The sequence below is a fragment of the Ctenocephalides felis genome, unplaced genomic scaffold (genome assembly GCF_003426905.1).
Source record: "Ctenocephalides felis isolate EL2017-DRISC unplaced genomic scaffold, ASM342690v1 CF-g0.4_SCAFFOLD_01886, whole genome shotgun sequence".
In the NCBI taxonomy this organism is placed as follows: Eukaryota; Metazoa; Arthropoda; class Insecta; order Siphonaptera; family Pulicidae; genus Ctenocephalides; species Ctenocephalides felis.
In genome coordinates, this window is record NW_020538040.1 from 73,811,105 (window position 1) to 73,878,952 (window position 67,848).

General features: G+C 29.5%; 3 protein-coding genes across 3 annotated transcripts; all 3 read right to left on the minus strand.

The window, feature by feature from the left end:
* Nucleotides 1-10,558: 10,558 nt before the first annotated feature.
* Nucleotides 10,559-11,071, minus strand: LOC113375326 (RNA exonuclease 4-like). Its single transcript, XM_026615261.1, has one exon. It carries the CDS (start codon nt 11,069-11,071, stop codon nt 10,559-10,561), a length of 513 nt encoding a protein of 170 aa, XP_026471046.1.
* A 15,632-nt stretch (nt 11,072-26,703) lies between these two features.
* On the minus strand, nt 26,704-41,823 carry LOC113375327. The gene is made up of 5 exons (XM_026615262.1): nt 41,734-41,823; nt 40,894-41,085; nt 40,724-40,824; nt 27,459-27,561; nt 26,704-26,964 (listed from the first exon to the last, which is right to left on the minus strand). Exons 1-5 carry the CDS (start codon nt 41,821-41,823, stop codon nt 26,704-26,706), a joined length of 747 nt encoding a protein of 248 aa, XP_026471047.1.
* A 23,366-nt stretch (nt 41,824-65,189) lies between these two features.
* On the minus strand, nt 65,190-66,925 carry LOC113375328 (protein TRI1-like). Its single transcript, XM_026615263.1, has 2 exons — nt 66,878-66,925; nt 65,190-65,450 (listed from the first exon to the last, which is right to left on the minus strand). The coding sequence occupies exons 1-2, from the start codon at nt 66,923-66,925 to the stop codon at nt 65,190-65,192; spliced, it is 309 nt and encodes a 102-aa protein (XP_026471048.1).
* Nucleotides 66,926-67,848: the final 923 nt, after the last annotated feature.

Below are 67,848 nucleotides of genomic sequence, written 5' to 3' on the forward strand. Positions count from 1 at the left end.
TCGATGATGATTATCGTTACTCAGTTTTGTGCGACGACCGGCCGAGCCGTTTCTTTGAAATTTGGAAAAAAGTGTTAAACTTTTCGCCAACATTTAAGCTCATACTACCGAATCGATTTAGAAAAATCAAAAATTTTTCGAAAGATATTAGTTGGGAATGATACTGATTAGTTTTAGGTGAAAATTTACCGAGCCGTTTTCTTGTAATTAACTGTTGAAAAAAAATTTAAGCCCTTTATTGTGGAACTTTTATTGGCGATATATAAAATCAAGGTCTTATAGAACTTACTGAAATATCACGGCCTTACAAGTAGTTTAATTTTAAAAATTCATCAAAGTTTGAGAAAATGAGTAGGTTTTTTGGCGTTTGTTAAAATTAGAATTAGACGATTTACTTGGTATAACGATTGAGTGTACGTTCACTTTCAATGATGTTTGATAAATCCACTCAAAATATTTTTGATCACTCATAAATTAATTTATATTTTATTGATTAAGTCGATTATTTACACATATCGGGAAGTTCATGTAACTTGCCTCAAGGCAAAATACCAATACCAACTAGTTATATTTTATTTCACATATAATATTTCTATAAAATTTAATACCCAGACTCCTAGGAAATTCGTACGCAACTAACAATGGAGATTTTTTGCAAAAATGTTTTATGATTTATTTAAACAGTGCACTCCATAAAAATAGATTTCTTACAATATTATAATATTTATATTTCTTATTAAAAACTGGGGGAGGTGAGTAATATTTATTTAAAATTCCTCATTACTAATTCAATAATATTGAATTAAATTATGTATCTTCCTAAAAAAAAATGCAAGTTTCATATAAGACAGAATAAGTTTTTATTACCAGCTTGTTTAATCAAATTAACAATAATATTTCAAATAGATGTAAAATTGATTTTTTCTTGGTAGTAAATATACTTAGTTGTAAAAAAAATCGCATTGTCAAAATAATATTAAGATTTTGTAAGAAAATATCATAGTAACTGAAATCGATCTTAGTAAATTCTTTAAAAAGCGTACCGTAGCATAGAATTATTTGTTATTCAAATTTAATAGAATTTAGATATTACTCATACATTCTGTATATAGTTAATTTGCTATGTTATTATTATTAATATTATTTTATTTGACTCTTAACATTATTGACACACGTCACATACGCAAGCACGCATCGAAGATTTAGTTATTTCTAATATATAGTTTGCATTACATATTTATTGAAAGATGTCGCTGTATCTTTAAATTCAATGTTCTGCATTTCAAAGGTGCCAACTTTAACCTCATTTATGGATTTTGATACCTTTTCAACAAAATGTGTCAGTCGTCCGTCAACATCGATCGGATCAACATTTATTGTGTTCCTAAGTGATGTTATGTAATTGTTGAATGCACGGATAGTTTTTGTGACTTGTGATGATTTTTTAACAATAAGTGATTTACCACCTTGTTTAGAAATTAACAGTAGAAAAAAGTAAAGGAAAAAAATTGTACGCATAATGACGCATAACAAGTTGACATGGATATTTCGCGCGGGAATTTTCGCAGCCATAAAACTGGAGTCAAACTAAAAAATATGGACAATAGTAAGTAGTAAAATAGAGATTAAAATTATATATATATATATATATATATATATATATCCATATACAATGGGCAAATTAAGACGCGCTTATAAAATTTCTCTGGCAATCCACTTTCAAATACCTACATCATCTTTGTTCACATACATGTTTCCAGTGCAAAGAACATATGATTTTCAATCATTTGTCTCTTACAAATGAAAAAAATATGTTATTTCATTTCATTATTTTCTGTCATTAATTTACTGATACAATAATACGATAACTAACTGATACGATAATCTAATTTTTCATGTTCATTATTTCCTACATTTTCAGTGTGTATATTAGTGTGTCTTTGTATGGTATATCACTACATTGAATGTGTAAATTGAAGCTTTTATTGCATTTTTCGCCAATAACGATAGTTTTCATCGAATTTTTTATGGTGCATTCTGAAAAGTTAAAATTGTATAAACGTAATTACAATTTATTCACAAAGTTGGGAAAAACGTACACGAGGCTAATTGCACACTTTCTGCATATAATGCAGTTATAGTAGTAGTTAGTAGCAAACAAAACGATATTATAAATGCTATTATCAGTAAAAAAAATATCACCAAATAAGTTAAAATGTTAAAAATATAATTATTTTTCGAAGTTTAATAATTGATTAATCACGGGAATTCTTGATGGAACCTCTTCGTGTTTTCGATAACCATTGACGAACAAATAAACAAAATACATGCGGCAAATTCAATGTAGTGTCCAGTAGGATTTTAGCCACCGAATTCTTGCAAATTTTGCAGAACACTGCTTGTTTTTATCGTGTATTAGACGGATGTTTAAAAGTAATATTTAACACTTACGGGACGGCACCGATTTCAAAACAATCTACTGTGCCTGCTGTAAACTTGATTTCATTGTGTATGTTAGCAATTCATTGAAGGACATATATTTATAATATTAATTTATTTTTGAACATTTTATAAAGCATTCTCTCGCATTTAGAATATGCCACCGATTAGTCAGTATATTTGTTCATTTTTTTGTTGTCATAATGGTTTGTTATTTCTATTATATTATCTAATAATTCATTTGTAAAATATAAAGCAAAATAATCTATTGGATGTGTTATATTGCTTGGTATTTTTAGTCGGGGTATTTGTTGATGTATGTCAAACTCGATTATTGAAGGAGAATCGACGTATTCGCTAATGTCTTTCCGCTCTTCATTTAATTTGTCAAACTTTTTCTTTTTGTTGGTTGGATAATATCATCATCACATTCATCACTATCTTTGGTGCGAATAGTAATTTCGTAAAATTTGTCTGTACGGATGTTTATTTGAAACTCATCCTTACTACTGCTTAATTCACAAAATTTACCAGTCGTTTTGCCATATTTAAAAGCTTTTAAATTTTAAATTTTAAAAGTTTTAAATATTTAAAAAAAGACTATATAGCAAAGAAAAAGGCTAAAAATACTTCTAAAATAACTTAAAATTATTTTCAAAATACAACACTGTTTATCACTGCTATATGTAATTTACTCAACTTCTCGATGCAAACTGAGTCATTGTTTATAAAATAGCTTGTGCCTCACAGAGTATGTATATCCACTAGAAGAGTTCCACTAGAAAATTGATACAAAATGAAGAAAACTAAAAATATTTTTCACTGTATTTAGTTTCAGGTCCGTCCACCATGCAAAATTTTCAAGTTTTATCATTTATTTATTATCAATTAAGTCTAATAATGAGTTAACAGTACCGATTACTCACGATTCCCAATATACTCACAGTATCAAATTATCGACTTAATCAAAAGCATTTGGGCCGATTCTGCCGTAAAATAGACCAATGGTATAGCAAGGTTATGTTACGTAGCGTTTTTCATATAAAGTGGTACTAAAAACTTTCTAAGTGCTATGTGGTTTCTGTGTAGTTATACGTTTTACACACAAAATGTTGACGATTTTAGGAAGACAGATCAGCCTAATTGACTAATTAAAAAACCATTCAATTTGCATTGACGAGGAGACGTACTAATTAGTTTTTGACAAAGGCAGGTACAGCTGTTTTGCATATATTTGCAAAAATGGTAATTTATTTCCCGAGAGAAAAGAGCGTTCGATTTGAATGATTCAAAAAACATTTTATTTGAATTGACAATATTACAATTTAGGAAGGCAGATCAAGCGGTTTCGGAGAACCAATGAAAAAAATTATCATTAGACATATGTAAACCAAATTATCAGGTATTTTAATAATAAGTACAAATTTTGTTTATATTTATGAGTTCCGTACCAAATTTATACGTAAGACTGCGACGCGGCGCTTACGCGCTTTTCTTTCTAAAACAGCTACGCAGTGCAATTGCTTTCGAAATATAATAAAAATTTAAAAAGTATTAGATTTTAATTTCAAAAATCTAATTTATCAGTTTTCTAAAAAATTAGGTATTTTTTACAATTTTATTTTTTAACCGGAAAGCTCCAGCAATTTGCCTTAAGTCACGATGCCATACATGACTAGTTAAATTTTTTCATCGTTAGTTTGCTCTCTCATTTGATATGGAGATTTCACGTCTACAATCTAGATAGAATCCTAAATAATTAAAGCGAGTTCTTGGTGGAATTTCGATGTCTCAATATTTTCATTTGAAATCAAAAGGTTTAGTACTTTTTAGTCTTTAAGTGAAAATGAATATCATTGCTGTATGTGAAGGTCAACCACTGCATCACGTCTCGCCAAAATCTGCATATTTATATCGACAAACATTAGATAATACCTTTTCTCATCGATGATCGTACTGCTCGTGGTTAAATATTCTCATTGGGTAAAAGTGTTCGTATCTTCTAAATCGTGTAAAATGTAGTAAAGTTGATGTGTTAAATGCAGCGAGAAGTTCCAGGAACACGAGATACGGCGCGAGTAGTGCCGACTCTTGTAATTCAATCCTCTTTTAAAGTTGTAATGCGTCTTCATTGTTATACGAAGAAAGAAACGTCATAATGACATAGTAAGTATGTCGTCGGGTCGCGCGCACTGTGCCGCTTTTTCATGAACTTTCCGGATGCTTTGTTTCATGTCGCGATGGAAGGATCACTGTTTTGTAGTTACTTTTAACTGTTCCGAAATTTTGACTTGACTGAGAACTTCATGGGCCGTTTAATGCTTATTCCAGATAACTTTAGTTATTAAATAGAATGAATATTGTACTAAAATTAGTTATATTTTTTGTGCCGCCATCTTAATAAGGATATAAATATGGTATATGGCAGCTACGGGATATTTATAACAGGTGCAACTAGTAACCGGCATATTTCAATAGGATATTAAACAATATTAAAATATTTCCTTGTCGCGATTGCACATGTCTCGCAGAACTGCGCGGATGTTACATAAACTGTCGTTATTATTTTAGATTAATTTTTAATTGTAATGTGTAATGGGACTTTAGAGCCCGCATGCAACTTTTTTTCTAGTACCTCCCCTATTAATATTAACTGTTTTAACAGTTTATCATTAAAATTATATAAATATTAACATATTTCTTAAAAAATAATTTTTCATTATTCTGGATTTAGTGCACAAAAAATTAGATATAATTTAAAAGCGTATAAAATATATTGATTTTAAATTGATTTAGAAAATCGAGGCGATTCGCGGGTCGAGTATCATCAAATATTTCAAATATTTTTAACGTACGTGCAATATTAATATTGGGGGTTTAAAACATTTTACTTATTTATTATGCGATTTATTCTATTGAGCAAATCATGTCAAGAGTGCTAGAAAAAAGTAGCTTTTGATTTTCAATCATAACACTCGTATTTCATGTTGGATTTTTTAAATTTTAATTTAATTTAATTTTTCATGATTTACAATATCCAAAATTGCGTCGTAAATTTCTCTTTATTGATATCACAAGAGCCAAATTGTATTTATCCTTGCTTTCCCGTCATATTCAAGAGTATCAGTTTGTTGTTTTAAAGTTAAATTTTTAACGTATTTTAAAAGTATTGTCTAAAAATGAGGCAAAAATGCAAAGAAATTACACATCTCTTGAACTATATTGAAAAAAAAACTTTTTATATTTGTTATGTATTATTTCTGCATAGTTAATAAGTATCAAATTTAGAGTATGGACACTGCTAGGTATAAAAAAGCCTTAAGAATTTCGTTCCAAGGTAAATTTTGCTTCCATTTTTCATATTTGTTTTATTTCCATAACCCTAACCACGCATGTCTTCAACATTCAAAATTCATCAGAAGCGAAACATTTGCAACAAAAGCAAAAGTTACAATTCAATTTCTCGGAATAGTCATGCCATTTTTTAAGCACTGACTCCCCATTTTTTATTTTTCCGATTATAATTTGTTTATATTTAACTAAATCAGCTCATAATTTTTCAGAGTAACCAGTTTGACGTTTCAGCGTTTTTTAACCCTTTCGACTCGGATGCCGCCGCTCCGGCGGCATAGTCATTTTACCGTTGCGCTCGGATGCCGCCGCTCCGGCGGCATGATATGTTATACCGTTAAGCTCGGATGCCGCCGCTCCGGCGGCAAATCGTGTCGGCGACGACTCGTCGCAAACTAAACTTACATTTAATTTTTTTTTATTTTTTAAAAATTAATTTACTATTACATTCATTTATTGATTGATTTATTAATTTAATAAATAAATATATAACAAAATTAATTTATTAGCTCATGATCCCCATAATTCTAATAAAGATCTGTGAAGAAATGATTTTTTAAACAATATAGCATGGTTTTGAGTGCAATTTTTTTTAATTTTCAAAATTTTCTATTTTATTATCATAATAACTATATTTAAAAGCAATATAACCACATTTTGAAAAAATCCCATACAAAAAAAAATTCCGAGTTGAGAGATAAGTATAGCACTATAATATTCCGAGCGCAGCGTACCGACTGGCAGTCCGACTCCCGAGTCGAAAGGGTTAAATTAGGTTTTCTATCTAAAACGCATGATTGTACAGCAACCGCATGTCGTTTTGACGGTATTTAATACAATTTTGTATGAGACCGCTACGTAACGTAGCCCCTACGTAACATTGGTCTATTTTACGGCAGATTTGGCCCCTATATCTTTTATTTGCATTTATTTTTTTATTTATTTTTTTATTTATTTATTATACGCCAATCGGCTACCTACAGTTAATTATATAGTAATGTAGCATAATAATGTTAAATTATGTTATATATATATACAAACACGCATACGGGCACCTATACATACACACGTACATATATACACCTGCACATGCACACATATGTAGACTCACACACTAGTAATGCTACCAAATTCTAATAAGTATTATTTCTGACAATATTGATAATTAAGTATTATGTGATGAGTATTAATTTAGTATTATATGATGAATTTTAAAAGTTTAGTTTCGAGCACTGTTCGTTGACCACCATTGCTACTCTACTCATTGGACCGTTGAATATATAGTTCTTATAGTGATTTTTGAAGCCAGCACAATACGATTTGCTCTTAGTCCTTGTCTCGAGCATATCAAATTAAGTATAATGATAATAATAGCAGTTTACGTTGACTTATGATGAAAAATACTTAGAAACAAGTCATTTCATTAAAAAATAAGTAAAGAATAATTTATCAGAATTATCATTGACTTTTTTTAGTTGTTACTACTTGCCCTGGTAGATGTCATGCCCCAAACTTTTTCTAGAAGAATTTGGCATATCTCAGAAAAAATGGATGTGTGTGTATGTATATGTGGATACAATTTTTGTCGACGTTTTTGGGAGTACCGCTCAACCAAATTGAATTATTCAGAATGCAATTGATTCCTATTCATAGCGAGATGTGCTGATTAGTTTTTGGGAAAGGTAGGCCTGCCGTTTCCGAGATACGAAGCAAAGAAAGCAGGAAATAAAAATTAGGTTTTTCAAAAAACAGGATATCCGATATGAATGATTCAGAGAACATTCAATTCGTAATGGTGAGAATAATATGCGATTAGGTCCAGCCGTTTCAAAGATAATGAGCTAAAAGTGTAAAAAAATTACAGTTTTTGAGAGAATAAAGCATCCGATTCGAATGATTCAAAAAACATTTTGCTTGTGAAGAAACGGTTAGTTTTAGAGAAAGCAAAAAAAAATATTTCAGAAATTTCAAAAGAAGAAATTTTTTAATTTCAAAAAAAAATAATATAAAAAATTATTAGGATTTCAATTTTAATTCTAAATTTAAACATTCTAAAATTTACTTACACACTTCAGATAAATAAATTTAACTTTGCAATTAAATTCATATAATTCTTAGAAATATAAGATATCATTCATTCAAACTTCGCTTAATCAAGCTTTGTTAATTTACTTTTCATGTAAACTTATACAAACGTCATCAACTAATTTATAAGCATTTACCTTTTGTCTATTATGTACGAATAATGAAAGTTACAGCATTTATAATAATTTATTTGAAATTATTTAATATTTCTCGAATATTTCATTACGGTACAAAAAGTTCCAGCAATTTACCTTAAGGCACGATGTTATGCATCACTTAATAAGGTTTTCTTTTGCAAAAGACAGAAGTGATTCGCAAACATGTTTGCAGATTGGTCAGGGGCCATAGAGAGTGAGGGAGTAAATGTTGGCAAATTACTGCTGAGATATACAAAAAAAAAACTCAGTAGATTATTGAAATGAAACTCAATCAATAGTTATTTAACGTAAAAAGGGCCAGACAACAAAAATCATAAGATTTTAATTATCAAGAGAATTGAACACTAGATTGAAAATTTTGTCGTTTTTATTTTTCCTCATTTTCGTAGTTTAACCGCAAATTTTAGCTATACATTCGTGTTCAGCGGTAAAAACTACATGGAAAAACATATGTCGCACAGCCAATGCAGCCAACTTTATTTTGCGGACATGTGTAATCTTCGATCGATTATACATACATTATACATATCGTCCACGATTAACATAACATTCATTCAGCTTAAGGGGGTATTATACTGTAGAATTTTGAAAAAATCGAATTTTCAAAGTTTAGTTATTCAAAAATATGTCATTAAAAGGATTTTTTAAAATTACTGTTATTTCCTGAGTTATAGCCGTTTTAGTGACGTGCCTCGGTTCGGGTCCGACCGCTACAACTTAACATTTTAGCTTTTTTTCTCGGAACTACTTTTTTCGAGCTGGCGGTAATGATATCTAGAACTTCTAATGAACATCATCTCGATACATCGCTTTATCGCGTGGACCTTGCCCAAAACTATAACTTTTCATGTAGTATTTTTTAAAAAATCGGAATTGTTAATATATAATATATAATCTTCGCATATAAGTTTCTTAACCGTTTGTTGCAATTTGTATTTCCAAATGTGCCTACAAAATACTCATATAATTGTCCGTCGGCAATATCTCGTCATGCCATTGAGTCCATTTAAGCCATGAAAATGCGTTTCATGGATTAATTTTATTGCGAAATCAAAATTAAATACCGAGATTTTTTATTACATTTCAAGTCGATCTCTTTTATTTTTGTCACATTTTATGATCACTGCAAACACAAAGAGCGTATTATTGCTAAATTTATTCATAATAAACCACGGTTTTTTTCATCTTGCTGGATTTTTGATTGGAAGCACAACGACGTCGCAATACGTAGGGATTTCATAAATGTTGATTGTTCTTTTTTCGCGCTTTTCACAATCATGAAAATAATACCCCGTTTGATTTCGTATTGTTTGAACGTTTTATGGCGTGCAAAACTTCTCACAAATATACAATATTTAAACTTAATAACCAGATAACCAGTTTAAAAAACTATATATATATATATCATATATATATATATATATATATATATATATATATATATATATATATTGATAGTTTTGTCGACGTTGATACAAATGTTAAGTATTTTGCAGCCCAATCATCCAATTAAAAAAGGTCAATATAGAAACAACGTTTCGACACTTAATGTGTGTCATCATTCAGTAATCTAAATTACATAAGTATTATATCAAATGTTTTTATTTATGTAATATGTTTTTTTAGATTTAATGTGAATGTATATTATGCAGTTAATTGTATGTTTAAATGTATATATAAATATATATATATATATATATATATATATATATATATATATACATAAACCTCGTACCACTATGTTGGTTCGCAATGGACGCCCAAACTACTGAACCGATTTTAAATTTTATTGGCTCATCGTGTGCATATATATACAACTTAGGTTATAGAAAATTTTAAACAGACAGATACTTACTAAAAAAAACAAAACACTAAAATGATAAATGTCAATATTTTTGCAAAATTTCAGAAAAAAAAATTTATGATTTTTGACAAAAATATTTGGCAGTTCAAAAAATATAATCTGAAAACATATACATATAGATATATTCAACATTTATATTCAAATTAGATGAAATGCTATATTCAAAATCACTATTATAGTTTTAAATCTAATTAAAAATTTATGTTTATAAATTTAAATAAATGTTGACATTAAAAAAATGTGATGACATTTGGCAATATTTACGAAAATTATTAGGTAAATAGATTTATAATTTGTATTTATTTGATTTGCTTACCAAATTAGTTTGGATACCAAAACTTACTCAAAACATTATAGATCACAATAAAAAAGCGAAATATTAAATTTAACATTAATCATAAACAAAATTTTGACAGTTCAAAAAAAATTTAATTTTATACTAAAAATATTTCTTATGGTAAAACGTTTGCCGGGTCAGCTAGTATATATATATATATATATATATATATACTTAAATTTTCAATTATTACTGAATGGATCATCTAGAAGTGTTATTTAAGGACATAATATGCATAATATAATACAACATTTAATTTTATAAAATTTTTAATTCATGAATTTTTTTAACAAATAAACAAAACTACATGATATTATCAGTATCTCATGCTTCTGCAGCCTTTTCCCACTCCTCTCGATGCTGTAAATATATCTGCATGGCTGCACAAGCATCTTCAATTGATGAATGTTCTCCAGTTTGTATTCGTTTGTTCAAAATTTCTTTTGCTAATAGTTTGAGAGATGGTGTTTTACCGCCAGTAAATTTCCTAAATGGTTTATATAAGGCAGTATCTCTTATCATATGTTTAGGATGTCGCAACTTCAAAACTTTGAAGTCGAAATACAGCCCGTGGCCAACGAGTATGCAGTCTTTCAAAATTTCCTTTACTTCTCGTGACACAGTGTCGAACTCCTCACCGGTGGATAAGTCTTCTGGTCTGATGCCACTAACTTCTGTTCTGTAATTTACTACTTCTTCCTGGGGTTTGACATACTTGTCATAAATGCAATGGCCATCTCGGTCGACAATTGATACTCTAGCTAGCATGTGAACATTTTCGCTTGCTCCCACCATTTCGCAATCTATAGCAAAGCATTTTTCATTCACACCGCTCATTATTTATAATATTGTAATGAATTTTGATTATAGGTTATTTTTGAATTGATTTAATTCAATTGATTGCAAATAAAACATCAGCTAATCTATTAAGTTGATCTTCTTAAAACAATCAACTTTATCTGATTTGACAGATGCGATCCAATTCATCGCTAAGTGGTAGTTTAGGAGTTCGAAACTAGTCGCACATTTAGCGCTAGTGAGCCGTAGAGAGCAACGCGTCGGTAACACTCAAAAAGATCGAATATTTTATTCTGATTACAAAGAAACGTCAGTGCGCTTTATGTGTTTGTTAATAAATTATGATTTTTCTGTTCTTTAAAGTTTATTTGTTTGTAACGTTTTCATTAAGAATTGCTCTCCAATGCATAGGTCTTAAACAATATTAATGGAACAGCTTCAAAATCAGCTATAGTATAAAAATCAGCTATAGTATAAAAATTTAGATTTTTATTATAAATTATGAATTTAATTTTGTTGAACGTTAAAAAAATTCAATAAAATAAGATCAGTTACTTCACAAAACGATATTATATAATATGGAATATAAAAGATCATTAATATACGTCACAAAGGTCAATTAAAAAACTTCAGGTTAGGCTATAATTGTGACAAAAGAATATTCGAATTTAACATAACAACTATAAAATATAAAAATACAAAGAGATAAATCTAACATAGGAAATAATGAGGTCAAAATGTAATGAAATAAAATGTAGAGAAACTCACCAATACGAGCAAATATGCACTAATCACTAAACGAAAACGTTACAAATAAAAATTGATACTTAGACATGTTAATGAAAAAATAATAAAAATAAATATAAATTATATTTATAAAATTAATTAAAAAGAAAAATAATAAATTTGAACCTCACATCTCAAAGGACAAAACACAAATGTGGTGAAAATAGCAATCTCAGGATCATATATATAATTTTCAAAAATTTTCCGCCCGTAAGCTTTTCTCATGACTACCGTTAACATGCATTTAAATGTTGATTAAAGCTTACGGCAGAATTTTTTTAAATATATATGCATGCTAACGGTAGTCGTGAGAAATATATATTTATATATAATATATATATATATATATATATATATATATATATATATATATATATATACTATGCCAAACCAAGTAGTATATATATATATATATATATATATATATATATATATATATATTGATGAGTTATTTAGAATCAGGCAGTAACACCAAGTAAAAAAAAAACTAAAGTAGTTTTGAAATACTTTATTTATCCATACGTTTCGGCTTCATCGAGACCGTCATTTAGTGGCAAAAAGAAATTAATTATACTAAAATACACTACACTATTACACTGCGATAAACCAAGCTATTAATAACTGGTACATTTAAACTAATTACTTCTTTGACAATTTTTGGTTACATTCTAGTGTGTACAGATTGACTAACGTCTAAATACTGAATACTGATTTTCAGGGAAGCGATTTATTATAGCTATATGTAGTTTTCAATTGCACAATAACCAAACTAAATAAATAAAACTGACTCCAAAATTCAAAAAAGTGTTAGATAAAAATGTATTGTTTTTTTACAAGTGGAATTTAAGCTTTTTCATAAAGTAAAATAAAATTAACAAAAATTAAATCAAAACCATCAATAAACATACGCAGGATAAAATTATTCGATTACTAAAGATACTTTTACGAAATCGGGGTTTGTGGTAAGAGGGTGAAAACGTAAGGCTGTAAGGGTTTTTGTATTGTATCTCCGAAACTGCTGGACCTGCCTTCGCCAAAAACTAATAACCACTTCTCCCCGTCATTACAAAATGTTTGTTGGATCATTCAAATCTGATGCTCCGATTTCTCAAAAACTCGATTTCTATTTTCTACATTCTTTTCTCCGTATCTCCGAAACTAATCAGCACATCTCCTTATCAATAGGAATTGAATGTTTTATGAACCATTCAAATCGGTTGGTCCGTACGCCCGAAAACGTGGACGAAAAATTGTATCCATACATACACACACACACATCCATTTTTTCTGAGGTATGCCAAAATGTTCAGAAACCTTCAAAACGTGAAGAAATGTAAAAAATTTCAAATTCGATATTTAGACGATTACAGTAACTTACCCTACTTCCCGTAGGCTAATTATAAAAAAGTGGTCCATAAACTAAAAATAATAATTCTTGATCGTGGCCAACCCTTGCCACTTAGTGGTATGAAAAATAGATGTTGACCGATTCTCACTGATCGCAATTATTAAATTACATAAAAATCACTCAATCCGTTTCGGAGGAGTAGTACTGCAACAAACATCATGGCGCGAGAATTTTATAAATATTTTATATTTATAATTTTATTATTAATATTACGGATTTTTATTTTTGCTTCACTATATTTATAATCCTGAGGATGAAACGTACATAGTTCCGATTTTATTTAATTTTTTTTTTAACTTTTTGGTTTTGTTTACATATATATATATATATATATATATATATATATATATATAATTGTTTTTAAATAAATATGTGGTCCCACTAACATAGCAGAGTTCATGAAAGTTTTTGCTATATTTCTTGCGGGCGAACTTTTTCTTGGGAAGAACGCAAAGGTTTATTAAAGTTGGTGAATATTTCATTTTCGCATTTCTCCCTTTAAAATGCGTGTATTCTATACTTGCCGTTTCTCTTCTGAAATGACTGTTTTTATCGCTTTTAATATTTCGAAGATACGTTCTCGGATACGCTTTCTGAATGCATTGGCAAGTGTATTTAATAGCTGACTGGTTGGGTTCATTCAATAAATAATACGAAATGATACTTTTAATAACGAATTGTGTATTGACTCGAAATTAAATTATTTTTCACGACTCCGTTTGAAATGTTTTATAGCGCAAAATCGAAATAACTGAATTGGAAATACGCTTTTGTAGTACTTGTTTTTCGTATAACGTGACGCCTTGAATATACAATTCTGTTAAATATACTTTTAGTTGGAAGTATAACATTTCAATATTCTCCGAACATACATCTTTCGCCTTAAGTCAGATCCTTGATGCCCCTATATACAGTAGTTCAGAAGTTTAATTTTCCGCAGATATATGTACCTTCAGCATCGGATCTCCCTTTTTTATTCAGCCGCAAGTCGTAATTCATTCCTGCGATCCCGATTTCTATTTCGGATTTGGTCATCTTCGAGATTTATCTTTGTTTGAATCCCTTCTGCTTACATTATGCCTTGAATTCATACACATGCTTCGGTTCTTCGCAACTTTTCTTACACGGCTAAGTCATATGTATCGAATATTCATGCCTATGGAAATAATCTTTTGTATATATTTTTGTGCTACGTTTTGGATGCTTCTGCTGACATAGAAATTGAAATTGGCATATATATATATATATATATATATATATATATATATATATATATATATATATATATATATATAATGAAATTGTTTCTTGGGCATCCATCCAGTAATTAAAACACAGTTTTAATGAATAATGTTTTTATTTTAAGAACATACGTTTCGGGTCCTGATTTGACCCATCTTCAGTGCATACAAATAAATTTTGAAAAACAACACAAAGACACAAAATTGCACGAAAAAATAAATAAATGTGAAATAAAAAATTGATGAAACGTCTAGTTATGAAAAATTTAAAAAAATGTAAAATTAAAATAAATGATATATTTTATTATAAAGCTTATTCCAAACGAACATGTTAGTACATACAATTAATACAATTTCCAAACTAACAACATTGGATGCCCAAGAAACAATTTCATTATATTATTTCACCATCTGAAGAAAAACCTCTCGCTTTATATATATATATATATATATATATATATATATATATATATATATATATATATATATATATACATGAACATGCTGAATGAATATTATATGAACATTTTTATTTAAAATGTATAGTATTTCTATTAAGTCTGTTCTCATTGTTCTTAATTTAATTAAATTAAACAGTAATGTTTCATTATCATCTTGAGTTCTTAGTATGGAAGTATTCCTAAAAATATGTGTTTTTTTTAAATGTTGATATAGTTTTCTTTAGTCACTTATTATTTTGTAATTTTAGAATGGCTTGAAAAGATTTAATGATATTAAATACTACATCTAATGTCATTATGTCACTTATAATTCATTTTTTAAATAATTATAAGCACATAATTGAGAGAATAAAATCGTATTTGCGAGGTACTCCTATTACATGTTTTCGATCTTTCAAGGTTTTTGAAATTAAAAACTTGTTCAACGAAATTTATTAATTTTTTATTTGAGCGAAATTATAAACACTAAACTATAATTTACTTATATCTACAATAGAATTATGATTGGCGTACTGCCAAAATACAACACTACAAAATGTATGTTACAGTTACGAATTCTTAGTAGGATATTTCTATGATGGAAATATGTAGATAAGATGGGATCCCCGTTTTATGATCAAAACTAAATTTGATGGGCGTATAAGCCAGTTAGTTTGAAATACCCAAAACAAAAAGCATCACTTTTTTAAAATTTGTTTTTAATTAGTGTTTATATATGTAATTGATATTTATATGAATGATAGCTTAAAATATCTTTTAATTATTGAAAAAATATTGAAATAATAAATGTGTTTGATATTAAATATAATGCTATATATTTTTTGATTAATGCGTTTGTTATTCATTATATTAAAAACTGACAAAAGGTGATTTTTGTTTAGCACTATTTTCCATGTAAAAGTAATTTTTTTTTTGAGTTACTCGGTTTTTTTATGAGAAACGAGGGAAACGAGGAATATGTGTACTCTATATGACGAACAAGGAATATATACGCAAAAAACTTAGAAAGTTAAGATAAAAGATTACGAATAGTACTTGAAAATAAAAAATAAAGATCATGTATTTTCGATAAATTACAATACGTTCAAAAACACCACTTTACATTTATACAATTTATAATTATTTCAAAATTATAGAAGAATTCACTATTTAGCTTTTAAATATCAAGACAATATCAAAAGATATTGAAAAAATAGTTTCCAAAATATATTTTTAATTTTTTAATATTATATAATTTTTTTTAAGGGCATAATGTATGCAAGTTGTAGCGTAACATGACCTTGCCATAGCATTGGTCTCTTATATGGCAGAATAGGTCCATAAACTATAGGTTCTGGTTTATTCATTCATTTTGAACAAAGATTTAATTGAATATTTCAACTTATTATCCTTTTCGCTACGGTAGTGTTTTCCGCAGGAGTGTCGCTGCTATACATGAAGAACTTGCCGCTTAGTTGCACTATTGAAGCGACAGGCACAACGATAAATTTTAAATTCAATATATTTCCATCATTATCGAGAAAAATGTGTTAAAAATTAATAATTACGTTCGTGATAAATTAAAATATACAATAAAAGACTAAGATTTTTAAAGAAAAGGTAAACACATGTCGCACGTTGAACGTCGTCGTCGTCGTCATGTGGATGTCGTCCATGGAGAGAGACGTAGAGAAAGAGTTGTAGAGAAAGAGTTAAATTGCGATTTATTCGAATATTTTTTAATAAATTTATAGTTTTATGTAGTACAATTATTCAATATTTTGTTTTTCGAAGTTGTTCTCTAAAGTTTAATTATTCAAAACATTATTAAAAATACTTTTTATTTGCTTTAGAAACTTTTTACTTGACGCACGTATACCTCGTTCAATTTAAAGGCAGACTTATAAATTTCAGTAAATTAAAATTATAAATAATATTAGTTATCCGAAAAATTTCTATATATGTATATTATCGTTTGCACTTTTTCCTTTGTCAAACAATTTCGTTTTAATTATTATTATAATTGATCTGAATATCAACGAATAGCTTTTGAAACCGCAATTCAGTGCCGTTTGTAATGCATGTAATCGCATATATATTTAAATATTATCAAATTTGTGCATTACACGCATCATTCCATGTGCCGGAAGCAAAACATTGTCAAATTGATCCCGACAAACCACAAACCCGTCCCGGCAAATAATCTGAGAGAGGAGCGGAGTCAAAACTATGATGTATTGTGTTTACATCTAGTTCGGGTTAGGAGCAATCACTGCGGCTATATGCGCCGTCGAATATCGAATACAAATCGAAAACGTGTGAAAAATCGCACCATAAAAACTGTAATGCCCCCAGTGGGTAGATTTAGTGTCCCGGTGGGGTGCGATCTGCGTAGCGAAGAGATCCGTCGAGTTGTTTATTTTTTGGCGCCGAGATACTGGCACACAGTAGCGGCCTGGTGACGACTTTTGCGGGATGAGGAAATAAATACATTTAAATGCATTTAAATTCAGCAGAAGAATAAAAAACAAATGGTCTAAAGATTTAACGGTATAAAATACTTCAATAAAGATATTTATTAGAGTTATTTCTTAATGCCCTGTGCCATCGGTAGAACTGATGAATGATATTTGTTCTAAACAAAATCACCAAATGAAGGAAAACATGAGGTTATCATCCTAAATATATTAGCATTTGTGTGTAAGTTGAAGCTTGCCTCAAACAACCTCAATCAAGCAGTACTTTGTTAGTCGGTTTACACTTACAAATATGGATGGAAATTCGTTTCCAAATTAAAATAGCTGTTCCCCGCATGTAGTTAAGTGCTGCATCAAAATAAAAGCAATTAGTATTAGAGTAATTCTTATAAAATATATCAAAAGAATTAGGCCATTCGGTGGCTTGTCTTCTGATGAATGGTTGGCTCCACAAGAGCTACTTGGTCTTTTAAATTCTGATTGCTGTTCAAAAAATATACATAAGAACACCATAAGTATTACATTTGCTGGCAGATCCCTTATATTTATACATAATTCGACAGATTTATACATAACTTTTATTAATAGATTCTGCCGTGCAACAGACCAATGTTATGGGAGGACTATGTAATGTAGAACTTTCCATATAAAATCGTTCTAAATATTGTCCAAAGCCATGTTGTTGCTATGCAGTCAGTCAAATTTTTCATGTTATCAGATTGAAAACCTAACCTAGAAGCCGCGCAAATGTCAAAAAACGATCTTAGATAACAGGGTCTTTCTGGCCAAGCTTCATAACATACGAGTGATGTTGCAGTTTATGTGTAAAACGCCTGAACACAGCAAATTCAAACATTTGACAGCATTCAGTATAATTTAGTAGCATAATGTATGCAAGTTGTTGCGTAACATGGCCTTGCCATAACATTGGTCTCTTATACGACAGAATAAGTCCATAAACTATAGGTTCTGATTCATTCATTCATTTTGAACAAAGATTTGGTTGAATGTTTCAACTTATTATCCTTTTTGCTACGGTAGTGTTTTCCGCAGGAGTATCGCTGCTATACAAGGAAAGCTTGCCCCTTAGTTGCACTATTGAAGCAACAGACACAACGATAAATTTTAAATTTAATATATTTCCATCATTATCAAAAAAAATGTGTTTAAAAATTTAAAATTGCGTTCCTGATAAATTATAATGTGCAATAGACCAAAGTATTAATAGTTTAATTTGTAGTGATAAATCTTAAATAAAACACATGTCGCACGTTGAACGTCGTCGTCGTTATGTGGATGTCGTCCATGGACGACATTTGTAGAGAAAGGATTAAATTGTGATTTAATCGAATATTTTTTGATAAATTTATAGTTTTACTTGGTACAATTATTAAATATTTTGTTTTTCGAAGTTGTTCTCTCAAGTTTAATTATTCCAAACTCTATTAATTTTTTTTTTTAATTGCTTCAGAAACTTTTTCTTGGTACGTACACTTTATTCAAATGCAAGTGTGGGTTAAAACTAAATTATCACGAGTTTTTGAAATTATATAAATAATTATAATATATCAAAAATATTAGTTTCCATTTTTTTCAATATTGATGCCATATCCAAGAATATATTAATGACTTTAATTTAAATTTTGAAATAAATTTAGTTCGAAAATTGCTTCACATCTAAAAGTTGTGGTAGCGAATGCGCCACTGTTGCCACTCCATGCATCTTATACTACGAACAAGGATTATGCTCAATAATGCCACAAAACAAATAATGTATAATGTATATTCAACGCCTGAAAATACTTATATGTGGGCAGGTGTTTTTGTCTGTTTACCGTTTCGTAAGGTATTCCTTTTCTTCTTTTGTGACGCTCTTGTATCGTTACGATTCTTAAGTGTTCATGATTCATTTAACAATAGCATTTATGTTCAAGACAAAATTGATGCTTTATGATGCATTTAATATCAAATAAAATGTTCAATTATTCACAATTTGTTCTTTGTCGAAGTGACTTTGTTTGACTCATGAAAAAGTATGACTGTACTCTGCCGTCTTCATTTTTTTATAACCATACAATAATCGACGCTCTTTGAATCATTTTATTGAGGGCTTTGGAGTTATAAATTTTAAAATGATAAAATGGTACAGATATGAATAAACTATGAGAATATTCATTTTAGGGAAAACTATTTTATTTTTAAACAGCAATTAAAATCACTCAAACTACTTGCTCTCTTAAGCTATATGTTTGAAGACTTCACCCACTATTTTACGAGAAGGCTACACATACAATATATATATATATATATATATATATATATATAATATATAAATTTAGTATCACACACACCTAACGTCCGCGATGGACGCCTTATATACTGAACCGATTTAAAATTTGTTTTGCTCACCGTGTGCATATAGATCCCATTCAGAACATAGAGTATATTAAACGTTTCAATTTATAGCCGAAATATTATATTTTTGGTAATATCAATAATGTTTGACAAGTGAATCGTAAAATCAGCTTGATCTTATCTAGACCAACGACTTATATTACGAACAATTCGAGCGATAACGTTGGGTACAGTAGACCTCTACAAAGTACATTTGTTCTATGATTATATTATAATATTTGAATGAATCGATTTATACCGCGTTTCTATGTGAGTCCATTTGAAGATTATATATTATCTGCTAAATAAACTAGCTGTAAGTGGAATTCTGTCTTAAGGCAATTAAGGCATCGTGCCTTAAGGCAAATTGCTGGAACTTCCCGTACCGAAAATTATTATTTTTTTTAAAAACGATTAACATTTTTGAAAAAAATTTACTTTGAAAAAATAAGATTTTTGAGAAGCTATAAATCGGACAAAAAATTACTTTTTTTTGAAGAAAAATTTTTTTTCTTTTTTTTGACATATTGTAGAAGATCTGAACTTTCTTTTCAAAGCAATCGTACTGCTTTAACTGCATAGGGACAAAATATAAAGCGCGTAAGCGCCGCGTCGCTGTCTAACGCATAAGCATTGATACGGAACCCATAGGAATGTTAACAAAATGTATACTTATTGTTAAAATCTCTATAAAATATCTGATAATTTGATGAGCATATGTCTAATGATCATTTTTGACCGCCAAATGGCTCATTTTTTTACTTTTTCCTCCATATCTCCGAAACCGCTAGACCTACCTTCATTAAAATTTTACAGATTATTCATCTTGTCAATACAAGTGAAATGCTTTTTGAATTATTCAAATCGGACGTTCCGTTCTCTTAAAAACTGAGTTACCGTTTTCGGCACTTTTTGCCCCGTATCTTCGGAACGGCTAGACCTGCCTTCGCCAAAAACTAATCAGCACGTCTCCTTATCAATACGAATCGAATGTTTTTTGAATTATTCAAATCGGTTTATCCGTGTTCCCGAAATCGTCGACGAAAATTTGTATCCGCACATACATACACACACGTACATACACACACACACACACACACATACATCCATTTTTTCTAAGGTATGCCAAAATGTTCAGAAACCTTTGAAACGTAAAGATATATAAAAATTTTCATTTTCGATTTTTTTGCGATTACTATAACTTACCCTACGGGAAGTTAATTAATAGATATTATGTAACTTTATGTTGCCAATTTTGAATTGATGGAAAGTTATTGGGGGAAAGTTTATAAAGCAATATATATTTGTGAATATTAATAGTATTGTTTATGAAATTAAATGTTTGGCTGAATTTCAATTTAATAAATATATGTTTCATGGTCAGGGGCAGTAGCGATAATTAAAATTTAAAATCTGGCGTTAAACAAATTAACACAAGAAATGAAACAATATTTAAAATATATATTATTACTGCTAAGAAAAATAGTATGAAATAAAATATTAATGAATAAGTTACATTAATTGCATATTATAGATATATGTAAATATATACACATCATAAAAAATGCTATAAATAGGAATTTAAAGCATAACTAGCTGTAAGTGGAAATCTGTCTTAAGGCAATTAGGGCATCGTGCCTTAAGGCAAATTGCTGGAACTTCCCGTACCAAAAATTATTTTTTTAAAAAACGATCAACATTTTTGAAAAAAAATTTACTTTGAAAAAATAAGATTTTTGAGAAACTATAAATTGGACAAAAAATTACTTTTTTTGAAAAAAAAATTTTTTGAAAAAAATTTTTTTTAAAAAAAATATTTTTTTTTTAAATTTTTTTTTTTTTGAAAAAAATTTTTTTTTCTTTATTTTGACATATTGTGGAAGATCTGAACTTTCTTTTCAAAGCAATCGTACTGCTTTAACTGCATAGGGACAAAATATAAAGCGCGTAAGCCCCGCGTCAATGTCTAACGCATAAGCATTGGTACGGAACCCATAGGAATGTTAACAAAATGTATACTTATTGTTAAAATCTCTATAAAATATCTGATATTTTGATGTGCATATGTCTAATGATCATTTTTGACCGCCAAATGGCTCATTTTTTTACTTTTTCCTCCATATCTCCGAAACCGCTAGACCTACCTTCATGAAAATTTTATCGATTCTTCATCTTGTCAATACAAGTGAAATGTTTTTTGAATTATTCAAATCGGACGCTCCGTTCTCTTAAAAACTGAGTTACCGTTTTCGGCACTTTTTGCCCCGTATCTTCGGAACGGCTAGACCTGCCTTCGCCAAAAACTAATCAGCACGTCTCCTTATCAATACGAATCGAATGTTTTTTGAATTATTCAAATCGGTTGATCCGTGTTCCCGAAATCGTCGACGAAAATTTGTATCCGCACATACATACACACACATACATACATACACACACACATACACACACACACACACACACACACACACACACACACATACATCCATTTTCTCTAAGGTATGCCAAAATGTTCAGAAACCTCTGAAACGTAAAGATATATAAAAATTTTCATTTTTGATTTTTTTGCGATTACTATAACTTGCGCTACGGGAAGTTAAATATTAGTCAATTCGCTGGGCATGCCACATAACAATATAATTTAGAAATGAATTATCGGGTTTTTACTTCGTAAATCAAAAATTAATGAATTAATCAAAAGCGCGGTAATTATACATCAAAATCTTGAAACTGTAAATGTTCTAACTGCTGCTATATATACTTGCTGGCCCGTGTGAGTCTGTATGAATGTATGTACATATATGTGTAAATTAATATACATATCTCTATCTATCTATAAGTATGAACATGTGTATTTGCAACCGTCGTCCATATATCTCTTCCTATTTGTTGTTATGTACACATAAAAACGTTCGCCTTTTATACTTGTACACATCTTCGCGGCGTAATATATTCATAAAGTTTGCTCTGGTATCCATAAAAGAGCACGATAACCGTGACTGGAGGAAAACGCGCGTGCATATAAACATTTATCTGCGATATGAATTACATGCACCAGCAAACAAAGCCGTTTGCTGTCCGTTTAGCGAGGGCCTCACGGCCACGAACAGATCGATCCTCTGCAATACGTCGAGCGGCGGCTACGGCAGAGTACCCAGAACGGAGTATGGAGTACGGACCTCTTACCTCTTACAATTAGACCGGGAGGTAAAGGAAGTCCACGCAATGTAAGGGACTTGATTTTGAAGACATTTTGAAAATTACACCTTGTTGTTTGAAGATCAACCATATAGACCAGTGTTTCCCAACGTGAAGCGCACGCCCCACCTGGGGGCAATTTGAAAATTCAGGGCGGCAATTTGAAAATTTTGTTGATTTAAATGTAATGCAGTATAATATTGGTAAAACATTTACATAAAAAATGCTTCTTAGAATTAACTAAGGTGTCCAGGTTTGGCCGGGACAGACCTAGTTTTCAGCCTTATTTCCCTGGTGCTAAAGTTATGATATTTCTCCCAGGTTGACCTAACTATTTATAAAGATTAACTTGATTTTGAATTATTATCATCACTTTATAATAAAATTACAACTACCTATTATAATCTGAAAACGATATATGCCATAAACTGCTTATATAAAACTAAACATTATGAAAGAGAATGTTGCGGAATGCAATCATCCTTAGGGTTATTTTAAACTTTACAAATTTACGAAAATTACCAAAAAATTAGGTAAATCAAGTTTCTGACTGCTTGGCACAAGTGCTTTAAGGCCAGTGACATGATATGACTTGAAATATGCACAAGAAAAGTGATATTTACTACTAAAGTTAATTGCAAAGATTAACGCGAACAGAGTTTTATATAAGGTTTTAAAAATTGAAAAATTAAAAAATCTTAAATATGACGTGAGTTTTTCACTCACTTTCGGTAACTATGGCTGAAGATGGAATTAATTTAAAACAAACTATTTTTTATTGTATTCTTAAATAGTACAAGGTTGGCACTAAGTGCGGCTTCTACTCTTAAATTGCTTCAAATGATTATTTAGGTTTGTTCAGCTTTTCAAACAAACATTTCAGTCATATTTTGCATTTTTATTTTTGCAAAGGTAAAAATGATCTTCCCATAGGTTAGGTGCAGTTTATGGTGTCGAAACCTTAAAAAAATAGCTATGTTTAAATTGGTTTGAAAAATGTCATTCTGGTGATTTTTACTCAAAGCTGTTCTGATTGTCCAGTTAAAGTTTTGGACAACCCAATTAAAGCAATAATCGATTCGACTAATAGAAACAATTTGGCTATGTTTGAAAATTATTGGGGCTTGGTTGAATTTTTTCCACATCCACCAAATTTAAAAAAAAATCATGATGGTGTCAAATTGTGCCTAATTCAGTTTTTAATAATAAAAACTAGAAGTTTTATAAACTTGGGACAATGATGCTTCTTGGAAGGTAACAAAAGGCCATCGATCAAAATGGTATACAGAACAAAGTTATTTAATTCTACACAAAAATTGTCTTCAATCTTCTAACAAAAATGCGCATTTACTTAGTTGCTAACTTGATAACTAGAAATTTCAGTTCCGGTTAAAAGAAAAAAGATTTAACAAAAAAGATATATAAAAATTAGATATAATTCCGTTCTGAGTTAAGAAATTGTTAAGTAGACGTTAGGAAATGGCTTTATGAAGAAACTGAAACCAAATGCCCAAAAGTAATCGTATGTAGAAACATTTGCTATAAGTTATTTATTAAAAGGAAATAGACTTGAAATAACATGACGTGGAGACTCGGGTTTGAACCTCAGTAAGTAAAAACCTAATATAAAATCTTTGTGCAGCATGCAAGTATCGCAGCATTAAATAAATTTCGAAAAAACGGTAAAAAATTGGTTTGAAATTTTCGTTTTTTTGCTTATTCTGAAATTTTTCTTTGATGCTTAATAGCATTTTAAATAAAAAAATAAAAAAAATGTAGGGGGGGCATAACATTGTTATAAACCTCAGTGTGGGGCGGGGCCTAAAAAAGGTTGGGAATCACTGATATAGACAGTTTTATTCATATTTCATTATATTGTCTAGCACCCAGAATGGTCTAGCATTTTATTTGATTTTATCATAATGTAAAATACAAATAGTAGAAAAAGCTGATAATAACAATTTTTAGGCTGATATTGGTTATTTGATGAATTTTCAGAATTATCACCTCATTATGAAGATGTAGGGACATACATGTACATGATGAACAGACAGATATGGTAACAGGTACAACTGTACAATTTAAACTACGTTTAATATTTGAATTGGTCAAACATAAATCCCTTTTCTTGCGGCAGTCCATTCCGCCGGAGTGACACCACTGAACAGGGCACCGCGCCGAAAAGTGTGGTAGCCTTTGCTGTTTGTTATTACGTCTTTCAACATTACGTGGAAATTTCTCATATCTACACTTTAAGTACGATCAGATAATACTGTTCCAGATGTTCATACATATACACATTTATTTATTTTGTACATATTTGAACATAGGCACCCGTAACGAAAGGGTTAAAATTGTATGGGAATGATTTTTCTGTAAAGGCTAGAAGAGCTGAAGTACTATATGCTTTAGATGCAAGATGTTGTAAATCAAACCAGGAGAAACTAGTTGGTATTGGTATTTTGCTTTGAGGCAAGTTCCATGAACTTCCCGATATGTGTAAATAATCGACTTAATCAATAAAAAATAAATTCATTCATGAGTGATTAAATATATTTCGAGTGCATTTATTACAAATAACATGAAAACGAATAAACTCGGAGTATTTTCAAAAATCAACAATTTTTATAATTGAACTAGTTTCCGTAGGACTTTAATGGTTTAGTATGTTCATTTAGTAAGACCAAGTAGTCTATCGTTATACCAAGTAAATCGTCTAATTTTAATTTTAACAAAAGTCAACAAAACTACTCAAACTTTGATAAATTTTTAAAATTAAACTACTTGTCGTACGGCCGTAATATTTCAGTAAGTTCTATAAGACCATGATATACATCGCCAAGGAAAGTTCCACACGCACACACACACACATACACACACACATACTTTTTCCAAAATTGGTCTCATTCGATTCAGAATGGCTTGAACGTCGAGAAAACAGAAAATTTGCGAATCGGATTTTTTGATGAAAACATTAACTTCTCCTTCGGGAAGTTAAATATAAATATTACTAATGTTGCAATTGTTAATTATAATAATAATAATAATTATTATTATTATTATTATTATTATTTGAAATAATTATATTTCGATTCATTTTTACGTTAAATACTTATGTATTGAAATGGTTGAGTATTATTATTTCAAATAATTATACTTCGATTTTTTTTCATGTAATACAATATAGTATAGCAATTTTATTTAATATATTTTTATATTGATACTTTAGACCATTTAGTCCATGAACATTTGATACATCTTTATTTATTAGTGTGGTCCAATTCATTTGGGGTTTTTGAGAAATACATGTTGCGACTGATGACCCTTCGAGATCGATTTTTGATGCTTCTTAACAGTAAGCGTCGAACAGTATGACCATCCATGGAGACTCTTGGATTTGGTTGCATATGTAATAAGTCGGCGAGAGGTATTAATCGATTATATTATTGATACTTTTTGAGTACTGTCAAAGGAAATTATCAGTATCAACAAATATATATCAATGTCAAAAGTTCTCACTATTGACAGCATAGTTCGGTTTTTGATTCGAGATCGGTTTTGATGCTTCTTCGAACAGTATGACCATCTATGGAGACTATTGGATTTGGTTGCATATGTAATAGGTCGGTGAGAGGTATTCATTGACAGCATAGTGTAGATACTCAGTACTGGATATTTCGCTCTAACACTAGTTGTCATATGACTGAACATGTGATGTTGAATTGATCTATTCTAAAAAGTGGTGGTTGAGGTACTTTATAATGGTGAAGCCTTTAAGGCGCACCATCCCGGTCACATCTTCAAATTCAGCGTCACAATCGATATAGGCAGGGTCTTCCGGATCTTGGAGTTTTCTCTCCTTGATTTGTATCCAGATTAATTTGATCACATTGTACCGTGTTTCGGGTTCGTCACTGCCTATTAGTTTGGCCAATGAAGGCGATAGACGATAGCGTTTATGAATTCCCGAATTTCTAGGAGCACGTTTCTGCAAAAATAATAATAATATAAATAATAATAATTATAATGATAATTATAAATAAATAAATATTCATTTATATTTATATATACATATATATATATATATATATATAATATATATATATATATATATATATATATATTATGGGTATTATGAGTTGTAATAAATTTTGACTTTTAAGAATGTTTATAGATGACAACTCAAACAATTATCCGATTTTTTGTAATGAAATTTTAATATTACTTATTACTTTTCAATGCTTTCAGATAAGGGCTATTTTTACTAAAAATATTTTGGTATCTATAATTTTAAGTTAAAACTTACAGAAGTGGTAACTGAAATCTATATTTTGTTTTCAATATTCATTGATTTCATTTTAAATTATAAAGTCTTTGTAAATGCCTACAATACTACATTCAGATATTCGTTTTTATAATGTTTTTTCAGTTGTATTGATACATATTTTTTATTAGTATATATTAATTTTATTTTTCAATTACTTTCTTGGCCTCGTGAATCAAGACTTCGGACAGGGTAGTCGAACTTCTCGACCGTGATTTTGCCTCCTTTCTTGTGCGTCTCGATACCATGGTGCCTGAACTGCTAAAATAATGTTAATAGAACTATAGTAGCTTATGGAAATATTATCTCCTCATATTCTATTATGTCTCATTATCATAACTTAAACTGAAAATTTGTAATAAAACGAAATTTCATTATTTTAAATGAATTTCAATAAATATTTCATTGAAAACATTCATGTCAATAAGAATAATATCCACTAGCATTCATGTAATAAAAAAAATCCACTAAATATTTTAACTGAATTAAGTCAAGTCGAATTACATGACAGTTCGATGTATCATTAAATTAAAATCAAAGGCTTTATCATTCAAATAAAAAAAGCTTTGTAGAAGATAAATGATATTTGTCATTGGCATAAAATTCAAAACTACAAAAAAAAATCGAAAATAAATTTGCAAATACATTATGTGAAAATACACTATTTTTATAATGAATTTCACTTACCTTCACTTTGTTCCTCAGAATTTATAACTGTGAATTTGGAAAAAAGAAATTTGAAAGATTTCTATACAAAAATTTTGATAGCACACATTTGTTTTTGTGGTTGCAGCATACTACTATAATTTAAAATTCAAACATGAAAAAAATCATCATCAAAGTCAGTAAAACAACTAAATTTAAATAATCCAGTGTGCCAAATCTTTTTGGGCAAATTGTCAAACAAGTTAAAAAAATGGATAAGTTCCTTCTTTCTAACTCCACTTGGTCCAGTTTTGTTTATTTACTTTTAATGTATACAATCGGGATAGGTAGGTCAATGATGTTTTTAAGGAAAAGGTTTATAACAATAGCTATTATTATTAAAACTGTTAAGTTCTCTTCGTTGTTCAAAATTTGATTATATATATATATATATATATATATATATATATATGTGTGTATATATATATATATATATATATATATAATAAAAAAGTTAGTTTTGATGTTGAGAAATATGAGTAAGTTCCTAGCAATACATCAAATAAAAGGCAAAGATTTAGAAGTTAATCTTAAATTTTTTCCAAACGTTTCGACATAGGATTTTGTCATCATCAGTTGATCTATAGAATGAACATTGAGAAATTAATATAAACTAGGAAAAAATGACAAATTGGAAAAAGAACTATAGGTACAAGTAATATAATTATAACAACAATAATAATTATAAATAAACACATAGACAAAACATAAGAAATGAAAAGTAAAAAAAAATATATACAAACATGCAAAAGCGTAATACATATACATAAATATACATATAAACAGTACATATATATACGATATACATGTACAAACACATACACATATACGATATACATATATATATATATATATATATATATACAATACGTATATATACATACATATATACACATATGCATATATACACTAACTTGTTTTTTTGTTTTTGTTGAACAAAGTTTAGCAAAATATTTGTGAAATATAATATATTTTTCACGGAAACAGTAGTTTATGCTTACGATTCCGAGGCGATAATGCCACATGTGCTTAAAAATTATTGAAGAGACCGTTTGAAGGATAGTTGGCGAGTTTTTTTTACAATCGAGTGTTTCGAAGTATGGGTGAAAGAGGCTAAGATTCAAAGTTCGAGATCGTACCGCGAAAGGGTAGGTTTACAGGTCCGAATTTAGCTAGTTAAAAGGAAACAAATTTGGAAATATTATTGAGTATCACCTGATAATTTTCACAAAGTAAGGAGGCATTACACCGTTTATTAATGTAAGATTTATTAATGCTGATTAAACAAGATTCAGCGAATCTTCTCTAAATAATGTTCCGTTCGTGATAAAGTATACTAGCGTTGTAAAAGTTAAAAGAATGTTTAAAATTTTTAATATGTTCTGTTATCATGGTTTGATTTTGTCGTGGATTTTTGAGTTATTATCATGTTGTTTTAGTCGTTTCATTGAATTCTGTCCAGTTTCACCTATGTAAATGGAATCACAATCATTGCATTTTGTCTATAAATGACAATGACAAATGTAGACAAATATTGTCTATAAATTAAAATGCAATGATTGTGAAGGGAAATCGGAAAGATTAAAATACTTTGGATGAATATGAATAGTTCAGATGAACAACATCCTTGCTTAAATTTTGAATTATTTTTGCTCAAAAAACATCTTTAATAACGTAATAATTGTTTAGCCATTTAATATTATTTTACCAGAGTTTATAGGAACCTAGTATTTTGTGCAATTTAATGGGACATTTTAGCTAAGCTTCATTTAACGTGTATAAATATGATTTTATATAATATGATTTATAAATAATGTTATATTCAACTTACACATGCGTTACGGGCTTCTTCTCTAACTCATCTATAGGAAAAGTTTGTTTGCAATAATGGTCCATATAACTGCCGTTAATTCACACAGCCCGAATACATTTCGCCAGGTACCGTAATTCTATCGTATTAACTCCTATTCAAGCTTCAAATCGTACATATATTTCCGTATATGTTTGCCATAAATTTGCACAAAACAAATATTCTATATGCACATTATTATTTGTGGTATCCAATTACACGTAGATGCATTCTCGTTTTATGTGACACATAACAAACTAGCCCCATATAGGGATAATAATTTAATGCCGTTGGAATTACTATGGCAAAACTTGATTTTTGTTTTCATGGTATGCTAATAAGTTTGAGTGTTACTGGTTATTTAAAACGGTTGTGAATGATAAGCCCATATTAGCCATAGAAATATATGAATGCTATTAAATAATTTAATATTTATTATACTTTTTATACTGGCTCCTTAGTATATTATATTCAATATACTGGGTACGGTCGTACATTTTTTTTTGATCAGTAATAATTTTATTATTTTACCAGTAACCTGGGAGAAAAGTAATGGTAGTTTTAACATTTGTTTATGTTGAAATACTAAAATTCTGTCATAAAATCCAGGATAGGAAACATGTTCTACTTTCTTTCCTGAATAAACAGTATTTTACATTTAATGCATTATTGAATTCGTTATCGACATAATTATGACGAAAATGTTAAATTTCACAAAATCTAATAGTCACTACATATAGTCTCGGTTCAGCAATATATTACAGTAAATAGAATAAAATTGTCCCAAATCTACTTTCAACCTAATCTTTACATTTTTATTAATAATATTAATTAATCCCAGAAAAAATTACAATACAATACAATTTTCAATTATATTAATTATTATAAATTCACAATGAAATTATATGTTTAGAAGTACAAATTAATTTTCAATCAGAAATGAATTTATAAACTTGAATTTAATTTGAAACTAAATTTAATAAAACAATTTTCTTGAATTGACAATTTTAAGAATTGCTAAAACAATAATATTGCACGATTTCCAACTGATATCTTTCGACCCTCTTTTCAATTTCCACGATTTTTAATTTTTAATTATTTTTTATAACAAGATCAAAATATAGAATTTTGTCACTGGAATAATTTATCATGATCTTAGGGTGCCTTAGCACACTACTAGAAACAAAATGTAATCCAACTAAAACTTCAACATGATGAATTTTTTATATACAAAATTTAAATTTTTTTCCGTATTTCTATCTTTCAAGTGTTTATTAATTTGAAGTTTTAGATTGATAATTACCTTGGTAAAGAATTATTAATAGTTCATCTATAGCAATGTGTATATTATGAAATAAACACAATTTTTTATACTTTTATACGCCCATGCGGGCACAAGTGGAAAGGTTCCATATAAAGGTGGATCCTGTGATTTGGATTCTGATATTTGTAGTAGGGTAGGGCGGGGCTAGTTGAGCAAATTTTTACTTAAACGGATGTAGCACCTCAATGAAAAGTCTCAATAAATTGCTATATGACTTAATGGATTTGTTGTTTATCGCTTAACAAAAGTGTTAATACTATTTTTTGGTAATAAGTAAACTTTAAAAGCTACAGCTGTTTAAATGCAAAAAGTCAAGTATTCTCAATGTACCCCATAGGTGAGGCAAGTTGACCACTAAGAAAGTATAATAAAATCATAGGTTCAATGTCGATTAGTAATGAAATAAAATAAGTTTTTAATAACCAGTTCTATATTTATAGTCTTTATTGACAGAGAAAACAAAACTTATAGTAATTTGCTTTTAATAATTAACGAAAAGTAGAATCAACAGAACAATATCGTAGCTTAGGAATTATTTTACCATTATATTCAGTATTTTTGTTTAAAATCATTATTTCTTTATATTACTACTCATAGACTTAGCTTAAATCTTAAAAATAATAATCAATTTCTGGAAGTTAATGGTAATTGTCTTAGTGACAGAACAAGTTTAGCAACTATGCTCAACTAACCCCAACTCGGAATTTCAAAATAAAAGTGAGTTTATAAAAAAACCGTGAGAATTATAGTCAGAATCTCTGTGCATATTAAAAGTACTATAATTATATGGAAGAATAAAATTTACCTGGTTAAAAATAAATAACATTTGACTAAACTAGACGAAAACTCGTGATGAATGACTTTTTAACTTTTTGGTCTCAAAATAAACAAAACGCCCGTGAGCCTCACTGATTTGTCCAGCGGCCACTAGCGATCGCGGGATGTTTATTTCTCCCAAACCTCTATCTTTCCGCCACATAATGCCTAAACGGACGGTGAATAGTTTTAGAGATATTTCGATTGCTCAACTTGCCCCTATGCTCAACTAGCCCCGCTCTACCCTAAGCCACCGTAAGTAAGAAATTTAAATCAAAGTAACTACTTTAAAAGTTCTCATTATACTTTGACATTTCTAGAATTTATTATGGGGCTTTATAAAGAATGATATTTTCATACTTATGTTTAATTCTGGGATATTATAATATTTCAAAAATTGATGTCATATTAATGAGTTTTTTATTTGCAATACAGAATTTAATTTGGGTATTTATATTCGTCAAATAATTGTTTATTAATCTAAAGATTAAAAATGATTACTTATTTTTAAACTAGTTTGCCTATACCAATGTGTTTGCTATGAAATAAACACGAAACTTCAATACTTGCCCATATTGGAACCAAGTGGAAAGATTGCATATTAAAGCGATTGCTTTAATTTGGACGCATATATTTGAAGCAAATCATAGTAAGTGAAAAGTTTAAATCAAAGTAACTACTTTGAAAGTATTTCATGATACTTAAACATTTTCAGGTTGCGTGATGGTGATTCATCACGAATAGTAGTTTTATACTGTTAAGTCGTAGCTCAGGATATTATTTCAACAATTTATGCGCGTTTGTAAGAAGACTGTAATAGATTTCTCTCGATGAACTAGAAGTTGCTCCCATCATCCGTGTTTTTGAAAATCTGTACAATAAAAACTACACAGGAAGGGTGCCAGTAATTATACTTCTTTCATCAACTGTATTGATAACTGAATGTGTTTATCTCGAATGGGGGTGGTCCGTAAACAATTCAGTAAGCTTGGTCATCAAGTTGGCAAAATCCTATGTGCACCATATAAAAAAAGAAAACTTTTGATTTTGAATTTCAAGCTTAGGGCCGCTCATCTTGACCATCAACTTGCATCTTACTGGTGATCCTTGCAGTGCTGACGCAATTTGATGAGAAGAGATAATAATCATATTATTTGTTTGTTTCTAATAGTCAATATCATGTTTCAAACAAATAATTTATTATTTTGTAATATATATTTAATTTTATTCATTATGCATTTTATTTGATCAAAGGATACACACGTACACATTCAATTTTTGTGTTAAACGATTCAGAATGCCTGGAATCGAGTGAACGTAAAATTGGCAGGTTGTTCTGATGAAAGCATTTACTCTTTCTGAAAGATAATTACTAACTTTCTCCAATATCACATTATTTGATATTGTGTTTCTGCAACCTACAGTTAAAAATAGAATTTCTATTTTTTCGTAAAAAAGGATTTCAAGCATTCTAAAATTCTAAAAATCATTTTGATTAGTTCTATGCAAAAGTTACAACAGTTTGTTGTCTAGCATTGAATACTCTTGAATGTAATTTTCTTTATCAAATTTATCGTAATAATTACTAATAACGGTAGATATCAATTATTATTAACTATTATTTTCTGCATATTTCCAGTAGACCACTGGGTGCAAAATTTATCATTTTATATGCCTAATAGTTTGCCTAGTCTTTTTTATACAATATAGAGTTACATGCCTGGTAATACAAATGATTTTAATTATTTTGTGTTCTATCAAAAGAGTGGCAAGCAGATGCTTTAATAGTGAACTTGATTTTAATATTACAAATTATCTCAAATTTTTTGAAAAAAAAACTTCAATATTTCTAAACTACCAGCCTTTACAACCACAGAATATTATGAAATTATTTAAATATTCACTTTCAAATGCATTAAAATTAATTACATATATTTCATTTATCTACGATTTGTTCACAATAAAAAAAGAACCGCAAGACATAATAATATCCATATAACTTGTAATATTTGATAAATAATTCAATATACAATTTACTATTTTTTAACTCATTCTTACTCTTTTGAATTAGGAATCATTGATTTTCTTCAAGATAGTTAAGAGCTATAATACCGATCGTGAGTCTATATGTTTGAATGGTTTTCTTTGAAATTCCTTAATTCTTCTAATGAGTTGTTTGTACAGCTGTAGTATGCCAGTGTCACACATAGGGAATACAGAATATGTCTTTCTGTCTGATAACCTTGATTGAAAATGTCAATGGCTAAATATACACGAACTATCGAGTTCTCGGGTAGACTTTCTTCTATAAAGAACGACATATTACAAATATGTAACAAAAATGTATTTTGATTCCGCGATTTGCACAAAAAATACATATTACATATAACCTTATTGAAAATGTGAGAAAATCTAAAATTTTGAAGTCATGAACTAGTTTTTAAAAATATTATAATGCGGACTTTAACGATTCAAAAAACCTTCCATTCGTATTTGCGGTATCGATTAAATTTACAGTAAAAAAGATGCCTTGGAGGAAAAAATGCAAATTTTGTGGATGCCAAAAATTATTATTTGACATATGCACATCATTTGTTTTTTTTTTTTTTTTTTGACAGCATTCAGAATTAAGCGTTTTACATGCGTTCTATCAGCTATCACAAGTCCACTCAATGAAATTTGCCATATTCTTATTAAAATAATACAGTGTTGCCATATTTCAAATGTTGTATTTTAATAAACCGGGAAGTCTTTTTGTTACTTGAAAATATATTTTCTTCCACAATTTCAAGTAAAAATGGCTATCAAACTAAAGATTTGTCTTTCAAATCTCGAGTTGTTACTTTATTTTTAAGTTCTATGCTAATGCTTCTTACTTCGATGTATTTTACATATTTTTCATTTAGTTTTGAAAATGCATTGTTTCAGATGAAGGACAAAGCGGAAAGTTATTTCATCGTAAAAAAATTAATTAATTGAAAACTATAATTATCTTTTTTTTGAAAAGATAATATTAGTTACATAATACTTATAAAATTATGCTTATTTATATATTTAAATCTTTTAATAATTTATTTTACTATAGGAATGTTTAACATTGATGAAAACTGATATGGGTAATGAATAAATGTAAAAATATAATGCAAAATAATAATATTATATTTAAACTTTTTATGACTGTTAGAAACATAAACATATAATGTGAATATAATTTCTTCTCAATAAATTATACCAGCACTGTAAGAATCACCAGAATGATGCCAGTTGATGGTGCAGACGAGCGGTCCCGAGTTGAAAATTCAAAACCAAATTTATTTAATAAGGTACACATTTAATTTTTCCAATTTGGTGATTAATCTTACTGAATTGCTGACGGATCACCCCCATTTGAGATAAACACATCAAGTAATCAATAGAGTTAATGAAAGAAGTAGAATTACTGAAACTCTTTCTGTGTAGATTTTATTAATCAGATTTTTAAAAACACGGTGATGGTAGAACTTCTAGTTCGTCGAGAGAAATCAGTTAGACAGTCTTCTTCCAAACGCGTATAGATTGTTGAAATATCCTGGGCTGTGACATAATAGTATAAAACTACCATTCGTGATGGAGCGCCATCACACAACCTGAAAATGTTTAAGTATTATGAAATACTTTTAAAGTAGTTACTTTGATTTAAATTTTTCACTTACTATGATTTGCTTCAAATATATGCGTCCAAATCAAAGCATCGGCTTTAATATGCAATCTTTCCACTTGTTCCAATATGGGCAAGTATTGAGGTTTCGTATTTATTTCATAGCAAACACATTGCTATAGGCGAACTGGTTTATAAATAAATCATTTTAAAAAATGTATTATTTTTATTAACTTGAAATTAATAAATAATCATTTGACAAATAGAAATACCCAAATTAAATTTTATACTGTAAATAAAAAACTCATTGATATGACATCAATTTTTGAAATATTATAATATCTCAGGATTAAACATGAGTATGAAAATATATATGAGTATAATAAATTCTAAAAATGTCAATGTATGTCAAACTTTAAGTTACTTTGATTCAAATTTCTTACTTACAGTGGCTTACTCCAAATATCTGTATCCAAATCGCAGGATCCACCTTTATAAGGACTCTTTCCACTTGTGCCCACATGGGCGTATAAAAGTATAAAAAAAATGTGTTTATTATATAATAAACACATTGCTTTAGTCGAACTATCTATATGTTAATCGAGGTAATAATCATTTTAAAACTTTAAATTAATAAACACTTGAATAATACGGAAAAAAATTTGCAATTTTGTATATAAAAAATTCATCACGTTGATGGTTTGGTTTGATGACATTTTGTTTCTGGTAGTGCGCTAAGGCACTCTGAGATTATAATGAATCAATCGAATGACTGAAACATTTGTTTTATGTCATATTTTAATCTCATTTTAATTTTTTTTTTACTTTTTAACCAGATCAAAAATAAGTCTACACTCAATAGCTAAAACTATACACTTGATTTATATTAATGAAATAAAGTAGTGATGTAATACATTGTGGCTTGAGGCGCAACTGGTACTTTGCAATATCAAAATAAATATAAGCATATAGAAAATTAACTAACATAAATTTTTAACTAAAATTTTTAATTGATTATTTTTTTAGCATATTGAAATCATATTTAAGGCTTTGATAATAATTTTTAGCAATATTTTTTAGGATGTTTTTAAATATTAACGAAAAAGAAACCTGCTATAAATCTCTTTATCTTTTGCATATATTTTGGCACATCTATATACAATAATTTTCAAATAAAGGGTAATGTAATTATTCAATGGTTAAATACATATATTAAAAAGTTTAAAAGACAGCAATTTTGTCAAAAAAACAATTTGTATTGCTTTCTTTGAATCTATATTTTCTATAGTCTAAATGATTATATCATTACCATTAATGATAATGATATAATAATTATATTATATTAAAATTATATTAAAAACTTTAAAAGACAGCATTTTTTTTTCAAAAAAAACAACTTGTATTGCTTTCTTTGTATCTATATTTTCTATGGTCTAAAGGATTATATCCTTATATATAAATTGAAATTAAAATAATGGTTAAAATATAAAAATACCTTTTTACCACCTGGCTGTAACTTGCCACCCCGATTATGGGGTATGATGTCCAGTCGACTATTTTTTAAAAATAGCAAAAAACATTTTACAATGGCGAATTAACTGAGAATTTCACTAAACATAGTTAGGTAGTTGCTTGTTCGAGATGTGTTATTAGTTTTGATGTTGTTGGTTTGGTTCTCACAGTATAATTGTTGAAAGTCAAATTAGATCTACCCTATTTCTAATATTAATTAAAATACATATATTGCAGCAATGGCCGCCCCGAAAACTTATCTGTAAGTAAAATTATACTTCAGATCTACAATCTCGAGTTAAAATTTAACACTACTGTTTGATATCAAGCTATGATATTATGTTTATTGCATTATTGTCAATTAAAGATCTTCGTGACGTCTTTCGCAGAGTCGGAATTGCAAAACCGACTGTTTCTTCCATTTACCATTTAGAACTACTATTTTTATTATAGTGTTATATACTCAGTAACGGTTAATTTCTCACCACGACATAGCGTGTTCAGTCTAGGATTCATGTGCAATTAATAATTTCTAGTTTTACTTCAATATATCTATCCCTTGGAGCAACAAGTGATTGCGCGATGACATATTTAACATCTATATTTCAATCAGCACGAGGAAAGCGCTCCGATCCAATTGCTGTTAAAATATATATTATGTTTAGGTGTCGTTTTATGATAATTAAGACATATGTAGAATGTTTTCTTGGGAGTTGTGTGTTGTTATACGATGAATAGCTCATAACGCTAGCAAAAATGTAAAGTGGGAATTTTAATTATTTTAGTGCAAGTAATAGTTGATAACTTTTATATATATATATATATATATATATATATATATATATATTGTATGAATCTGAATTTATGTATTAACAGTCTAGTAATCGGGTAAAAACTCAATAAAAAACAAAAATTTCTTCAAAAAATTACTTTACATCCATACGTTTTGGCTATAATGAAGATTTTTCAAAATATGTCAAAATAAAGAAAACATTTTTTTTCTCAAAAAAAAAATTTTAAAAAAAAATTTTAAAAAAAAATTAAAAAATTTTTTTTTTTTCAAAAAAAAAGGAATTTTTTGTCTAATTGTTTGTCAAAAATCTTGTTTTTTCGAAGTAAATTTTTTTCAAAAATGTTAATCGTTTATAAAAAACTAATAATTTTTGGTACGGGAAGTTCCAGCAATTTGCCTTAAGGCACGATGCCTTAATTGCCTTAAGACAGAATTCCACTTACAGCTAGTTTAAAATATTTTTACCAAGATTCTACACATGTGTGGAACGAATTGCGAATCCTTTGCGCGACATGTGAGAAATTTGGAAATGCTATCTAAATGGAAGTGGATTTGAATCGCGCAGCGTGTTGAGTTCATTGCGTTTATTTATTGTCCTATTGTTATAAATAGTTAAAAAAGATCCTTCTATAATTCTTCGTTAAAATAAATTTTGTTCGAATTGTAATGCAGTCGGGTTAGAAAAGTATAAATTGTGTTTTGAAGTATTATTGTGGTCCGCAAGCATAGTTTTAAATTGTCTAGGATTTTTTGAATTATTTTGTGTTGTTGTTAACGTTTAATTAAGTTCTGGCTTGTTTCTTCTATGCTACATTATTCATTCAATGCAAAATATAAATTTTATGAGTGCATTTTTATAGAAATAACAGTGTAAATAACCTTGATCTAGTATTTTGTCAGAAATTTTCATCAGTACAATTGGAATTATTATTTATTTATGTCTTGTTGCTTTTTACCCCACCCACGTATAAGCTTATATAGAGGTCATATAAAAAAAACTGTTGAATCTAACTTGAAATTAACCATACATCTTATAAAACAATTAAATAATCTATACTTGAAAATTATATTAAAGGATTATATTAAAACAACGGATTTTTTATGGATTCACAAACATTGCTGTTTTTCTCTCAGTAGCAACGTCGTAAGAATGAAGGTGAATAGCTAGTTATATAGATTTTTACCTCCATTTTCTGTTGTTAAAAACTTCTTAAGTTCACTGATTCTTGAGATATCGGTGGTGGTCCTTTTTACCCACGGATCTTTAAACCCGGCTCTACTTTACACTGAAAATAGCAATCAAGTTACAACGAAGTCTTATAAGCTATTGTTACATTTTGCAATAAATATTTGCACTTTCCGGCAAATTTTTTTGTTTAAACATTGCACAAACGTGCGTAAAATTTATTCTAGAAGTCTCCGGCGAGAAAATCGGTTTATGATATTGTAAATTATATGTAAAGTGTGCAATGCACAATAGAAAACTCTATATATTTTTCAGTAGACTAATGGTATAATAATTTATCCTCATAGTGTTTGTAAATCGCTACTTCTGGTTTGCATATGAGAAAACTATATACGTAATGGAGTGGCCTTTGTGTATGCATTTTATGCGTTCATGAATCAGTAAAATTCTCTTAAAACTAATATTATTATTTGTGACATTAAATCAAGTAATTTAGATTATTACCAACAAGAATAAAATTTAATTCACGAAAGCAGAAACTTACAATTATTATAAAATATGACTATGTTATTCCAGCGTGGAAGTTTTTGGGCGACGTGCCAAATAACATCATTAATTGATTTAAATTAGATTTTGAGATCTTCGCTATTTTTGCTTTAAATGCAGTTAGTGCAGAAGGAGATTACAAAAACATGAATTTCAGAATAATTATGTAGTTATGCACATAAATTTTCTGTATCGTTCTAAACATATATTCATACAATTAAGCAGAGTTACATAAAAAAGTTTTATTTTGTTTTATTACATTTATTAAATGTTAACTACATTCATGTACTTGATTATAATACGAGAAACATATATTTATTATTTAAACATTGTATATGAACTTTTAGAATCTGTTATTATATATAGGTATTAACACGTACATTATTTTCATGCGCACAAGCATGGCATTTTAAATAAAACTCGTCAATTTACAATGAAAAGTTCTTATATTCCATTACTTAACATTTTTATGTAAGAAAATACGCGCTGATTCCATATACAGAAATCTAACGCTTACATCTCTTAGAAATAACTTTAAAGAAATTTTAATATAGAGAACTTCGACACCTTCGAAATTAAATATTCTAGTGTCGTCTCCTCCGATTCTTTACATCGCAATATTATATTATCGTATTAAAGAAGTCAGCAAAAATGTTTTGAAGAAGCAATATTGCGTGCCGTTTGATATATCGTCATATCATCTCACAATAAGATGTGTCAGCGTGCAAAACAAACAAGACAGTTGACACTAACTGAGATTTTATTTAGCCACGTAGAATGTACATGTCAGATATTTCGCTTGATTTCTGTTTGCACTCAATATTTGCGTCGATCTCACGTAGACAAAATTTAGAAAACTCTGTAAGTTATGAAAAGGGCTCGCTTTTCCTCTTTGCAGCGTGATGCATTTTATTTCATATACGATTCTATAGTGCATTAGTTGATTTTAAATGAACTATTTGGAGAAACCAATTGTATATTAATACTGTACATATTATTAAGGAAAAGTAATGTAATTTATTATGTTGATGGTTTGGCAACAGAAAGTTTCGAACCCTGAAGCTTGCACTTTTGTCCTCGCGCCAACATGATGAGCCAAAGATATTGTTAATTTGTCAAGTTGAGGTGCGATGTGGGTTGGCCGGTAGCTACAGATCTATGATAAAAAGTGGGAGCTCGGGTGCTTCATAATTGTAAAGCCTTTAAGTCGCGTCATCCCGGTCACCTCCTCAAATTCAGCGCCACAATCAATATAGGCAGGGTCTTCGGGATCTTGGAGTTTACTCTCCTTGATCTGCACCCAGATCAACTTGACTACGTTGTAACGTGTTTCGGGTTCATCACTGCCAATTAGTTTGGCCAATGAGGGGGATAGACGATACTTTTTGTGGATTCTTGTATTCCGTGCTGCTCGTTCCTGCAAAAATAATAAATATAAATAATATATTGATCATAAATATAAGTAATATAAAGATCAAAACTTATGGGTACTATGAGCTGTTGTAATAAATTTTGACTTTTAACAACGTTTTTAGATGACAACCCAAACAATTTTGTGATTAATTATTTATATTTATTTATTTATTTTTAAATACATAGCCCACAGATTTCTTCCAAGAAGACTCAAAAATACAATTATTTTACATTATGGATAACAATTAACATATATACAAAATTACAATATATATAGTAAAATTTAAAATGTGCTTAACATTAAACTACATATAAAACAGAATGTAACAATATTATTAATTTACAAAATAAAATAAAATAATGGAAGATATTTTATTACATACTTATTACTTATTCATGCTTCCAAGTAAGGGCTATTTTCACCTAAAAACATTGATATCAATAATTTCAAGTAAAAACCTAAGTAAGTAGTAAATGAAATCTAGTTTTATTTTTCAATATAATCGATGATTTTGTTCCAAATTACGTAGTCAATTACGTAGTAAATACCTATCATACTACATTAATTTGTTCGTTTTTATGGAGGTATTTTAGTTGTATTGATACATCTTTTTTTTCATTATTATATATATTAATTTTATTTTTCAATTACTTTTTTTGCCTCATGAATCAGTACTTCAGACAGGGTAGTAGAACTTCTCGCCCGTGATTTCGCCTCCTTTCCAGTGCGCCTCGACACCATGGTGCCTCAACTGCTAAAATAATAATAGAACTATAATAATAATAGAAAAAAGTTAATAGAACTATAGTAGCGTATGCGAATACTATCTCAAATTCTATTATATCTCATTATAATAACTTAATACAAAAATTTGAAATAATACAAAGTTTCATTAGAAAAAATTGATGTATGTGTGTGTGGGTGTGTGTATCTGTGCGTATGTTTGTGTATGTATGTGGGGATATGATTCAAAAACATTTGATTTCTATTTGTGAGGAAACGTGCTGATTAGTTTTTGGCAAAGCCAGGTCTGGCCGTTTTGAAGATACGAGGCAAAAAGGGCCCAAATTCGTAATTAAGTTATTGAGAGAACGGAGCGTCCGATTTGAATAATTCAAAAAACATTTTACTTGTATTGACAAAGTGAACAACCAGTGAAATTTTTGAGAAGGCTAGTCCAGCTTTTCCAGGGTTCTAATAAAGAAAAGTAAAAAATAATGCCATTTGGCGGTCAAAAATGGTTATTAGACATATGCACATCATATTTTATATAGATTATAATAAGTACAAATTTTGTGTACATTTATATGGGTTCCGTACCAATAATGTTCTCATAAGACGTGCCAATTAGTTTTTGGCAACGGCAGGTCCAGCTGATTTGAAGATACGCTGCAAAAACTGCCAAAAATGGTAATTCAGTTTTTAAGAGAACGGAAGGTCCGACTTGAATGATTAAAAAATATTTTACTTGTGCTGACGAAATGAACAACTGATATCGTTTTTGGAAAGGGCAGGTTCAGGTGTTTCGGAGATTTAACAAAAAAGTAAAAAAAGGCCACTTAGCAGACAAAAGTTATCGTTAGATATTTTGTCTAATCGAAGTATAATTACTTATAGTCAAATTGGATCTTTGTGCCTCGCCCTACCCTATCGTAAAGTGTTTAACATTTACCTCTAAAATGTTAATAAATTTATAAGTTTATTAATGTTAAATAAATTTTATAAGTTTTATGAAATATAATGTTAATGTACTGGATAACGTGATGAATATTGTCCAACAATGAAAATATCAATTTGAATTGGGCACAAGACTAACATGTGCCTACGTATGTATATTCTATGACAGTGTATATAAATTTGAAAGAACCTGCATTCATACGATTTGTGTGTTTACGTATGTATGTATTATATGCATGTGTAATATAAATTCAACTAGACGGGTAAGGTGTATGGTTCTATCCAGCCAGCCACTATTTGCATGTACAAATATATGAGCGCGAGAAGAATCATCGTAAGGAATTGCGATATGGCTGTGTCTCGGTTGCAACGAAACGTAAATTTATACAAATTTGATTCGACTTGTTTGAGAGGTCGGGGTTGATATGGTGCAGCGATTGACGCTACCCGAGACCGCAGGGTGCCGCCGAGCTACGTGTCTGCATTTGTTTCAATGTTGCCTTTAGGTAGTGCCTGTTCCCTCATGTTTGCATTTATATATGAATGAATTTTGAATATGGATGTATGACTGTATATGTATGTATGTATGTATGTCTGTATATGCGTGTATGTGCAAATGTATTTCTATGAATATATATATATATATATATATATATATATATATATATATATATATACTGGTATAACACGTATACCATTATATATCGTATATATATATATACTGATATAACACCATATACCATTGGTGTTCCAGAACTAAGTCAAGCCAAAACGGGGTGATTGTATTGTCCTTAACTGTCCTGAAAAAAATTAGAAAAGAAATATCTCGCGTTTTTTGGAAATTATAAGCTTTTAAGTGTAACCAAGAGCTTTGGTAAAATGATCATTTATTGGTTATTTTGGTTAATTTTTATTAATTTTGTTCATTTAAACTTTGGTACTTCAACCTTCAATAACATTTCTAGGACCACAGTCAATAATAATGATTTTCTCAAGTCCTATATTATAATTAAGGTTTATGTTAAAAATTAATGTCCATCCACATGACGTACTGTGTCTACAGATGTTGCACATTCGCATAACGTGCTGTGAGTACAGATGTCGTCCATGGACTACTACTACAATATTTATCATCATGAATTAATGTATTGAGAATTCTAGTCTTTTATTGTAATTGTTAGATTTTTTCCTCCTGTATGCTTAAAGTTTTTGTTATCTATAGCACTAAAAATAAATTAAAAAAAACATATTTTCGAGTAAGTTATGTTTCAGCTTTCTTTTTTCAAGTGTCCGTTCCGACTTTTTTTTAAAAAATATGGTAGCCTTAATAATGTTTACTATAATTGTTAAATGAGACTTGTATCAGAATCAGAATTATTGATTTGGATACCGATTCCCTGCAGCGTTTTCTTTGGAGCCTCAGTCATATCATAATAAAGATTAAAATAAGACGATTTTCATATCAATTCAATTTAAAGCAAAGTCATTTTTCTTATTATTTAACTATACTTTTCTATCTTTTCTAATACATTAAGCAGAAATATATATATATATATATATATATATATATATATATATATGTATATACATAAGAAAATAATATAGATGAGAAATTAGTATATATACCCAGCAGCGTATCTACTAGGGATATATACGTTGACAAATTGACTTAATTTCTGAATACAATTTTTTGTAAGAATAAATGCTGTTTTTTAATCACAATGCATTGAAGTCTAATATTTATAGTGTCCAAATTTGCAAAATTCCAGTTTGTTACTCATTGGGCAACAGTTTCCAGTTAATACCAAAATGTTTTATTTACTTACACTGTATAGTTTGAACTTTTATGTGACCTTCTGTAGAAAGAAGAACAATCATGGCATGTAACGATAGTTGAAAATATATAAACTATAACTACAATTAATATTATTGAAATAATTTAATTCCATAGAATGCAATAGTAACTGTACTATTTCCCATTTATCACATAACGGAATTGCATGTCAAAATCCATTAAGAACGTGCTTCACTTGCCTTTTATCTAGACTTTAACTAATACACAGTATGAAATACTGTGTGTAATAATACTAAAGAATAAATTATAAGGGGGAGCGGTAATCTCAACAGCTTAAGAAAAATGTAGTGTAAACCACGGCAAAGTCAGTGACTTATGCTTCTCCACGATGGTGAAGAATCAAATACATCGAGGCACCCTCAGTTTTCTAGCTTTCCGATTTTATTCTACTTAATCTTTTCGCTCTGTGTTTACTTGAAATGAAAAATTATTTTATTACCATAATGCTAATATTATATATATATATATATATATATATATATATATATATATATAACTTCACTTTCTGACTGTTAACCCCTTTTACTGATGATATTTGTCTGTCTGCGTTTATTTTAGTTAGAGATATGAGGTGATAAATAACATAAATTTTTAATTTTGTTTCTGTTTTAATGTTAATTCAGAGTTTTGTGTTTATTGTTCAATTACAATGTCATTGTTTGAAAACAATGTCCAAGTAATTTTATAGTAAGCTATAATTAATATAGCATTTGAAAATAAAACTATATTTAGGAGGGACTGGGTACGGTTGTGCCAGGATACGGTGACAGTCGCCACAACAGCTAAAAAACTATTATACTGATTTTGACATAGGGTCCAAAAGGAGAAAGACGTAGTACGTTTGTTTGAACATGTTTTCATTTTTATTATTATTTTTTATTTGTAGGCAGCATTGCTTTTAAGGAGTCAAAATAAAGCTATTTTGCCATATGTTGAACATCAATAGTTAATTACCAGCAATTTGTTTTTGGGTTGATAATTGTTAATAAAGCTCACTTAATCATTACGATGATTTGTTTTCAGAAGTGTACGTTGGGTACGGTTGTGACATGTGGTTGTAGGTTTTGTTCTTTTCGGGTGAAGGTTAAACAGACAAAGAAAAATATAACTTAACTAAGACATATACGAGAGAGAAAGGAAAAAAAATTAAATACAAGAAATAAAGATATGACAGAGATTTCTTGTTAAATTTGTGTAAAAACATATGTTTTGTTATATATTGTTATATTATATACGTGAGCTTTGTTCAAATAATTATGTTGTGTTGTGTTACATATTTCTGACAAAGTCGCTATTATTTTTCAAACTGTTTTTATGTCTGTCACAACCGTCTTTGGGGTATGGACAATTATGATACTCGCCCTTCTTTGATTTGATTTTATGACTAATCCATCGTATTTAAGGGCAGTCTTTCAGTATTTCCACGTAGACAAATGTTCAAATTACTATTGAATTTAATTTTCTCCCAACTAACTGGTAAATTAACAAAATCATGACTGATTAAAAAAAAACATGGCACAACTATACCCAGTCTTCCCTAAATAATACTTCCAGCATTGTGAGCCTTTTGAAACTAGTTTATCTTTTGCTCAAATAAGTCTCAAAGAACTATCTCACTTAACAAATATATATCACAGCAATTTTCGTTTTTATTCCAACCTATATGAACTAATATTTTTACATGCAGATAAATGTATCAATTCGCGAATATTTGTCAGAGTATATGTGCCTCTAGAATCTTTTATACTAATAATCATAGTCACCTGACTTGAAAATTTGTCTAAATCTTCAGTCGGAAACCGATAGGGCCTGCGGCTCCGGTCTTCGGGGGATTTTGTTAGTAACAAAAGCGAAAATAAAGATAAAGAGTGCATCATAAATCCCCACACTCGCTTGTAAGTCATCACAGCACAGGGGTGAATACCCCGAGGAAGGGTCCCGAGTGCCGGTAACGCGCCCCTGACGGCACGAGTGCGATGAACCGGGCCAACGGCGACCGAAGTAAAAAGGGCGCTAGGAAGGAAACTGTTACTTGTTAGGTAGAAAATGCGAATCTTTCAGGTTTCTTTTCGGTTTTGAATTTCTATTGATATTATTTTTATGTAAAAAATATCTGTTCGTACGCTTTTGTGGAATATTGAAGCATTCGAAACATTTTGTTGTTTCGGGTAATAGTAAATGTAAATATTACTTCATAATCCAGAACAATATATAAACTTCTTCATGGTAGGTGGATGCAGAGTAATAATATTTTTTATTTTACAAATTACAATATTATGTAACTAAAGCCCAATTAAACTAGGTGTGAGTGATATTATGTCTTAAGGGGGTCTTTTACCGTGTGGCCTAGTTTTGATACTGTTTTTTGAGAATAAATCGTAGGAAGACCAATAATGCGATCGAGACGTGGTTTTTTGCATTTAACTTATTTATTTCTATACTATTAAGACTATAATTTGACTTCAAAATAACGCTCACGATAAATGTATACCAGAACGGTTGATACGATTTAGTTTATGAAAGTTGCCTAGAACAAAAAATACAAAATGATTTAGTTTTTTATTGTTTTGACTATCGTTTGACAGGATGAATTTGAAAAAAATCACGAAATGGTGAACGAACAAAAGAAATCTTTGCTTTCAAGATCAAGAATAGCTGTAAAAATCATTGAAATGAACAAAATCTAATAAACTCGTGTCAAACAATAGCGACATGTTTTTCACAAATTGTGATATCACTTTAGTCAATTGACTAATTACTTTTCTAGATATTATGTCGACCAGTTGCAAAAACACTACTTTTGGAAGATTATTCAAAGATACTAATGGACGAATCTTGGAATAAAAGTTACTAAACAATCAATCTGCAATGCCATTCCATAAAGTACCCTTTTAATATTATATTACCTTTAATATTTTTATTATTATAGGCCACAAAAATGCAAAATAAATAAATCGATTTTCTTGAACCAACAAGGTAGACGACCCCCTTAAGGCAAGTTGCAAAAACCTGATATTTAGATATAATATAATCGATTTAATTAATCAGAATTAAATTTTAGCAGCTTTCAAAATTGTGAATGTATATTTTTTTAATTTTGACATAGCCAAAATCACTCTTCATAACTCTATACTATTTTGGGGCGTTCGTTAAGTCTCTGAAATTCCATCATTAAAATCGCCAAAACAAATTTTCAATAATTAGTTACAAAAAAACAGACAGGCCGATAATGGCCAAAAACAAATCAGCACGAATTCCAACTAATATCTTTCAAACAATTCTTGATCCGGTTCAAAATTTTCAGCTAAAACATAGAGAATTTTCCACTTATTTACTAAAAAACGGCTCGACTGATCTTCGCGCAAATTCTTATCAAGCTTCTTCAAATGGATTCTAAATATTTGGAATTGGTGAAGCCGTTTTATGACAAAAACGTCGCTTGAAAATCTAGGTTTGGCTCACATACAAACATACAATTTTCCATTTTTGGTGTCAATCGATCTAGTATGTTCCAGAACGAATCCAGACAACTTTTTCTATGGACCTGTGTTATTAAAAGACATTTTAGTAATAGTTTATTTGCACTGTTGCTTATAAATTCTTGCTTTGCTATTTTTTACTTTTTCGAAGTAAATATTTATTTTTATAAGGAAATTTAATATGCTAATTTTATGTTTGCTCATTTTAAATTATACTAAATCGATTGAAACCAACATTGGAAAAATTATGTTTGGATGCATGTGACCTGTATAATTGTTCATCATTATTCAAGCACTGCGCGATGCTCATAAGTTGTTTCTGTATTTCATTTATGTTAAAGTTTTATTTCAATCCGACTATTACATTTCTAGTTCCCATCATGAACATTCCGTGCTGAAATGAAATCAGCTTTGCAATGCGATTATATCTTGAAAATATAATTAACAATCAGAAGTTATTATAAATTATACCTTCAATTACGAAACATTAAAATATAATGCAAGATTGATTAAAGTTTAGCCTTATATTTCGCATATGTTAATAAAATACATGCGTAGATTATTGATCTCAATTTTGTATATATACAAGATATTCAAAAATGCAATAATTAGCATTTTTAACTTCCCGTAGGGTTAGTTATTGTAATCGTCCAAAAATCGAAATTGAAAATTTTTGCATTTTTCGACGATTTCAATGGCTTCTGAACGTTTTGGCATACTGCAGAAAAAATGAATGTGTACGTGTGTGTATGTATGTATGTATAGACACAATTTTTCGGTCACGTTTTCGGGCGCACGGATCAACCGACTTGAAAGGTTCAAAAAACATTTGATTCCTATTGATAGGGAGATGTGCTGATTAGTTTTTGGCAAAGGTAGAGCCAGCAGTTACGGAGATAAACAGCAAAGAGTGCAGAAAATAGAAATCGAGTTTTTGAGAGAACGGAGCATTCGATTTAAATTATCTAAACAGCATTCAAATAGTAATGATTGGAAGAAGTGGTAATTAGTTTTTGGCAAAGGCAGGACCAGCCATTTCGAAGATACAGAGCTAAATGTGAAAAAAATTGCAGTTTTTGAGGGAACTAAGCGTCCGATTTAAATGATTCAAAAAACTTTCTGCTTGTTTTAACAAAATAATTGATTTTGGAAAAAAAATTGTTTCAAAAAAAAATTATTTTTTTTCAGAAAAATTTTTTTTGGCGAAAATAATTCAGATTTTATTTTTAATTCTGACTAAAGTTCTAATATACTTAAAACAAATTTGAACTTTACAATTCAGTTTATATAATTCTTATAAATAATAGACAATGTTACAATATTTATAATAATCTATCAGAAAACATTCAATATTTTTCGAACATTTTGTTACGGTACGGGAAGTTCCAGCAATTTGCCTTAAAGCACGATGCCATACACCCCACTAGTTGAATTTTTTATTTATAATGTATGGAATTTGTTCAAATCTATTACCGACATAGATATGCATTGGATTGTAGAAGTTTTCGTGTTACACTTTCAGTTCAGTTCAAGAAGATATATTTTAATACATAAAATATATAGTACATAATGGATTGGTACATAAGTCTACCCTTGAATATTATACTTTTTCATTGATTAATTAGTTTCATTAATTTCATTAGATGTTTTACATTAGTGCATTTATATGTAATATAAAAATAGTAATCAGAGTATTGGATATATGCGACCAAAAAATAATAGTTTTGACCATTCTTTGAAAACAAATCACTTTTAGCAAAATATAGAGGGTTCTAATTACATATATGGGTGAATCAGTATATAGTTTGGCATAGCGTTGCTAGACTTTCATAAAAAAATAATGAATTTCAATTAATAAAACTTAGAGTACACCTGATATTTTTAACTTTTTTTTTTCGAAGTAAACGGTGCTCTTTATTTCTCGCTTCAACAAGCATATACATTTTACAACTTTTTCTGTGAACATGCCTCGAATTGATATGCACCATAGACAATGATCGCTTGAATAAACGGATAAATAAACAGATAAATGTGATGTTATTCGCATTACGATCGTAAACAATTTTCCAGGCCGACCTCCTGGCTATAGCATCAGAGCCCGATTCCGAGTGCATCTCGTCCCGTAGTACGAATACCGAACTTTCTCCCAACTGATACCCGGAGCGAGAACAAAGGAGAATGTGCATACAGTACAGTGAAACTTCGTTATAATAAACGAACGCTTTTGAACGGTTTGGTTTAAAAAAAACGTTTCCATAAAGCGATAGTTTAAATGGGAATTATTGTAGTGTACAGCGCCACGTTACAAGATACAAATAAGTATTCTAAAACAGGGGTTTTCGATGCGAGTCATGTTGCTAAAAGGGGCACGGTTCGAAAAGGCGATTTGCCACAGGCGAATATAACATTATTCGTTGCAATGTTGTTCGACAATGTGCAGTTGTAACGAGATCACGAGTTATTCGCTAAAGATAATAGTATAAAGGTACTTACACGTATTCTGAACTATTAATTTTGATATTTGAAATTATTCATACCACCATATCCGGAATTCGAATTGCAACAGTATCTCTACGCCCAGATCATACTTTAATTTTGATTCTGCCGACAATATACCATTTTGCGATCAATTTACTTAACTGCTCGTAGAGCAAATAGTTGTAAACGCAAAATAACTGACAATGAAATGTGATCAATATGTTACAATGCAATTGATGTACTTGTATAGGTACTATTAATGTGCGATTTAGGTGTATAGAAAAGCATTGTAGACATAGATCTCATTTTGTTTTGGAAGAAATCTAGTCGCCTTGATGTCACTTATGAAAAAGTACAAAAACAGATTTGTGCAAAAATGGAGTAGTAGACATTCATATAATTTTTTTAAACAGCACACTAGCAAAAAAACATATCATTTTTAGGTTTTAATTTTTTACTCTAAGTTTTTCATTGCTAAACTTATCAAGTATTTGACACTTTTATGAAGATGAATAAATGCGCCAACTTTGGTGGAATACAATTCAAGATATTTTTTTCAATGGAAGGCCTCTCAAAGTTGACCGATTTAAAAAAAAAAAATTCACAGTTCGATAAAAAGTCTTAATTTTTAAAGACTTGGGACGATTCTGGTATTTTTATTACTATGGTCTTAGAAATGTTATTTGCGATTACGGTTCCAAAGTTTAAATAAACAAAATTAATAAAAGTTAACCTCAATAACCAAAAATTGGTCATAATTTTACAAAAGCTCTAGGTGCACTTGAAAGCTCATAATTTCCAAACAACGTGATATAATTTTTTTTTATTCTTTTTTTTTGGGCAGTTAAGGACAATATTATTACCCCATTTCAGCTTGATGTTAAGATCTGAGACACACAGTATAGTAAATTTATAGTTTATTTTGCCTTGTTTACGCGGCATAATTTTTTAGTGCTTATATGCTTTTAAAATGAACTCACAAAGCATTTGAATAATATTCAACAATTAATATAGTTTAAATGAAATAAATGAAAAGACATGAAACTAGTTCTTTTTTAATTGAAAAAAATATTTCAAACGATCGATAAATCTAGTTTAGTTAGTCATACATAGCCTTTTAAGAATTTTATAGCATCAGAAAAATTTCTCGTAGATGATGAAAATTCTGCATTTTCACGTAATGACGCTGATTTTCGTTACGCATTTCACTACATATGCGCATGAGAAACACATGTGGTGTTGAGATCAAAAGAATGATTCCATGTAGATATGCGAATATGCAGCGATCGCATTCGAAACCCAGCACGATTTCTCTCATTGCGATTCGCTTCTTACAACTGAACTGGCTTCCTATATAATGGGGTACGTTATGTTTTTCAGAATTCAGTATCGCTGGTGCAAAGACATAACACTACATTTGAAGTTTTGTTGTCGGTCTGGCTGTCTGTCACATCCCTATTACTCGTGTATGTTAATTAAATTTATCAATCAAGCTATATTGATAACTTATTGGTAAATCTCATGTCGATTGATTGAAAACTGGCAAATACAATCTTGAAAATAACTAATGGTGCATGGCATCGTACCTTAAGCCAAATTGCTGGAACTTCTTGTACCGTAGTGAAACGTTCGAGTAGTTCTAAATGTTTTCAAATTGATTATTATCAATACTCTAACTCTCACTATTCGAAAACTGCAATTTTTCACACTTTTAGCTCCTTATCTCCAAAACGGCTGGACCTGTTTTAGCCAGAATTTAATCATCACTTCTCATCATTACGATTTGAATGTTTTTCAAATCATTCAAATCGGATGGTCCGTCTTTGCCAAAAACTAATCAGCTCGTCTCCCTATCAGTAGGAATCGAATGTTTTTTTAATATTTCAAATCGGTTAATCCGTGCGCCCGAAATCGTGGACACACACACATACATGTATCCATCTTTTTTTATAAGGTATGCCAAAATGTTTGGAAACTCCTGAAAGAGAACGCGATAAACACATAACAGGAATGATGTGTTCTGGATATTAATAAATATAAGAACCCTTTTTTATTTATTTTTAAATTACAATCTTTCGTATAATTGAAACATATTTAGTAATTAATCTGAGACTTAACCTAGGTATAATATTTTTAGAGAACCGCCCATTGGTGCGTTTTCTAATTTATTGAAATATTTCCTAAATTTGATGATAATGGAAATAAACAGATAATTATAATAATAGCCTGAAGTATAACAAATAATATTAATAATAAAATAATAATAATAGTAAACAATATTTCAAAAAAAGTATAACTAAAGTATTATAAGTAAAATATTGTTAAATATCTATTAATCGTGAGTTAACTCTAATAATGTTGTACGTTTGAGCCTGAAATGACGTATAGAATTGTATAAATCGGCAGTATATATTCTTAATTCATTTTTATGTAAATTAAAAATAATCTGATACCAAATAATTTGTTGATATATGTTTAAAGGATGGACAATGTACTTTTTCTCTTTATTTCAGCACATGATTTTTAAACCTGTAACTTGTTCGTATTAATTACCAGTTACTTTATTTTATTATTATTAATAAATTCATTTGTTTTAATGTGCTTAAAAATAACTCGCAATAAGTGACAAAATATTCGATGTATGGAAGAACAAATAGATATAATATGAAAAAAAGGATTTCACTAACATAAGATTTTATTTCATGTATGTGTACCATATGTATCTATTCTTATATTATGCTGTTATTCTGCATAATTTACGATCTTAGACGTTTAATACTAAATTCTTAAGGTGCAAAAATACGTTCTTGAAAGCATGATTTCCAAGCTCACACCTCTGAATTATCATATAATTTAAAATCTGTATTCTTGACTCTTGATCTCGAGTAGGTGTGAAGGTTACGGGTAAGAAAGTCTCAGACACGCTTGTCTCTCGCCGACGATATGATAACGGTTTATGTCCAGTCTCTTTGCGCTCGTAAATATATCCACATTATATTTGCAAATAGCCAGACACCAAAATTATTTTTCGCCTTGAATTTGCCCTAATCATACATATTCTGTTGTTTCGTGTTACCGGTAATGTTGTTTGCGAGAGAAGTGTTTGCAATTTCGCTCAGTCAGTGCCTTATGGCGCCCCGCACCGGCCTGAGCAGCGCACGGCGATGTCCATTGTTCACGTGGGTAAGCGATTCTGATAAGAACACCTCCGAGTTCTTCTCGCGGACTCGATCTTAGCGAGCACGCTGGCATATTTTCTACTAACAGAATATCATTAATTTATAAATAAGAAAATTGTATAGTATTCATTATGCATTGGTACTTTATTTCCATATTTTAACAGTGCTCTTATCCATTCTATTGGCATAAATCAATTTTACAGAAAATTAAGTAATTAATTACTTAATATATAATATATATGTATATCTATATATATATATATATATATATATATATATATATATTAGGGTGGTCCTTAATATAGATATTTTTAAATTTATTTGCTCCGAGCGGCTCAACTGCTTCAGAACTCGTAAAAAAATTCTCTGAAAGTTTTATCTCTTATAATTAGTAATATTAACTTTAAGATAGTCCGCACTCCAACCAAAGTTTCTTGATTCTTATTCCTAAGAAATTACTTATTTTATAAAATATATCAAATTTTTATTTATATTCACATTAAGCGAATACAATGCTAATCTCAAATTTTATTTGTCGATAAGTTATAAAATTCTAAAAAACAAATGGAATTTTACCCATGTTATTTCCATAAGAATCTTTGGTTGTTGCGCGGACTATCTTAAAGTTAATTTTAAGAGCTAAAACTTTCAAAAAAAAATTTTGACAAAATTCTATTAAACCACCTATTTACCGGGATAACATAATATTTTTAAGTAAGTTTCAAATTCATATGTTTTTCTTTAAGTCTTATCGTCGAAAGTGAAAAATTCAATTCTGTATTTCGGTATGGTATTGAAATATAAGCATTAACTTTATAGCTTATATGGTATACAGAGTGTCCCAAAACTTGCCCAGCCAAAACGGAGTGATAATAGCGACTTTCACAGTCCTGAAAAATATTAGAAAAAAACTTCATACTTTGTTTGGAAGCTATGAGGTTTTAAGTGCAACCTAGAGCTTTGGTGAAAATGACCACTTCTCGTTTTTTGTGGTTACTTTTAAATAATTTTATTTTTCTAAACTTTAGAACCGTATCCGTGCATAAAATTCTTACGACCAGGTTAAAAAAGAATGGCATAATTATCCCAAGTTTTCAAGAATTAGGACTTTTAGTTGAGCTATAAATTCATCTTTTTTTTTTAAATCGGTCGAGATTTTTAAAATTCAAGAGGCTCTTCTTTAAAAAAATACTAAAATGTGTTGGCAAGCTTCATCAAAAATTGGAGCATTTAATCAGGTTACAATCCTTGGTAAATTAGTAAAATATTTCATAATTTTATTATTTAAAAATGTCAAATATTTTACGAAAGCTCCAAGTTGCACTCTAAAGCTCATAATTTTCAAACAATGTGAGTTTTTTTTTTAAACATTTTCAGAACAGTTAAGGTCTTTACTATCACCTTGTTTCGGCTTGACATTAAGTTCTGGGACATCCTGTATTTATAAATATATATGGCTCACGGACTCGAGTGAACGGAGTAGTAAAAATTGTGTTGCATATTATTGGTTCGCACTCAATGCGGGGTTTGAACCCGGAGCTTTGTGGTTACAACGGCAAACTTTGAACCAATGCGACATGTACTGTGACTGGAATTATAATGGTGTTGAACCATTAATGAATGGTGTACACATGACACTTTTCTTGATCTTCACGTTGTTTGAAAATTATGAGCTTTTAAGTGGGACCTGGAGCTTTGGAAAAATTATGACCATTTTCGGTTATTGTGGTTACTGTGGAATAATTTTATTTGAACTTGAATTTACTGTGGGAAATATTGCCAATAGTCATAGTACTTTTTGCAGAGCAATTTGATAATGCTTTACTGAAATATCCTGCTTGGAATGTAAAATCAATATACGAATCATTAGGCTCCAATTAATTTTTTATTCTTTATCTTATGTTTTTACAATTGGCCATTGTAAGTTAAATATATCTACTAGCTTTTATTACAAAAATAAAAAATTTCTTGGAAAATTTTTCTCCTTACTGTCAGGTTAATGATGAATTAAATCCACTGCGTATGTGTTCGCTTCTGCCTAATCATCGAATAGTGAAGTATGCCAAAATGTTTTTTTCTATAGTGAATGTTCTTAATTATACTATGAAGTGAGTATTTTGGCTTTCTAGAGACCTTTCTATATATGTTTATATATATTTTTAATGGCCCTGCATCACGACTCAATAACGCAGTTGATCTCGCTTACTTACGATATCGTTCCTCCATTACCAAGTAAGTACACTATGATAATGTACGAGTTGTTGATGCACGGCCAGTGATTTCTACCAATTTATTCGCTCGATATGTTTATTTCACGACCAAACAAAACAATGTTTCATGTGGGCTGGGTATATATACATGCAACGCCATATATGACGGAACTGATATCGAAATGATAGTGAAATATTTCACTCGATTGTTTTCATATTTGTTTATAATACATTATTTCGCGTGTACTGATAAGGTATACAAATGTGCCACTATCATATAGAAACATACATACACAACATATATATATATATATATATATATATATATATATATATTATCGCAATTATTAAATGAACAATTATTTATTTATCTCCAATACCTAAATGAAAAATAATTTGAAATTCGAATTAGATATCCTTTGAATCCAAAATCTTCCAAATAATTTCTTACCACGCCAATGCATGTTTTCGTTCTGAGGTTAATTCCATTTATATTAAAAAGTATGATTTTAAATTGTGCGAACCTGATAGTATTGTTTAACGGATTTTGTAAAAATCAAGCTTTGGGGGCAATCTGATATAAAGATTGAGTTATAAGATATTAATTCAAGTTTGCATTGTATTTTCTGCTTATCTTTGATATAGTGGTATGCCAATTTGTTTTATGAATTTTTTTTTCTCCTTATTCTCATCGTAAAGACAGAATTCTCATACGGAATTTACATGGGGACTAGTTATTAAAATAAGAACTCTGTATTTCAATAATATAGAAATTTGTAATTGCAAAGAAACAGAACAAAGATGCAAATAATCTGAAGTAAATAATATAAATAGATAATATAAAAATTAAAATGTTTGAATTTTAAAAATCGTTTGAATTTTAGTAATCGTATTAGAAATGTAAATGAAAATTTTTATCTTAGACTTCTGATTACGATGTAACAGCTTGCAACATCGTCTGTAAATATTAACAACTAAAAAACTTTTTTTTCAGAAATCATTAAATACTTAAAAAATATTAACAGTTCATTTTGAACTAAAATGGTGCAACAGAAACATATCAAAAATCAATAATATAATGCTAAGCTTTTTAAAACATGGTATTGCTTTAAATTATTACTCGATTTCTACATATTATAAAATTTAAATTTTATTAAATAGTTACGTTGTAAATTTATAGCAACAAAGATGTATGTAATATGTTTGGATACTTTTTGATATGGTAATTCGATTAATTATGTATATCTGATAAGGTAGCCAAAGACCTAAGGGTCCGCTGGTGAAAACGTCTACCACTGATATCTCAAAACAAGTAAAGTTAAGAATTTTTTTAACAACAATATTTGAAACTAGAGAAAAAAAAATTTACAACCAGCCATCACCTTGACTTTCATGACGTTCCTATCGGGAGATAAATGCCATTGTTTAAAAAGCAATTTTGCAAGTGATAAGTATTTACTTATTCTAACTCTGCTGATGATAATTTCTGACGAAATAATAGATCAAGATTATATACAGTGTTCTTTCTGCAAAAAATGTACCAAAAAAAATTGTAAATTTCTATCGCTTAAATAATATAACTGTTATTGCGTAAATTTCTTCAAAATTAAAAATAGAACATCGAACCTGTTGGCCTAGGGTCATCCCATTTTACTCAGTCTCTGGGGTAAAAAGGACCAGAACTTATTTTTTCAATGGTGAATTAAATCGGAATTTTACTGAACATAGTCAGATAATTGTTTGATAAGTGTTATTTGTTGTGATGGAATTGATTTGGTTTTTGCAGTGTAATTGCTCAAAGTCAATATGAACCTTTATGCCCCGCCCTACCCCATATGGTGTTGAAGGGATTTCTGGCTAAGGCAAGATACTAATCTTTAATAAGATATAATATGAATATTCTGTATGAAAGAAATTTTCTAGATTTTCGTTTGTAATAGATAGTAGCTGGGAGAAATTTACTCGAAATGCTATATATAATATATTATATTATACAGTAAATTTTATTTCTTTGCATATATATATATATATATATATATATTTATAAATATATTTATATATAGAAACATGTATATATATATATATATATATATATATATTTATAAATATATTTATATATAGAAACATGTATATATATATATATATATATATATATATATATATATAATGTGTATACATTTATACTTTTGGATGCGTGTACAATTTATTTTTGTAAATTCCGGTGTGCTCGTAAAGAACGAAGCGACTATCGAATGTTTGCATAATCTGGGGACTTTTTTCATCAAAATCGCTGCAATCGCTGCAATGTATGTAAATCTAATTGAATAGTCGTGTCGCATAACAGCAGGACACATTCTTGGGCTTTGATAGATAGATACGAGTATACGCGCGGTTTGTCGTACGGTTCGCATGGCGTGGCATGGCACTCGGTTCGTCCCAGAGCATCCGTCGTTGCATTTCAGAACTTATTACCGGGTTTAGAAGGACTGAAACATCTCACGACAGTTTATAGAGATTTTTGCATGCTCTTATTGTTGCAACTTATGGTGCATGGCATCGTGCCTTGAGGCTAATTGCTAAAACTTCCCGCACAAAAATTAAAATTTTAAGAGCTTAAATTTTTTTTGAAAATTTTGAAAAAAATACATTTTTGATAATTTTGAAATTTTTGAAACCATCGACTTTTTTTTGTAAATTATTTTTTTATTTGAAATTTCTTGAAAATTTGAAACTTTTATTCAAATCAATCAATCGCGGTGCGTAGCTGTTTTAGACACGAAACATCAAATAGATAAAGTTAAACATTGGTACGGAACTCACAGGTATGAAAACAAAATTCATACTTAATTATAAAATCTCTACAAAATATCTGATAATTTTATGTGCATACGTCTGTTGATGGCTTTGGCATTTTTATTATTCCGAAAGCGCTGGACCTGCCCTTTCAAAAAGTCTATCACATTTTGTCAATACAAATAAAATTATTTTTTAATCATTCAGATAGGTTCTAGAAATCGTCGACAAGAATTTTTATATACACACATACATCCATTTTTTTTAAGGTATGCCAGAGTGTTCAGAAACTTTTGCAACGTAAAGTACATAAACATTTTTATTTTTTATTTTTTGCCAGTACTGTAACTTACCTTGCGGGAAGTTAATTAAACGAGAAAGACTAGTGTTCCAGTTTTTTCTTTGATATAAATTATCTGTATTGTAATTAATGTTGTTCTCTCTTACTACCAAACTCATTGTTGCTCTTTTTTATATATGCAATTAAAAATCAATGCATATCATTGTTTTCTACGATTCACTAGCCAGTGATTCGTTGATAGTCGTTTAGTATTGTACATATCATAATACGGAAGATAATGATACGAGTATTGCAACGAAGGAGGTATAATACAAACTACAAGTCCGCAAATGTTGAACACTAACCGCTAGATGCATCCTTATGTATACTCAATTTTTATTAAATTGTATCAAAAACGACTTGCGACTTGAAAACGAAAAATTTCTGCGCAGAATTAATGTATTTTAATAAATGCCAATAAAAATAAAATTTAAAAAAAAGAGTAGGCACTGTTGAATTGCTATATATATGTTTTAAATTATGTATATTTATATAGGTCATAAAAATTAAATATACCAGATTACAAAATAGCGATTTTTTAACACTGTGCCAACATACATTAAACCGAAAAATTCATGGGTGACGTTATATCTGACTGTCAGAAATATAGTTTAAATTTTTTAATTGTTTTTTAACCATTATTACATAGAAAACGCTTTATATAATTGTTATATTTTATTACATATTACTTATGAAAAACAGTTATACAATAATTCATCAGTTTAATGCATTCCATATCTGAACCGTCATGTTTGCACACTTGTTTCCATTTCTGAATCATCATATTCACCATGTATATTTATAATTACTACTTCATTTTATGAACCTTAGACACAGAATATATTCTCTACAAAAGGCAGTGAATTTTACACAGTCGGTAATTGCCATTGTCATTGTGTATCTGAAAAAGATTTTTCTTATTGTTAGAATAAATTAAAATACACTGTGTATTAATACACATAATGAGAAAAAGCATTTAATGTAAAACTGATTGAATTATTAATTAGCATATGTGTCGTACGTGTCTTTATTTGTGGTAAATACCGATCAATTAACAAATCTTCTTTCACTTTCTTTTTTCTAACAAAGCAATAAATCTGAATACACACGTTGAACCTTATATTATATTATTATTATCTACATATATATAAAAATAAGTCGGGTTTTCCTTCCTAACGATATAACTCCAGAACGCACGAACCGATTTCGTTGGAAATTTTTCATTCGTTTGAAAGGTCTCGCAATGTTTATAGCTAAGAACATTAGTGGTGCATGGCATCGTGCCTTAATGTAAATTGCTGGAACTTTACGCACCGTAATTAAAAATTCGAATAATGACATTAGTGAGAATTATAAGAATTATGCTTGGTTAAGTCAACGAACAATTCTTTCCGCAAAGAATAATGATGTACACGCACTGAATTTCACCATTCAATAAAAAATTGCTGGCGATTTGGTGACATACCAATGATTCCGACTGGTCTTTTGTTTGACTTCAAACGATTGCAATTTCCAGTTCGCCTTGCGTTCGCAATAACAAGTCGCAAGGCCAACCGCTTAGTGTTTGCGAGCTAAATTTCAAATAGATTATTTAGAAAATCATTGTTTTTCACATGGGCAGTTATACATTTCCTATTCACGAGTTGGAAAACCATCCGCTTTGTTTGTGTTAACGTCAGACCAAAAAACAAAAAATGTGGTTTACCAAAGAGCACTTCAATGAAACGGATAATTTGCGGATTCACTTTCATTTACTTAGAGAAGTTCAACTAAAAAACACTTCATTTTTGTAATCGAGTCTTTGTTTAGACTAAATGCTAATAAATGCATGATATTTTCCACCAATAGTCCTTCAATAAAACAATGATTTCGTTTACACATGTTGACTTTTGAATAAGCATTGCTCAAGCTTTTGCTTCGAGCGCGCAAGCTTACTCTTTTTTAGAGAGGTACCGAGTTTTTTTATGCTAAATACTTGTGGTCATCGCGATATTTATAACTGATCATGGTTTGTAGAGCTTTTTTACTTAAGAAATTTATTTCAATGTTTCTATGTTTTTAGAAATAGAAACATATCAGAGACCCACCCAAAGCCAATAGGTGAAGACATCCTACTGCAAGACAATAAAAGACTGAGAAGATACATCACGCTTTCACTGATTAGTTTAGCTCATAGCTTATCAATTATTATAGTATTTCTGATTGCTAAAATAAAGTAAAATTGGGAAAGAACTTAGAAGAAATGTTTTTAGCGATATAATGACTTTGTTTTCACACCCTCACAAAACCAATGCCAACGTCGTACCGCCACATACCAATCAATTTACGATCTTCTTCCTCTAATAATGCTAAGATTCAGATTGCGCAGGTTGACCCTTGAGTATGCATTGTCTCGGGCTCTTCCTTCATCATCTCGGTCTCTGCCGGTGAGATACCGCGGGGAATATATCGCAGAATTTAACCGATTACGTGCTCCGGAATAATGCGAAACGTCTACGGGCGCGACTGATATCGACACAAGTCGCCATATATTCAAGACCATCTGACATAAGATAGGTTACGAGCAGTGGCGACTCTTCGATGATTTTTATGGAAAGAATGATATAACGCAAATATAATGGCCATAATTTTTATGAAAATATGAATATAGGCCCGACCTGCCAATATCAATATTTTTGATTGCATCATATTAAACTGCAGTATTTATTAATAATATAAAATTTTAACATTTTATCTGTGGCCATTATAATTTCAAACACAACTTTTGATAATTATGCACAACTGTATAAGGGATCGTTCAAGTATTACGTAAGCAGATAATTACAATTATTTACCCCTCCCCCCTCTCCTTTGTCAGCAAAAGTAAGCAAAGTTCTTACCGAAAATAAGCAAAATAAGCAAATCAATAACCCCCCCGCCCCCCTATAGTGCTTACGTAATACTTGAACGACCCCTAATGGTAATAATTGCATAAACAAAATCTGCCGTATATAAAACTAGCGGTGCATCGCATCGTCCCTTAAGGCAAATTGGTGGAGCATCCCGCAGCAAAAACTTGAAATTTTCTTTAAAGCAATAACTCATCATAGCCGTTTTAAACACAATGTCGAACACTTGTACTTATTATTGAAATCTCTATAAAATATCAGACAACTTGATATGCATATGTCTAATGATCATTTTTGACTGCCAAATGGCACTTTAGTACTTTTTTCATTGTATTTCCGAAACCGATACACATGCCAAATTTTATGAGATGGTCATTTCGTCATCAGAAGTAAATTATTTTTTGTATCATGCAAAAAATTAATCAGCATGTCTTCCCGTCAATAGGAATCGAATGTTTTTTAAATCGTTCAAAATGTTTGAATCGTGTTCTCAAAATCGTCGACGAAAAATTGTAGCTGCTTCGTAGCACGCACATAAACACAAACACGCACATACACACACACATACATCTATTTTTCCTAAGATATGCCAAAATGTGCAGAAGGACTTGAATCAAAAAATATTTTCTAATTCGTTCTAAAAAATAGTTAATAATTCGTTTTATTTATCGAAATTGTTTTTGTCGTTTTGAGCTTACTAAACTTCTAGGATTGGATTATGAATTATATATATACCCAAAAATATAATTTGTATGATGAAAAATCATTCGGTTCGGAGTCGATCGCGAGGCGTTTTTGCAAAAGGCACATCTTGCAGTTCCGGAAGTATGGAGCGCAAAGAGTGAGAAAACGGTTATGCAGTTTTTGAGAGAACTGATTATCCGATTAAATTAATTCAAAGAACATTTTGCTTGAGTAGACGGTGTGCAAAAAATACTTTTACAAAAAATTTCGTAATTTTGAAAATTTTCAAAAAAAAATTCAAAAGTTTCAAAGTTTCAAAGTTTCAAATTCAATTCATCTTATTCTGATCTTCTTTAATTTTAACCTTTTTCTTATTTTGTTCTTACTACTAATTTTATTCAAATTCACAATTCAACAATTCTAATTATCATTAGGTTATATTTACTCTCAAATTAATTGTTTTTAAATTCTACTTTACTTCTATTACTATGCAATTTCTAATCGACAATTCAATTTCTATTGACCATTTGCACATTTTTTTATGTAAATGCCAAGAATCGGTCCAAAGACAGTTGGCATCGTAGTTAATACGAGTACCACATGTTCGTCTTCTGGAGAAGAAATATTGGCAAAAATTTTAGTGCACCAGTTCCTTTGGAAATCACTCTGCTGTGGAAACAAATACGCCATTTGTCTGTCTATAAATTATAGTATACCGTTCAATTCCCCCTTAGATGTGATACTAATTAGAAATGGGTAAAACAATCATTACGTACCTCCTAATGTACAAATCGAAGTCAAATTTTAAAAAAGGTGTTATTTTACATCACATCATTTTACAATATTACTTTAAAAATGAAGGGAAGTTAATTGAATCTAGAATTCAATTTTTACAACATGATTAGGTTTGTTTTTAACGTGATGCCGATTTAATCCTCTATCCCCGCCGCCACTGGCTTCAAAGTTTTATTTTCTTTAATATTATCCTCGTGCATTTATTATTATCAACGGTTGTTATTAGTGCGGACCGCGTGCTAATACGTCGTTACGTGGGTGAGAAGTTATTTTTTATTCGCGTGTTATGTTCTGTTTTTTTTTTGGAATTCGCAGACTAACGCGGTAAAAATATCTTGAGAGCTCAACGAGCCCGTATGATGATATGTAATGTCATCGAATTATTTATGCGCATCCTTTATTGGAAATAGCTCTGTAGGGGTATCATAAGTCATTACAAATTTTGCGAGCGTTATGCGAACGCGGATCGATTATGTGAATTCACATCGAGAGCTGTATTGCGGAAAAGAACAATTTCGTTATTTTATTTATGGTTTAGTAGGTTTATAAGGTCGGAGATATAATGCTGTATTTGATAATAATAATGGACAAATCGACATAATATATTCTATTTCTATCCTTGTTTGGCTGGGACCGTGTCAGATTTCCATCTTGTGTCAAGGGTTTTTATAAAAGCAATATTTGTCCCGAATTTAGATCTTTTGTTCTGGATCGTCCTGGTTTTTAGAAAGGTATATGCTTAAATTGAATCTTTGCAATTACTTGATAATAAAATTATGTACAATTATTCGTTAAATTAAGGTGGCCATACGTCCCGGATTGGCCGGGACAGTCCCGATTTTAAGCCTTGCGTCCCGTTTTTTTTTAAAAGCAATATTTGTCCCGGTTTTAGGTGTTTTGTCCCGGATTGTCCCGGATTTTTAAAAACGTTTTAATTGCCAATATATTTTTAAATATATTTCAACCCAAAAAATGTGCATATAAGTTTTTAGCTCACCAACACCCTTGACCCCCCTCCACCCCGCTTTCACACACATTCTAATCCGTTACGGATTTCATGCAAAAAATATGGTCACCTTAGTTAAATACCTAATAATGATATATTATGTTACAAGACCATGAATGAGAAAATTTTGTACGTAAAATATCATAGGTCAGTTAAAATAGCCCTAATAATTTCGAACTTTTATTTTAAATTTTACAAACTCTTTGACTACCTGCAAAAAGTGCATTTTTTTTTTTCAAGTAAATTAAAATTTCATACAAGGCTCAAAAGCGAGCAATTTACTAGTATCACATATTGGAACCAGAACTACTGATCAATTCACATTAAAACTAGTTATAAGCAACATATTGCCTTAAGACAATTTGCATGAACTTCCTGATAGTTATACATAATCAAATTGAATAATAATTGAGACACAGCTATTTAGGAAAAATGTCCAACTATTTATTTCGAAAATAAAATTTTCGCTTTCACTAGAAAATAATCAATACGATTACCAATAGATGTATACATGTTCATACTTATATGTAATTGTATAAAAGAAATTAATTTATTTAGAACATTTTATTTCTGAAGCGGTATTTTATTTAGGTATGTGATATTTCACGAACTGGTTGCAATTTGTAGTCCCGATAATCGGGAAGGTGTGTAACTGAAGGCTGAATAAACGAGTTTTTACTATATTTTACTATATAAGGACACAATAACTATTATTGGTTTTATCTAGTCCAGAAAATGGGAGTTCAAATGCTTCATGATGGTGAAGCCTTTAAGGCGCACCATCCCGGTCACGCTCTCAAATTCTTCGTCACAGTCGATGTAGGCAGGGTCTTCCGGGTCTTGGAGTTTTCTTTCCTTGATTTGAATCCATATTAATTTGACTACGTTGTACCGTGTCTCGGGTTCATTACTACCAATTAATTTGGCTAATTCGGGGGATAGTCTATACCTCTTATGAATCCCAGAATTTCTAGGTGCACGCTTCTGCAAAAATAACAATAATATAAATAATAACTAGCTGTAAGTGGAATTCTGTCTTAAGGCAATTAGGGCATCGTGCCTTAAGGCAAATTGCTGGAACTTCCCGTACCGATAATTATTATTTTTTTTTAAAACGATTAACATTTTTTAAAAAAAATTACTTTGAAAAAAAAAGATTTTTGAGAAACTATAAATTGGAAAAAAATTAGTTTTTTTTTTTGAAAAAAAAAAAAAATTTTTAAAAAAATTTTTTTTTTTAAATTTTTTTTTTTTTGAAAAAAATTTTTTTTTTTTATTTTGACATATTGTGGAAGATCTGAACTTTTTTTTCAAAGCAATCGTACTGCTTTAACTACATAGGGACAAAATATAAAGCGCGTAAGCGCCGCGTCGCTGTCTAACGCATAAGCATTGGTACGGAACCGATAGGAATGTTAACAAAATGTATACTTATTGTTAAAATCTCTATAAAATGTCTGATAATTTGATGTGCATATGTCTAATGATCATTTTTGGCCGCCAAATGGCTCATTTTTTTACTTTTTCCTCTATATCTCCGAAACCGCTAGACCTACCTTTATGAAAATTTTATAGATTCTTCATCTTGTCAATACAAGTGAAATGTTTTTTGAATTATTAAAATCGGACGCTCCGTTCTCTTAAAAACTGAGTTACCGTTTTTGGAACTTTTTGCCCCGTATCTTCGGAACGGCTTGACCTGCCTTTGCCAAAAACTAATCAGCACGTCTCCTTATCAATACGGATCGAATGTTTTTTGAATTATTCAAATCGGTTGATCCGTGTTCCCGAAATCGTCGACGAAAATTTGTATCCGCACATACATACACACACATACATACATACACACACACATACACACACAAACCACACACACACACACACATACATCCATTTTTTCTAAGGTATGCCAAAATGTTCAGAAACCTCTGAAACGTAAAGATATATAAAAATTTTCATTTTCGATTTTTTTGCGATTACTATAACTTGCCCTACGGGAAGTTAATAATATGAATTATAATACATATATATATATATATATATATATATTATATATTATATTATATATATGTAGTATGAAACCCGATTTTGTTATGAATTTTCCATATTACTTACTTATTACTTTTCAATGCTTCTATAAAGACTATTTTTACTAAAAAATTTTTGCTATCTATAACTTCAAGTTAAAACCTTGTAAGTAGTAACTGAAATCTATATTTATTTTCAATATATTTCATTGATTTCATTTTAAATTACGAAGTCTTTGAAATGCCTACCATACTACATTCATATATTTGATTTTATGATGTAGTTTTAGTTGTATTGATACATCTTTTTTTATTAGTATATATTAATTTATTTCAATACTTTTTTTCGCCTCATTATCAGAACTTCTGACAGGGTAGTCGAACTGTTTGTTCTGGATTTGCTTCCCTTCGCGCATGCCTCCTCGACCCCATGGTGCGTTTCAATTACTATAATTTCCAATTATCATAACTCGAACTGAAAATTTGAAATAATGCGAAATTTTATTATTTTAAATTAATTTTAATAAATGTTTAATCATATAACTAGTGTTTTATAACAAAACAATGTAAGAGCAAAATTACATTAGGAGACAATATCGGATAAATTTACAAATATATTAGAAAATCTTATAACTTAAAACGCATATAATTAAAAAATATACCATATCAGGTTGTAATAAAGAAACTCAAATCCACCAATATATTAACTAAATTATATCATAAGACAAATTAAATGACAATGCAATATTATATGTCGTATACAAATAATTAAAATCAAATATATAATAATAATAATATAGACAAATATACATAAATAATTTTTCAATATAAAAACAATTTTGTAGCAGATATGTGACATTTGTCATTGGCATTCATAAATTGAACATTTAAAAAAAAAATTGAAAAATCAAAATTAAATTACAAAAACAAATTAGGTAATAATCAACATATGTTTTAATAATTCATTTTACTTACATTTTTATTGTTTCTTGCTCTTACTGAAGTTTATTAAAAAATAAAATTTAAAAACAGTTTTCACCAAAATTTTATATAGTGCATTGTTATTGTGCTCGCAGCATACTACTATAATTTAAATTTTAAACAAGAAAAAAATTATAATCAAAGTGTTTAGTACGTCATGGAAACGACTGAATTATGAAATCAGTGAGCCAAATCTTTTTGGGAAAATTGTCAAACGACTTCAAAAAGTTATAAAACTACGATTGCTAATTTACTTATGCACAACAATGGCCGAAATGAGTGAAGGCAAATAATAGACATAAGTAGTGTAAATATTTCGAAATTTTTAAATAAACTTAACATTTTTTGAAAAATTTTAATTTTCTTTAACGTTC

What these genes read in the sequence shown, in the direction of transcription:
- LOC113375327 (XM_026615262.1), bottom strand. Translation starts at nt 41,823, where the DNA reads ATGGTGTCGAGGCGCACTGGAAAGGAGGCGAAATCACGGGCGAGAAGT. An exon ending in ACAAAAGTGCAAGCTTCAGG is followed by an intron (nt 27,562 to 40,723) that starts GTTCGAAACTTT and finishes ACATTATTTTAG; the next exon opens with CAGTTCAGGCACCATGGTAT. An exon ending in TGATTCACGAGGCCAAGAAA is followed by an intron (nt 26,965 to 27,458) that starts GTAATTGAAAAA and finishes TTATTTTTGCAG; the next exon opens with AAACGTGCTCCTAGAAATTC.
- LOC113375326 (XM_026615261.1), bottom strand. Translation starts at nt 11,071, where the DNA reads ATGAGCGGTGTGAATGAAAAATGCTTTGCTATAGATTGCGAAATGGTG.
- LOC113375328 (XM_026615263.1), bottom strand. Translation starts at nt 66,925, where the DNA reads ATGGGGTCGAGGAGGCATGCGCGAAGGGAAGCAAATCCAGAACAAACA. An exon ending in AAGCAAATCCAGAACAAACA is followed by an intron (nt 65,451 to 66,877) that starts GTTCGACTACCC and finishes TTATTTTTGCAG; the next exon opens with AAGCGTGCACCTAGAAATTC.